Consider the following 72,089-nt stretch of genomic DNA (forward strand, 5'->3'; position numbering starts at 1 on the left):
ATGCAGCAATTTCACGAAAATAAGTAAACGAGCAAGTTGTAGATTAGTCCTATTAGTGAATCCTACTCGACTCGGTCAAGACACACTAATGCAACCTAATTCCCTACAACCAATGCTCTGATACCAAATGTAACACCTCGTACAAAATCAGCGTATACGGATCATCAACAACAGGATCATTACACGGTTACAACACTATATGCTGTTTTAAAACAAGTTTTGCATTCATGAAAAGACAACGTTTTTACCAACGTCAATTGTTTTACAAAAGGTAATGTCTTTACCAACGTCAAATGTTTTAAAAAAGATAACGTGCTTCTACGAATAGAGAGCATTAACATAAGTACGTGACACAAAGGTCATTACAAAACCATAGCTCGTAAATAACATAAGTTGTGAATGCAAAATAAAAGTTCCATGATTGAGACATCTCTAAAAAATGCAGCAGAAGTCTAACACAGCGAGTCTATAACAGCAAGTCTATAGCACCAAGACTATAACAGCAAGTCTAACAGCGGAAGCAACAACGTCTAAGCACCTGAGAAATACATGCTTTAAAATGTCAACACGAATGTTGGTGAGCTATAGTTTGATTGTAAATAACAATGTAATGTAGACCATGAGATTTCGTATTCAAAACAGTATCTCAAATTCATATGATAAAGTATATGCTTATCCGTGGGCACTCGGTAACTAACTTAACGTAAAAATAATATATCACCCCCTAAAAGTACACTTGACAAGTGCGTATGTTCTCGAAGTATTAAACACTCGTTAAATGCTAGTGCGACTAGCCCGAGTGGGGATGTCAAACCCTATGGATCCATATCTAAGATTCGCGTCTACCGGTTCATAAATCAATAGTTAAACATTACCGAGCTAAGGGGAATATTTGTGCGGTTATGTCACCCACACATATATAAAGTTTAAGTACTCGTGTTTAGTATGTAAAACATAAAAAGTGCATGTATTCTCAGTCCCAAAAATAGTTAAAGTAAAAAGGGAGCTATAACTCACAGTGAATGTGCGGTAAAATCGATACGAAAATGTAAGCAAGTAGTAAGTCGGTCCAAACAAGTAAGTTGGTTGATCCAAAAAGGTCCTCAACCTAAGTCAATGGTTACTAAGTCAGTAAATTGTCCCAAAAGGTTTAAAAGTACGTAAGTAAAGTCCTAAGCATCATCATCGTCATCATCATTCGTAAAAGATAAAGTAAGTTTTCAACAAGAATAGAGATCAAAACAAAAGGCTGACTTCGATCAGCTGCTACGACCTCTATACAAACTGAAAAGAAGCGTGGTCAGTGTCAAAGGCTCTGTATGTGAGTCCTCTTACCGCTGACCAATTTTCAGATCCTAACTCGATGTCGTTTGACCGTGGCGACGGTTCAAGCGCGAGTAGGTCAGAATTTTAAGCACGTCGTTACAAAGGCGTAGTGATTTTCGGAAGGCTATAAATCCTAAACCGTATATTGGATTTAGGAAAGTCTTAAATGAAAAGTCATCTAATAAAACTGATCTATCTGAAAATCAACTTTTCAGAAGTCCCAGGAGTCTGATCAGACCCTGAAAAATAGAAACAAGTGCTCCAGTGGGTTTCTTGGTGTTTGATGCTCATCACGGTTCTCATCCTTGATGCGTATAAGCCTCAAGTGTACAACTCTTTAATGTTTTAACATCATTATGACCAAGTTTTAACCATCAACACACAACCAAAAGTAAAAGCTAACTTTCTATAAGTTTTGAACATCAAAGTTGTCTCTTTATTGTATAAACACAATAAAGCTTCAACCTTTGTCCTTTTGACACAAGTTTATGCATCTTCATCATATGAGATGATGAAGACTTGATTTTTATCACCATAAAAATCATAAAAAGGTTCCAAGTAAGTGAGATCCACAATAATAAATTAGATCTCAAGTGTTAAGAAACCCTAAGCTAGAAAGCTTGGATTTTTACAAGATTAATGAGACCATAAGCTAGAAAGCTAAGATCTAGTAAAAGTAATGAGATCATAAACTTAAAAGGCTTAATTCTAAATAAAATAATGAAACCCTAAGCTAGAAAGCTTGGATCTTTAATGTTCTTGAAGATCCTTAAAGCAAAAAGCTAGATCTACAAGTTACATGAAGATCATAAACACAAGTTTTGATCTTTTAACAAAATAAAGTGATCTTAAGCCTTAAAACTTAGATCCAACAAAGTAATGAAGATTCAAAGCTAAAAAGTGTGAAACTTTCATGTTCTTGAATGATTCAAATCAAAGTTTGAATCTACAAGATATAACAAGATCAAAAAGCTAAAAAGCTTGATCCTTTGATGATGATGATGATGATGATGATGATGATGATGTCGTGGTTAAGAAGAAAAAGAGAAGAAGAAGAAGATTCAAGAACTTACAATTTTAGTGTGAGAAAAACTAGAGAGAAAATTAGAGAGCAAGTGTATGTAAAATGAGAATGAAATGAAGTGTGAAATGAAAGAATAAGGCTTGTATTTATAGTGGTAGAGGTGGTGCTTTGTGTCTCCAAAACCGTAGGCCAGGGGGACAAGGGGGACAACTTTTTGCTTTTTGCATGGTGGTGGTCTAAAGGTGGTGCTTGTTGTTGGGATCCCATGCAACATGTGTAGTAATGGCTAACAAAAATGCTAGAATTTTTGCTCACCTAAATGGGTTTTTGTCTTACATTTTAATGGGTCATAATTTCATTAAAATTGAGCTAACTTAAAAGTCCATTAGCTAGAGTAGGGTGGGCTAAGTCCATTAAGGTAAAAAGTCCATTAAGACTAACTAGTGTGCATTAATAAATTACTAAGCGTAATTAAGCAACCAATAAGCCAAGCAATTGTCATTAGAAAATAACAATTAGTATTACGTAGTCATAATATTCCAATTATGACAAAAGTTTAACGTGTACAAAGTACATAGCTCGTTTTAAACGACAAGTGACACTAACGGTTGTAAAAGCATTCGAGGATCAAGTTAAGTAATTAAACACTTAATAGCACGCTTTAAGACATTAACGAAAGTAATTAACATGAGTAGTGATCCCAGAATATAATCTAACACAGTACGCACAAATACGCAGTTTCGTGAAAGTATAAAACATAATTATAAGTCGAAAAAGTCAGGTCGTTACACGCTCCCACCCAACTTAAGACTCGGGCACTTTGACTTATAGTGACCAACTTGTTGGTAATTCCAACACACCACGTTCTTGCTCCTTGACAGACTTCTTGACCTAGCTCTTCCCCGTCTAACACTTAGAGCCGAACCCGAACTTCCATTCGATTCTTTCCTACAAATACCTTCGCTAAGAATCAAATCCGGATTCCTTCAAAAGTTAACTTAGTAGTTCCGGTTGAACCACTAACCGCCGTAACCGTACTGGCCCAACTCTTGGGCAATGAAAATAGCAAAAACAACGCCTCAAGCTCATCATCGAATTTAATATTCACCAATTTCAACCGTGTTAAAATTGAATTAAATTCGTTAACATGATCCGCCGCCGAGGAACCCTCCATCATCCTAGCATTCACCAATTGCCGAATCTAGAAAACTTTATTCAAAGCGGATGGATTTTCATACATGTTAGATAAAGCCGCAAGCAATCCCGTCGTTGTGGTTTCACCCACGATGTTGTAAGCAACGTTCTTGGCCAGAGAAAGTCGAACAACTCCTAGGGCTTGCCTATCCAACAACTCCCACTCGCCTTGAGTTATATCTTCCGGTTTAACACCCTTCAAAGGTTGGTAAAGCTTCTTTTGATAGAACACATCTTCAATTTGCATCTTCCAAAAGCTAAAATCATTCCCATCAAACTTGTCAATCTTCACATCACTCTTTTCCGCCATTGTTCCCATGAAACCGAACCGAAGCTCTTGATACCACTTGTTAGGAATGAAGCACGTGAGCCCTAACAAGACTTGATAACCCTAGGTTATCAAACCCACTTACAATAAACGAAAATAGTTGATGTATACGAAGAAACTAGCAAAAACGATAAAGACAAGAGAATTTAACGAGGTTATATGTAATCAAAAATGATTACTTTAATCCTCGGCCACCAAAGAGAGTTCTTTATTGATAAAATTCGTGGATACATGTATGGGTTACAATAAGATGCTTAAATAGGCAAAACTAAACAAAGAAATAGCTTTGGGAACAAGAAAACTCGATTTTGGAAACTTCCTCGCAGACGAAGCCGCGCCGCGCCCATAGAGGGCCGCGCTGAAATGTCCCGTTCATATTGATTATAAACGTTCCATATTAATTGATTTCGTCACGAGGGTTTGACCTCTATATGAGACGTTTTTCAAAGACTGCATTCATTTTTAAAACAACCATAACCTTTATTTTATCGATAAAGGTTTAAAAGCATTACGTAGATTATCAAATAATGATAATATAAAATATACTGTTTACACACGACCATTACATAATGGTTTACAATAAGAATATATTACATCAAAAATAAGTTTCTTGAATGCAGTTTTTACATAATATCATACAAGCATGGACTCCAAATCTTGTCCTTATTTTAGTATGCAACAGCGGAAGCTCTTAATAATCACCTGAGAATAAACATGCTTAAAACGTCAACAAAAATATTGGTGAGTTATAGGTTTAACCTATATATTATCAAATCATAATAATAGACCACAAGAATTCATATTTCAATATACATCCCATACATAGAGATAAAAATCATTCATATGGTGAACACCTGGTAACCGACATTAACAAGATGCATATATAAGAATATCCCCATCATTCCGGGACACCCTTCGGATATGATATAAATTTCGAAGTACTAAAGCATCCGGTACTTTGGATGGGGTTTGTTAGGCCCAATAGATCTATCTTTAGGATTCGCGTCAATTAGGGTGTCTGTTCCCTAATTCTTAGATTACCAGACTTAATAAAAAGGGGCATATTCGATTTCGATCATTCAACCATAGAATGTAGTTTCACGCACTTGTGTCTATTTTGTAAATCATTTATAAAACCTGCATGTATTCTCATCCCAAAAATATTAGATTTTAAAAGTGGGACTATAACTCACTTTCACATATTTTTACTTCGCCGGGAAGTAAGACTTGGCCACTGGTCGATTCACGAACCTATAACAAATATGTACATATATATCAAAGTATGTTCAAAATATATTTATAACATTTTTAATACGTTTTACTGTTTTAAGTTTATTAAGTCAGCTGTCCTTGTTAGTAACCTACAACTAGTTGTCCATAATTAGATGTACAGAAATAAATCGATATATATTATCTTGAATCAATCCACGACCCAGTGTATACACGTCTTAGGCTAGATCACAACTCAAACTATATATATTTTTGGAATCAACCTCAAACCTGTATAGCTAACTCCAACATTACTACATATAGAGTGTCTATGGTTGTTCCAAATAATATATGTAGATGGGTCGATATGATATGTCAAAACATTTGCATACGTGTCTATGGTATCCCAAGATTACATAATATATTAGAATACATATATAATACAATATAGGTTAGCTAGGATATGATTAATATAGATTTGTTACCAATTTTCACGTAGTTACAACAAGCAAAAATAACCAATCTTGTTTTACCCATAACTTCTTCATTTTAAATCCGTTTTGAGTGAATCAAATTGCTATGGTTTCATATTAAACTTAACTTTATGAATCCATACAGAAAAAGTATAAGTTTATAGTCGGAATTATAGGTTACAAGTTGTTTTTGTAAAGGTAGTCATTTCAGTCGAAAGAACGACGTCTAGATGACCATTTTGGAAAACATACTTCCACTTTGAGTTTAATCATGATTTTTGGATATAGTTTCATGTTCATAAGAAAAATCATTTTCCCAGAAGAACAACTTTTAAATCAAAGTTTATCATAGTTTTTAATTATTCAAACCAAAACAGCCCCCGGTTTCACTACGACGGCGTATATCCGATTTTATGGTGTTCATCGTGTTTCCGGGTTTTAAATCATTAAGTTACCATATCATATAGATATAGAACATGTGTTTAGTTAATTTTAAAAGTCAAGTTAGAAGGATTAACTTTTGTTTGCGAACAAGTTTAGAATTAACTAAACTATGTTCTAGTGATTACAAGTTTAAACCTTCGAATAAGATAGCTTTATATGTATGAATCGAATGATGTTATGAACATCATTACTACCTCAAGTTTTCTGGATAAAACCACTGGAAATGAGAAAAATGGATCTAGCTTCAAAGGATCCTTGGATGGCTTGAAAGTTCTTGAAACAGAATCATGACACGAAAACAGTTCAAGTAAGATTTTCACTCGAAATAAGATTGTTATAGTTGTAGAAATTGAATCAAAGTTTGAATATGAATATTACCTTGAATTAGAAAGATAACCTACTGTAAATAACAAAGGTTCCTTGATCTTAGATGATTACTTGGAATGGATTAGAAAGCTTGGAAGTAGACTTGCAAACTTGGAAGTATTCTTGATTTTTATGAAACTATACTTATGGAATTTATGAAGAACACTTAGAACTTGAAGATAGAACTTGAGAGAGATCACTTAGATGAAGAAAATTTAAGAATGAAAGTGTTTGTAGGTGTTTTTGGTCGTTGGTATATGGATTAGATATAAAGGATGTGTAATTTTGTTTTCATGTAAATAAGTCATGAATGATTACTCATATTTTTGTAATTTTATGAGATATTTCATGCTAGTTGCCAAATGATGGTTCCCACATGTGTTAGGTGACTCACATGGGGTGCTAAGCGCTGATCATTGGAGTGTATATACCAATAGTACATATATCTAAAAGCTGTGTATTGTACGAGTACGAATACGGTTGCATACGAGTAGAATTGTTGATGAAACTGAACGAGGATGTAATTTTAAGCATTTTTGTTAAGTAGAAGTATTTTGATATGTGTCTTGAAGTCTTTCAAAAGTGTAAGAATACATATCAAAACATAACATGTATATACATTCTAATGGAGTCGTTAAGTCTTCGTTAGTCGTTACATGTAAGTGTTGTTTTGAAACCTTTAAGTTAACGATCTCAATTAATGTTGTTAACCCAATGTTTATTGACCGTGACTACGTTAAAAGTTAAATCTCTATCTCAATCTTTTGTGATAGCTTCACTCGTACGCTTCACATAATTGAATCATTAATCGATAATGATAAAACTCTATTTGTCAACTAATATTCGTCATGAAAACATTTTTTATTGTTAGCCATGACGACCTCACTCAAATTTCGGGACGAAATTTCTTTAACGGGTAGGTACTGTCACGACCCGAAAAATTTCAACTAATTTTGAACCAAACTCTCGATACGATAGTGTATTTTGACACGATAATCAAAGTTTGTTAGGTTGAGTCTCAAAGATTTTGAACTATTTTTATGAATGCAATTACCCTTCGATTATTTTCGATGATTCACGAACAATTATTTGTAAATAGATACGTGTATATTTAATTATATATATGTATAATAATAAATTGAAATATTATATGATGTAATTGTTAGAATTAATATTGTAAACTAAAATAATATAAAATTTATTATTTAAAACATATCTATATACATAAATGAAATATATTGAATATATATATGGTTTCGAATTCATTTAGTATACGATAGTAGCACTCGTTTACCATTCGATGGTTAAATTCAAACTTATGGAAATTCTAAAATAAACGTTGGTCCGTGAGTATTTTATATAAATTTTAGAGTTTCTAAAAATATATTTAAATATATTAAGTTGAATTTTAATACTCCGTGCATGTTAATTGGGATTTAGCACTAGATAATATCCGAAATTGATATGTCGACAGACTAAAATTATTGCGAGGCTACTAACCTTCTTTTTCCACACGTTTGCAAACTGTTTAACTTAATTATTATTATTGTATTATTTGATTCATTTGTCTTACTAGTTGAAAACATATACATATGCCTACAAATATAATTCACGAGGTTTATTATTATTATTTGACACTGTGCCTAATTGAGAATATAATTGATTACTGTTTAGTTTTTGTTTTGATTATCCACTATGTGGACATAGGTACGTTTAAAATTCAACTTCATATATCTATGATTCTTTCAACTCTTCTCTTTATATATACTTATGGCAGTCGAAAAACAACAAGTACTCACAACCCTCATCTTTCTATCTTACTTCCTTTCTTCCTTGTTTATTAAAGAAACCATCACCATATTCACCAACGATCACCGCCACCCTCGATTCACGGCAACCCACCATTGATCACCACTATCAACCACCACCTTCTTTAATTAGAACACCCACCACCATCGAATTGTTACTGTTGCAGTTATATTTTTGTTGTTGTAGTAGCCCATCGAATGTAACCAACACCACACAATCCCAACCATCGTGTACTACTACTCTCCTATTTATTTTCGTTTCTACTTGGCTCAATTGTGTTACTGCTATTCTTTGTTCCTGGTATCCAGATTACCACCCAACAACAAATACAAGATCGACTAACATGTTGTTATTACTATTTTTGATTCAAACACCAAACTATCCTCACCATCTTCGAATCCCTCCAAACAACCATCATGTTGCCATCCTACTGCAGCAACTTCCGTTTTTTTTTCTTTCTATTTTTAATCCACTACAACAAGCCACCACCTCCATTTAACCCACCATATTTTTGTTTCCTTTACCTTATTCTATCGAGCCAGGACAAAGAACCAAAACACCATCACTCTCATCAAACTACAATAAAACCATCACCTCGTTAAACCTATCATTAGCTTCCATCACCAAACTTTTGCTGGTGTACATCCGTTTCTATTTCAGTTCACAACCAACACCCTTCACAACCATCATGAATCACCATACACCACCAAACTGCTACGACAGTACCTTCTCGTTTCTGTTTTGTACCCATGCATAAATTAATCAAACACCACCATCAAAACCCACCTACGAAACCTGCAATCTGGTACTACTATACGTTAACTGCAACTATTTCGAATTTCCGAGACTAAAAGCCATTATAAGACCCTTATCAAAGTAGTTAATATAATAAAGTTCATATTGACTAATGCAAATAAAATTACTGCTTTTGTCCCTTATACCTTTGTCATTGCTGCCGACAATTATAAACCATGACAACCCACTTGAAAAAAAAAGATAAATAAAGTGGGACAATATAAAAATTCGTTGGCAGACGAATGGGGAAAACAAAGTCTTGGATGAGCTGTGATATTTGTTTTCTACTCCCTTGTTCGGTTTCTATTTTATTCGAAAAAGAACCAAACAACCACAAGTTGATTGTATATTGGATTTTGTTAATTATTTCTTGGGCCACGAATTTGTTTGATAGGCGGGCTGCTATGTTTCAATTTCCAAATTGGGCCAAGTTTTGAGAGCTATAGATAAAATCGTGTATTAAAACATAAATAAATAAGCAGCTCAATGGTTTAGTTGTGTGTTTGTGTGCCAAGGGGTCTTGGGTTCGATTCTGGCCTACAACATAATTTTTTTTTTCAACAACTTGAATCACTAGAATTTCAAATGGATTTGCATCTTGGGCCAGCTACCTTGGGCTTCATTGTCATGTTGGGCCGAGAACATGCACACTTGCTTAATTAAGAGGTAGTATTATTACATATTATTATTATTATTATTATTATTATTATTATTATTATTATTATTATTATTATTATTATTATTATTATTATTACCAAAATTATTATTTTTAACATCATTATTTTAGTATTATCATAACTATTATTTTGACAAACGAAAGATATTTATATAAAAATATAATTATTACATATATCATAAGTATACCTAATTCACCGTTTTAATATGAAAATAACATATATAGATATATATTGTATTGGAAATCATAAACACATTAATATTTGTAACAAGCAATATAATTTATAATTATTATATATAAACTGGATTGAATATCATTACATGCTCGTTATGTGTTTTAATATATATATATATATATATATATATATATATATATATATATATATATATATATATATATATATATATATATATATATATATATATATTACTGAAATAGGTTCGTGAATCCGAGGTCAACCCTACACTTGTTAAATGACGTCATATGTATTTTTACTACAAAATACAGTATGGTGAGTTTCATTTGCTCCCTTTTTAATTGCTTTTGCAATATATATTTTTGGGCTGAGAATACATGCGCTGCTTTTATAAATGTTTACGAGATAGACACAAGTACTTAAATATATTCTACGTTGAGTTGTACCACCCTGCATATCTTCCCTAATAGCTTGGTAACTACTATTTACATATGGTATTGTAAACGCGAATCCTGTTGGTAGATCTATCGGGCCTGACAACCCCAACAGGATTGGACGACCAGTATACAATGGTTGCACAGTACTTCGTTTCCGTACTACTTTTGGTACAGTGTAGTGAGATTTCATAATAAAGGGAATATGCGACGTTGATTAAATGTTAAGTATGGTTACCAAGTGCTCAACCACTTAGAATATTTTTATTAAAACGTTTATGTATACGAAATCTTGTGGTCTATTAAGATATTGAAATAATTGTTATGATAAACCTATGAACTCACCAACCTTTTGGTTGACACTTTTAAGCATGTTTATTCTCAGGTATGAAAGAAACCTTCCGCTGTGCATTTGCTCATTTTAGAGATATTACTTGGAGTGTATCATGGCATATTTAAGTCAATGCCTCGCATTGGAACCAAATGTTGATGACATCGTCCAGGTGGATAAGGACGGGTTGTTACAGGTGGTATCAGAGCGGTGGTCTTAGCGAACCAGGTCTTGCATTAGTATGTCTAACTGATAGTTGTTTAGATGCATTAGTGGGTCTGGACTTCGACCGTGTCTGCATGTCAAAAGTTTTGCTTATCATTTAGTGTCAAAAATTATTTACTTATCATCCTTAAAGTCTAGACACGTCTTACTGACTCTATTGTATAGACAGTATATAGATAAATTCATATCTTAGCGTATCTGTTATTGTTACCTTTGCCTGACAGCTTCCGTAGATTCCTCCGTAACGTATGAAATTTTAGTATTATATATGCATATGTAAATTATGTATTACAAGGTACTAATATACATCCTATAATCTATTTCTTATTGAAAATCCTTCATCTGATCGTACGAGATGAATCCCTCAACCAGTTCGAATTCCTCGGATTCCGACAGCTATTCCGATATGGAGTTTCACCTAAACTCCGAAAGCAGTGTCACCAGAATGAATCAACCAATCATCCATCCCCAATTCATCTAATGAGTTCGTAGTCGACTTAACCGATGGAGACAAGAAGAAGGTGATCCTTTCCACTAACCGAATTCACCTCTTGGCGATGAACCAGAAGCACTTACCTGCGAACCTGTTCGTAATACCACTTTCTCTCTCATTTCTCGAATATCTCGCCATTATTATATACTATCCCAAATTCAAAACCTTATTCACTCGCTCGTTCCGACCGACAATCATCCCGGAATAATAGAAGAAGTCAATGAACTTCGCGCTCGAGTAATCAATTTGAAGAATATGGTGCAAAAATGTACCAGCTTCAGCAACATCACCGGCACCAACAGTACCATCAGTAACAGCACCAGTACCATCAACAATCTATGCCTCAACATCTCATTCAGTACCTCGAGAATAATCATCGTTCTACATGACGTTCTACATTATTTATCTTCGTTCGACATGATGGTTATGTAAGCTCTAATGTTTTAGAGATTATGTACTCTAGTTCTGACGGTAAATCAGATGAGTTTAATATTATATTGACTCATTAAATCCATGATTACATATGAAGAAAATATATATGTATATATGTTTTCATAAAGATTGTAATTAAAAATTCTTTTGTACAAACTGTTAATGGTGAAAATATTTTAACGGGTAGGTAATACCCGAGGAATATTTAGATTTTACATTAATAAGTTACACTGTACATTCTTCGAAGCTGATTCAACAGTCGTTTACTATCCTACTTACACCCACCGATATACGAATCTGTTCACAGCAGAATAAACATTTTCATTCAATTTCATATTTGGATTTTGACTTATCAGAATCTAACAAGTGGCATAATGAAGAAAACATTGGACAAAATAAAATTTGTTAGAAACAAATAAATTAACTATGAAAAATTTTGTTAAGAATCCACGCTAACTGTTCCTAGCTAACTGTTCCTAGCTAACTGATTACATTTTATTTATCGCAATTTATTTATCGCAATTTAAATTCTCGCAATTTTATTTATCGTCATTTAATTTCTGTTATTTATTTTACGCACTTTAAATATCGGGACACGTATACAAGGTTTTGACATATCATATCGACGCATTTATATATATTATTTGGAATAACCATAGACACTCTATATGCAGTAATGATCGAGTTCTCTATACAGGGTTGAGGTTGATTCTACAATAATACATATAATTTGAGTTGTGATCGAGTCTGAGACATGTACACGGGTTACGATACGTATTAATAAATTCGAATATTATAAATTAAATTATATATGAATTATTGGACTGTTAACTGTGGACTATCGATTGTGAACTATCAACATTGGACAATTAAAATGAATTAAAATATTGATTATAAAATATGAAACTAAACAATTCTTCAAGTTTGCCACTTGATTTCATCTTAAACCTCATTTGTATCTTGACGATTCCAATCTGCGTTCAAACCTTTCTTGATTCTTGAAACACCTCAATCGAGACGATGAACCAACCACATTTCATCTACGGAAGAAAAGATTGGTGCATGTAGCTATGCACATGAAAACACTCGGAACCTGAGTAAACGTTTAACACATATCTGTGCTAGTTTCTTTGGCGATGTTATTACCAAAAATAACTATGCAGTTCTTCTTCAAAGTAGCAAATTTTATCACAGCTCCAGCAAGTTAACTTCGACTTTTCATTCGAAACAACCTTATTATAACTTTGATATATATGCGTACTCTTTTATTGTTATCGGGGAACCTTTTATATTCTACCATATTACCATCAGCATTTAATCATCTAAAAACACAATTCTCCTGTAACCACCTCGGTTTGATAACCGATGACCCAGATCCGTTAACTTTGAAAATGCTGACGAAGCAGCATGTTGTAGATGGTCTTAATGGCCAAAAGTTGATGATAAAGAAGGAAGTGTTAGGAACGCTCGATAGAAAATTTGGTACTGAAAATCGGATTGAGCACACCATGAAGGAGATCAAGGATAAATACAAGGACTAAACCCTATATTCAAAGAATCCAGGTAATTCTGGATCCGATGAAATTTTTAGAGAATATCTTGCTCCAAAGTCATGTTAAAATCTTGCGAAAATTTTTTTCTTTATCAACCTTCGAACTTAGAAATTCCAAAATATCATCATAAAATATCTTCGATATTTCTGAGGATATCTTCATAAACATTCTTGTTCAAAATTATCTACCTCCTCGTGTTTTCTGTATTCCATTTTATTGAAAACTTCTGTAAAATCTAAGTATTAATTATGAATGAATTGTGGAGAAGTGTTGGGAATTGAAGCATGAGTTAATATAATATAATGACGCTTGGCCAACGTAATTATATTACAGTAAGTCATGCTAAGTTTCTAATGGAAAGTGATGATTCACAGAATATAACGTCATCATGTGTCATGTTACATAACTCTTTCATTCTACTTAACATCTGAACATATCAAGAAAATGTATTCTTGATGGTTCTATCTTCCGTGATGTTGATAAATTTGAAAATCAAATCGTGCTATCACGTTCCTTCCTGTTTAGAACAATATAATCATTCGAAACTCTATATCTACAAATTCTGGACCACTATTCGCTTGAATTGGAGTCGGGAAGAGAAAACAAGAGCAAGGAGCTTCGAAAAATAAAGGAAAATATAAAGCCGGTCACAAACACAGGAATTACAAACCGTGTATATCAATGTTTATTGCAACATAAAGACACGGGAGAATTAAAAACATTATAACCCCAAGAGCATTGTAGAAGTAAAAATATTCTTCTGGTGGAAGATAGAAAAGAAGAATGACTGCATATATGGTCAATATAATAACAAGGATCAGAAATGGGATTAAGCATTTTCTTAATCTTTTGAAAGTATAAATTAAGGAAGAAGATGTAAGAATGGTGGAAATGATAGAACGGAAGAGATGAATTTATAGAAAAATATCAGACATAGAAATTTAGGCAGATTATCACATTTAATTAAATCAAATCTTATTTATATTATGAAGATTTTTCTATTCCTTAAATTCCGAAAATTTGACCGTGACTACATTAAAAGTTAAATCTCTATCTCAATCTTTTGTGATAGCTTCACTCGTATGCTTCACATAATTGAATCATTAATCGATAATGATAAAACTCTATTTGTCAACTAATATTCGTCATGAAAACATTTTTTATTGTTAGCCATGACGACCTCACTCAAATTTCGGGACGAAATTTCTTTAACGGGTAGGTACTGTCACGACCCGAAAAATTTCGACTAATTTTGAACCAAACTCTCGATACGATAGTGTATTTTTGACACGATAAGCAAAGTTTGTTAGGTTGAGTCTCAAAGATTTTGAACTATTTTTATGAATGCAATTACCCTTCGATTATTTTCGATGATTCACGAACAATTATTTGTAAATAGATACGTGTATATTTAATTATATATATGTATAATAATAAATTGAAATATTATATGATGTAATTGTTAGAATTAATATTGTAAAATAAAATAATATAATATTTATTATTTAAAACATATCTATATACATAAATGAAATATATTGAATATATATATGGTTTCGAATTCATTTAGTATACGATAGTAGCACTCGTTTACCATTCGATGGTTAAATTCAAACTTATGGAAATTCTAAAATAAACGTTGGTCCGTGAGTATTTTATATAAATTTTAGAGTTTCTAAAAATATATTTAAATATATTAAGTTGAATTTTAATACTCCGTGCATGTTAATTGGGATTTAGCACTAGATAATATCCGAAATTGATATGTCGACAGACTAAAATTATTGCGAGGCTACTAACCTTCTTTTTCCACACGTTTGCAAACTGTTTAACTTAATTATTATTATTGTATTATTTGATTCATTTGTCTTACTAGTTGAAAACATATACATATGCCTACAAATATAATTCACGAGGTTTATTATTATTGTTTGACACTGTGCCTAATTGAGAATATAATTGATTACTGTTTAGTTTTTGTTTTGATTATCCACTATGTGGACATAGGTACGTTTAAAATTTAACTTCATATATCTATGATTCTTTCAACTCTTCTCTTTATATATACTTATGGCAGTCGAAAAACAACAAGTACTCACAACCCTCATCTTTCTATCTTACTTCCTTTCTTCCTTGTTTATTAAAGAAACCATCACCATATTCACCAACGATCACCGCCACCCTCGATTCACGGCAACCCACCATTGATCACCACTATCAACCACCACCTTCTTTAATTAGAACACCCACCACCATTGAATTGTTACTGTTGCAGTTATATTTTTGTTGTTGTAGCAGCCCATCGAATGTAACCAACACCACATAATCCCAACCATCGTGTACTACTACTCTCCTATTTATTTTCGTTTCTACTTGGCTCAATTGTGTTACTGCTATTCTTTATTCCTGGTATCCAGATTACCACCCAACAACAAATACAAGATCGACTAACATTTTGTTATTACTATTTTCGATTCAAACACCAAAACATCCTCACCATCTTCGAATCCCTCCAAACAACCATCATGTTTCCATCCTACTGCAGCAACTTCCGTTTTTTTTTTCTTTCTGTTTTTAATCCACTACAACAAGCCACCACCTCCATTTAACCCACCATATTTTTGTTTCCTTTACCTTATTCTATCGAGCCAGGACAAAGAACCAAAACACCATAACTGAAAAACTGCGTTTGAGTTTCAACTAGTTTCGTCATCATATCTTCTAAATTCGGCTTTTTATCATCGGTTTGTTGTGGTGGTTTGTTTTGAAAATTAGGTCTTTGCTGATTGTAATTATTATTGGATACTTGTTGATTGCTAGGACCTTGTTGGTTGTTGTATGGAATATTTCGGTTATAATTCTGGTTTTGATTGTAAATCAGTCTTGGCGGTTGATAATTATACTGATAATTATTTCCAGGCCTTTGGTTTATGTATGAAATATTCTCTCTTTGTTCCATTGTTAATTCAATACTGAGACAATCTTTTGTCAAATGTGGTCCTCCACACTGCTCACAATTAATTCGTATTGAGTGAATATCTTTAGTCATCTTTTCCATTCGTCTCTCGACAACATCTATCTTTACGGAAATGGAATCTAAGTCATGACTAGAATCGGCTCTAGCTGCTTTAGATGATCTAACGATATCTTTTTCTTGGTGCCACTCATGTGAGTGGGAAGCAGTGTTATCAATAATTTTGTAAGCATCAGTTTCGGTTTTCTTCATAATAGAACCACCAGCTGCTATATCTATGTCTTTCCTTGTAGTGATGTCGCATCCTTGGTAGAATATTTGTACTATTTGACAGGTGTCTAAACCATGTTGCGGACATCCTCTTAACAACTTTCCAAATCTAGTCCACGCCTCATATAGAGTTTCATTCAGCTTCTGTGTGAATGTAACAATTTCTCCTTGAAGTCTTACGGCTTTAGATGCAGGAAAGAATTGTTTAAGAAATTTTTCAACTAAAACATCCCATGTATCAATCGCCCCTTCAGGTAACGATTCCAACCAATATTTGGCTTCTCCCTTTAAAGTCCAGGGAAATAACATGAGATATATCTGTTCATCCTCCACTTCTCTTATTTTAAATAGTGTGCAGATCCTATTAAAGGTACGTAGATGTTCATTTGGATCTTCCTTCGGCGCACCACTAAATTGGCATTGATTAGTCACCATGTGTAGAATTTGTCCTTTGATTTCATAATATGGCGCATTAATGTCTGGATGAGTAATTGCGTGACCTTGGCCAGTGCGTTTAGCTCTCATTCGGTCTTCCATACTTAAAGGTTTCAGATTCTCCATAATTGAATTTGTTGAATCGGAATCACTAGAGGATTCTGATTTAATGGTTCGTTCCTCAACAATCTCTGTTTGAATGATTGGTGGTTCCGGAGGAAAATTTAGTGGTTCAGGATCTACGAATCGTTCCTGAATATTCTCCGGATTCTCAATTGTGAGGTCGGGTTCAAAAAATGGATTATCGGAAATTTGAACTGGAGTACTTGGTCGACTGGATGACGATTCTAAAGAAAAATCAACGGCAGTAATATTTGCTAAACGTCTTGATCTAGTTACAGGTGGTAAACGTACAAAAGGTGGTGAACGTCTTGCTCGGTGCATTCACTGAATATTCTATTAGTTTTTAAAAGGAAAGAAAAATTATAATAAGTTATCCAATCAATAGACTTTTCTGATTTTGCCCACGTTTCGAATAGCCAAAAGATGCAGCAGAGGGGCAGGATTCGTTTGGTCTCAATATAATTGAGGACTGTTTGGCTCCAATAACCCGGTCCACGTACAAATCCAACTATTACCCAGAAAATTTTGATGTCTATCAATTTAACCACTTAAAATAAATTTTCGTAATTTTAAGAAATTTAGATAAGAAGTAGAATAAAAATCTATGTCCTAAAACTAGAATAGCAAGAAATAAGAAAGAAAAAGAGTTCGTCGAGAAAGGTCGAAAAAGAAAAATGGTTGAAAAAAAAAAGGTGACGGAAAAATAAAAGAAACTTATAAAACTTAAAAACACTTGACTAACCTAACCATATTACTACAACTAACTTAAAATTATAATCGCAAATTGAGATTACTAATTGCAATGATAATTGATACATAGGTAAAAGGTGTCTAAAAATATTAAAGCTTACAAGAAAAACTATATCCCAAATGGAAATAACTTAAAAAAAAACTAAAACTTAAAAAGGCGTCGCAAAATTCTAAAGTACCTAAATCTTAGTCTAAAGAAAAAGCACTTAAGGAATTCTACGGCAAAGCCTAAAAATCTAGAAGTAAAAATAACTATGGCAAAAACTAAGTTTAAAACTAAATATGAGCTAAAAATACAAATATTACGCTAAAATGATTAAAAAGGGATAAAATATAAAAATAAACTAAAAGTTGTAAAAATACAATTTTTATAAAAATATTATTTTTATATTATTTATTTATTAAAACTATTAATTTTACAATTTAATTAAACTAATTTAACTAAAATATAAATTAAATAAAAAGTAAAACTAATTATAATAATAATAATTAATTAGGGTTAATAATAATAATAATAATTAATAATTACCCGTAATTAAATGCAGATTAGGGTTTCTGTCGGTGTCAGGGTAGCTCCGCGAGTTGCGGTATTCCAAGAAGCAAACCCCGCGAGTCGCGGGGTTCCAAAATTCAACTCTGGTACAGTTTTGAAATTCGACGTTTTTTTTTTCTGTTTAAATAAAAATATTTATATAATAAAAACTTATATTTTAAAAACTAGAATAAAAATAGAACTACTTTATAATTTTATAAATAAAAATCTTAAAGCTAGATTTATATATATATATATATATATATTTTTTCGGTTTTTTTTTTATTTTAAATAAAAACAAAATACTTAAATAAAACTTATATAAAAATAAAGAAACTTTATAAAACTTAAATATTTAACAAAATCTTAAAAATACTTATATTTTTGTTTTTCTTTTTATATTTTCGAATATTTAAAACGTATTTTTACAAAAGCGTATTTTAATAAAAGTAAACTAAAAATACTTTTTTTTTTAATTAGCGTTGCGCTTCCGGCTTTTAAGCTAGATTGTTCCCCGGCAGCGGCGCCAAAAATAACTTGATGTGGTAGCGGAGTGTATATAAAATAGCTATTAAATTTTACAAGAAAATACTATTAAATACGATACAATTTTACACAAGATATTTATTTATTTAGAGAATGGATATACTTAAACCTTGCTACAACACTTATAGGCAGTGTACCTAATCGTACAGTAGTGCAGTTTTTAGTAAGTCCGGTTCGTTCCACAGGGAAAAATCTTTAAACAAAGCTTAACGCTATATTAGTTTACTTTTATAAAAATACAAATATATATATAAGTAATATTATTATTATAAAGGGGGGTTTTTACCGTTTAATGACCGGTTTGTCGATTTTAAAACTTTAGTCGCAGTTAAAACCAAATGTAAAATAATAAATAAATACAAGACTTAATTTAAAGCGTAAAGTAAATAACGATAATGAAATTGCGAATAATAAAAGTGCGATAAAATAAACTTGCGATAATTAAAAAGTACGATAATTAAAAGTGCAATTAAATACAATAACAATAAAAATGCGATATTAGAAGTGCAATTAAATATAAAATAAAGGAAATTAAATATGAAATAAAAGAATTATACTTATTTAAACTTCCGTAATCATGATGTTTGACGTGTTGATTTTAGTTTTATGCCCATGGGTTAATTGTCCTTTATCCTGGATTATTTAATATGTCCGTCTGGTTTTTGTCTATAACAGTCCATCAGTCATAAATATAAAGTGCGAATGTCCTCGTCAAATTATCCTTATACCCGAAGTTAAATATTCCAACTAATTGGGGACTTAAACTGTAACAAGATTTTAATACTTTGTTTAATAATTACACCAGGATGTCGACTGAGTGTAACCCAAGGTTTTAATATTTTGTTATCAATTATACCAAGTGTCCTTGTACATAATTTCACCCCTGTTTTAATTATTCTAGTGGCTATTAATCCATTCCCGTGTCCGATTAAATAAACGATTATTCGTACATATAAATACCCCGCCCATCGTGTCCGATCGAGTGTATATGGTAATTTATAGGGACGCCCAATTGTAAATCTTTATATTAACATTAACAAACTATCATTTAGTTAAACAAATATAAAGCCCATTAATAGCTCATAGTCTAATTTCCACAAGTGTCATTCTTTTGTCCAAACCCCAATTATGGTACAAAGCCCAATTACCCAATTTTAGTAATTAGCCCAACATCATGATTACTTCGTTTTAAATAAGCATAATAATAACTTAGCTACGAGACATTAAATTAAAAAGGTTGAACATAACTTACAATGATTAAAAATAGCGTAGCGTTACACGGACAGAATTTCGACTTACACCCTTACAACATTCGCTAACATACCCTTATTATTAGGATTAAAATTAAAATTAAAATTAAAATTAAAATATAAATATAAATATTTACGTATAGATATAGAGAGGATGGATATATATGTTATATTTTTACGATCAGAATGCGCGAGCTTTATAGGCAGTTTCTAAATTTGGGGCTCCGCGACTCGCGTAATTTTTGCACTGCAAACTCCGCAACTCGCGGAGTTTGCTTTTACAGCTCACACAAGTTTGGAGCCTTTCTTGCCGACGGTTTATAATATATTTATATAATATATAAATAATTATAAGAATTATTTAAATATTATATTATATTTATGTGCATAGTTGACTTGTAATTTTTAGTCCGTTGCGTCGAGCGTTGAGAGTTGACTCATGTCCCGGTTCCGGATTTTCGAACGTCCTTGCGTACAATTTAATATCTTGTACTTTGCGTTTTGAATCTTGTACTCTTGTAATTTCGAGACGTTTCTTATCAATAATTGGAACCTCTTTGATTGTATTTTGTACTTTTGAGCTTTTTGGACCTTTGCGTCTTCAATTCGTCGAATCTGTCTTTTGTCTTCACCTTTTATTATTTAAACGAATATCACTTTTAAATAGAATAATTGCAACTAAAAGCTTGTCTTTCTTGAGGAATAATGCTATGAAATATATGTTCGTTTTTAGCATTATCAATAACTCTCATCAAACTACAATAAAACCATCACCTCATTAAACCTATCGTTAGCTTCCATCACCAAACTTTTGCTGGTGTGCGTCCGTTTCTATTTCAGTTCACAACCAACACCCTTCACAACCATCATGAATCACCATACACCACCAAACTGCTACGACAGTACCTTCTCGTTTCTATTTTGTACCCATGCATAAATTAATCAAACACCACCATCAAAACCCACCTACGAAACCTGCAATCTGGTACTACTATACGTTAACTGCAACTATTTCGAATTGCCGAGACTAAAAGCCATTATAAGACCCTTATCAAAGTAGTTAATATAATAAAGTTCATATTGACTAATGCAAATAAAATTACTGCTTTTGTCCCTTATACCTTTGTCATTGCTGCCGACAATTATAACCCATGACAACCCACTTGAAAAAAAAAAGATAAATAAAGTGGGACAATATAAAAATTCGTTGGCAGACAAATTGGGAAAACAAAGTCTTGGATGAGCTGTGATATTTGTTTTCTACTCCCTTGTTCGGTTTCTATTTTATTCGAAAAAGAACCAGACAACCACAAGTTGATTGTATATTAGATTTTGTTAATTATTTCTTGGGCCACGAATTTGTTTGATAGGCGGGCTGCTATGTTTCAATTTCCAAATTGGGCCAAGTTTTGAGAGCTATAGATAAAATCGTGTATTAAAACAGAAATAAATAAGCAGCTCAATGGTTTAGTTGTGTGTTTGTGTGCCAAGGGGTCTTGGGTTCGATTCTGGCGTACAACATAATTTTTTTTTTCAACAACTTGAATCACTAGAATTTCAAATGGATTTGCATCTTGGGCCAGCTACCTTGGGCTTCATTGTCATGTTGGGCCGAGAACATGCACACTTGCTTAATTAAGAGGTAGTATTATTACATATTATTATTATTATTATTATTATTATTATTATTATTATTATTATTACCAAAATTATTATTTTTAACATCATTATTTTAGTATTATCATAACTATTATTTTGACAAACGAAAGATATTTATATAAAAATATAATTATTACATATATCATAAGTATACCTAATTCACCGTTTTAATATGAAAATAACATATATAGATATATATTGTATTGGAAATCATAAACACATTAATATTTGTAACAAGCAATATAATTTATAATTATTATATATAAACTGGATTGAATATCATTACATGCTCGTTATGTGTTTTAATATATATATATATATATATATATATATATATATATATTACTGAAATAGATTCGTGAATCCGAGGTCAACCCTACACTTGTTAAATGACGTCATATGTATTTTTACTACAAAATACAGTATGGTGAGTTTCATTTTCTCCCTTTTTAATTGCTTTTGCAATATATATTTTTGGGCTGAGAATACATGCGCTGCTTTTATAAATGTTTACGAGATAGACACAAGTACTTAAAATATATTCTACGTTGAATTGTACCACCCTGCATATATTCCCTAATAGCTTGGTAACTACTATTTACATGTGGTATTGTAAACGCGAATCCTGTTGGTAGATCTATTGGGCCTGACAACCCCAACCGGACTGGACGACCAGTATTCAACGATTGCACAGTACTTCGTTTCGGTACTACTTTTGGTACAGTGTAGTGAGATTTCATAATAAAGGGAATATGCGACGTTGATTAAATGTTAAGTATGGTTACCAAGTGCTCAACCACTTAGAATATTTTTATTAAAACGTTTGTGTATACGAAATCTTGTGGTCTATTAAGATATTGAAATAATTGTTATGATAAACCTATGAACTCACCAACCTTTTGGTTGACACTTTTAAGCATGTTTATTCTCAGGTATGAAAGAAACCTTCCGCTGTGCATTTGCTCATTTTAGAGATATTACTTGGAGTGTATCATGGCATATTAAAGTCAATGCCTCGCATTGGGACCAAATGTTAATGACATCGTCCAGGTGGATAAGGACGGGTTGTTACATTCCTTGATCTTAGATGATTACTTGGAATGGATTAGAAAGCTTGGAAGTAGACTTGCAAACTTGGAAGTATTCTTGATTTTTATGAAACTATACTTATGGAATTTATGAAGAACACTTAGAACTTGAAGATAGAACTTGAGAGAGATCACTTAGATGAAGAAAATTTAAGAATGAAAGTGTTTGTAGGTGTTTTTGGTCGTTGGTATATGGATTAGATATAAAGGATGTGTAATTTTGTTTTCATGTAAATAAGTCATGAATGATTACTCATATTTTTATAATTTTATGAGATATTTCATGCTAGTTGCCAAATGATGGTTCCAACATGTGTTAGGTGACTCACATGGGCTGCTAAGAGCTGATCATTGGAGTGTATATACCAATAGTACATACATCTAAAAGCTGTGTATTGTACGAGTACGAATACGGGTGCATACGAGTAGAATTGTTGATGAAACTGAACGAGGATGTAATTGTAATCATTTTTGTTAAGTAGAAGTATTTTGATATGTATCTTGAAGTCTTTCAAAAGTGTAATAATACATATCAGAACACAACATGTATATACATTCTAATGGAGTCGTTAAGTCTTCGTTAGTCGTTACATGTAAGTGTTGTTTTGAAACCTTTAAGTTAACGATCTCAATTAATGTTGTTAACCCAATGTTTATTATATTAAATGAGATGTTAAATTATTATATTATCATGATATTATGATGTATGAATATCTCTTAATATGATATATACATTAAAATATCGTTACAACGATAATCGTTACATATAAGTCTCGTTTCGTAATTCTTGGGTTAGTAGTCTTATTTTTACATATGTAGTTCATTGTTAATACACTTAATGATATATTTAAATATCATTTTATCATGTTAAATATAGTGTATCAATATCTTAATATGATACATATGTATTTAGTAGACGTTATCATAACGATAATCGTTATATATATCATTTCGAGTTTCTTAACTTAGTAATCTCATTTCATATGTATATCACACATTGTTAATATACTTAGTGCGATACTTACTCATCATAATATTATGTCAACCATATACATATGTCTATATATATATATATATATATATATACCACAACATGTAGTTTTTACAATTTTGTAACGTTCGTGAATCGCCGGTCAACATGGGTGATCAATTGTCTATATGAAACTTATTTCATTTAATCAAGTCTTAACAAGTTTGATTGCTTAACACGTTGGAAACATTTAGTCATGTAAATATCAATCTCAATTAATATATATAAACATGGAAAAGTTCGGGTCACTAAAGTATCTACCCGTTAAATAAATTTCGTCCCGAAATTTTAAGCTGTTGAAGGTGTTGACGAATCTTCTAGAAATAGATGCGGGTATTTCTTCTTCATCTAATCTTCACGCTCCTAGGTGAACTCGGGTCCTCTACGAGCATTCCATCGAATCTTAACAATCGGTATCTTGTTTTGCTTAAGTCTCTTAACCTCACGATCCATTATTTCGACGGGTTCTTCAATGAAGTGAAGTTTTTCATTGATTTGGATTTCGTCCAATGGTATAGTGAGATCTTTTTTAGCAAAACATTTCTTCAAATTCGAGACGTGGAAAGTGTTATGTACAGCCGCGAGTTGTTGAGGTAGCTCTAGTTGGTAAGCTACTGCTCCGACACGTTCTATAATCTTGAATGGTCCAATGTACCTTGGATTTAGTTTCCCCCGTTTACCAAATCGAACAACGCCTTTCCAAGGTGAAACCTTAAGCATGACCATTTCTCCAATTTCAAACTCTATATCTTTTCTTTTTACTGTCCGCGTAGCTCTTTTGTCGACTCTGGGCGGTTTTCAATCGTTGTTGAATTTGGATGATTTTCTCGGTAGTTTCTTGTATTATCTCCGAACCCGTAATCTGTCTATCCCCCACTTCATTCTAACAAATCAGAGACCTGCACTTTCTACCATAAAGTGCCTCAAACGGTGCCATCTCAATACTAGAATGATAACTGTTGTTGTAGGAAAATTCTGCTAACGGTAGGTGTCGATCCCAACTGTTTCCGAAATCAATAACACATGCTCGTAGCATGTCTTCAAGTGTTTGTATCGTCCTTTCACTCTGCCCATCAGTTTGTGGATGATAGGTAGTACTCATGTCTAGACGAGTTCCTAATGCTTGCTGTAATGTCTGCCAGAATCTTGAAACAAATCTACCATCCCTATCAGAGATAATAGAGACGGGTATTCCATGTCTGGAGACAACCTCCTTTAAATATAATCTGTCTATCCATTTTGTCATCTTCTCTCATTGGCAGGAAGTGTGCTAACTTGGTGAGACGATCAACTATTACCCAAATAGTATCATAACCACTTGCAGTCCTTGGCAATTTAGTAATGAAATACATGGTAATGTTTTTCCATTTCCATTCCGGGATTTCAGGTTGTTGAAGTAGACCTGATGGTTTCTGATCCTCAGCTTTGACCTTAGAACACGTCAAACATTCTCCTACGTATTTAGCAACATCGGCTTTCATACCCGGCCACCAAAAATGTTTCTTGAGATCCTTGTACATCTTCCCCGTTCTAGGATGTATTGAGTATCTGGTTTTATGAGCTTCTCTAAGTACCATTTCTCTCATATCTCCAAATTTTGTTACCCAAATTCTTTCAGCCCTATACCGGGTTCCATCTTCCCAAATATTAAGATGCTTCTCCGATCCTTTGGGTATTTCATCTTTTAAATTTCCCTCTTTTAAAACTCCTTGTTGCGCCTCCTTTATTTGAGTAGTAAGGTTAGTGTGAATCATTATATTCATAGCTTTTACTCGAATGGGTTCTCTGTCCTTTCTGCTCAAGGCGTCGGCTACCACATTTTCCTTCTCCGGATGGTAACGAATCTCAAAGTCGTAATCATTCAACAATTCAATCCACCTACGCTGCCTCATATTCAGTTGTTTCTGATTAAATATGTGTTGAAGACTTTTGTGGTCGGTATATATAATACTTTTGACCCCATATAAGTAGTGCCTCCAAGTCTTTAATGCAAAAACAACCGCGCCTAATTCCAAATCATGCGTCGTATAATTCTGTTCGTGAATATTCAATTGTCTAGACGCATAAGCAATTACTTTAGTTCGTTGCATTAATACACAACCGAGACCTTGCTTTGAGGCGTCACAATATATCACAAAATCATCATTCCCTTCAGGTAATGACAATATAGGTGCCGTAGTTAACTTTTTCTTTAACAATTGAAATGCTTTCTCTTGCTCATCTTTCCATTCAAATTTCTTCCCTTTATGCGTTAATGCAGTTAAGGGTTTTGCTATTCTGGAAAAGTCTTGGATGAACCTTCTGTAGTAACCAGCTAGTCCTAAAAACTGGCGTATATGTTTCGGAGTTTTTGGGGTTTCCCACTTTTCAACGGTTTCGATCTTTGTCGGGTCCACCTGGATACCTTCTTTGTTCACTATGTGACCGAGGAATTGAACTTCTTCAACCAAAATGCACACTTTGAAAACTTAGCGTACAGTTTTTCTTTCCTCAATACTTCTAGCACTTTTCTCAAATGTTCTTCGTGCTCTTGATCATTCTTTGAGTAAATAAGTATTTCATCGATGAAAACAATGACAAACTTGTCAAGATATGGCCCACACACTCGGTTCATAAGGTCCATGAACACAGCTGGTGCGTTAGTCAATCCAAATGGCATAACCATAAACTCGTAATGACCATAACGCGTCCTAAAAGCAGTTTTTGGAATATCATCCTCCTTTACTCGCATTTGATGATATCCAGAACGTAAATCGATTTTCGAATAAACCGACGAGCCTTGTAGTTGATCAAATAAGTCGTCGATTCTCGGTAGTGGGTAGCGGTTCTTGATGGTAAGTTTGTTCAACTCTCGGTAGTCGATACACAACCTGAATGTACCATCTTTCTTCTTCACAAACAGAACAGGAGCTCCCCATGGTGATGTACTTGGTCGAATGAAACCACGCTCTAAAAGTTTCTGTAACTGACTTTGTAATTATTTCATTTCACTGGGTGCGAGTTTGTATGGAGCACGAGATATTGGTGCAGCTCATGGTACAAGGTCTATTTGAAATTCAACGGATCGATGTGGGGGTAATCCCGGTAATTATTTCGAAAATACATCGGGAAATTCTTTTGCGACGGGAACATCACTGATGCTCTTTTCTTCAGTTTGTACTTTCTCGACGTGTGCTAGAACAGCATAGCAACCTTTTCGTATTAGTTTTTGTGCCTTCAAATTACTAATAGGATGTAGCTTCGTGTTTCCCTTTTCTCCGTACACCATTAAGGGTTCTCCTTCTTCTCGTACAATGCGAATTACATTTTTGTAACATACAATCTCTGCTTTCATCTCCTTCAGCCAGTCCATGCCAACTATTACATCAAAACTCCCTAACTCTACTGGTATCAAATCAATCTTAAATATTTCGCTACCCAGTTTAATTTCTCGATTCCGGCATATATAATCTGCTGAAATTAATTTACCGTTTGCTAATTCGAGTAAAAATTTACTATCCAACGGCGTCAATGGACAACTTAATTTAGCACAAAAATCTCTACTCATATAGCTTCTATCCGCACCCAAATCAAATAAAATATAAGCAGATTTATTGTCAATAAGAAACGTACCCGTAACAAGCTCTGGGTCTTCCTGTGCCTCTGCCGCATTAATATTGAAAACTCTTCTGCGGCCTTGTCCATTCGTGTTCTCCTGGTTCGGGCAATTTCTAATAATGTGGCCCGGTTTTCCACATTTATAACAAACTACATTGGCATAACTTGCTCCGACACTACTTGCTCCGCCATTACTCGTTCCGACACCATTTGTTCCTGTCGTTCTGTTAACCCCTGGTCCGTAGACCTCACACTTCGCCGCGCTATGACCATTTCTTTTACACTTGTTGCAAAATTTGGTGCAAAACCCCAAGTGATACTTTTCACACCTTTGGCATAGCTGCTTCTGATTGTTGTTGTTGTTGCGGTTGTTATTGTTGTTGGGATGATTGTTGTTGTTATTGTTGTTGTTGTTGTTGTGCCATTTGTTGTAGTTGCGATTGATGTTGCGATTGTTGGGATAGTTGTTGTTGTTGTTTTGGTGACTCATATCACCGTTTTCTTCCCACTTTCTTTTGACTAACTTCACGTTGGCCTCTTCGGCTGCCTGTTCTTTAATTCTTCCCTCAATCTGGTTCACTAGTTTGTGAGCCATTCTACATGCCTTTTGTATGGAGGCAGGCTCGTGTGAACTTATATCTTCTTGGATTCTCTCCGGTAACCCTTTCACAAACGCGTCGATTTTCTCTTCCTCATATTCGAACGCTCTCGGACACAATAGGCACAATTCTGTGAATCGTCTTTCGTACGAAGTAATATCGAATCCCTGTGTTCGTAACTCTCTAAGTTCTGACTTGAGCTTATTGACCTCGGTTCTGGGACGGTACTTCTCATTCATCAAGTGCTTGAATGCTGACCACGGTAGCGCGTAAGCAGCATCTTGTCCCACTTGCTCTAGATAGGTATTCCACCATGTTAACGCAATACCTGTGAAGGTATGCGTAGCGTACTTCACTTTGTCTCCTTCAGTACACTTACTTATGGCAAACACCGATTTGACTTTCTCGGTCCACCGTTTCAATCCGATTAGTCCTTCGGTCCCATCAAATTCTGAAGGTTTGCAGGCAGTGAATTCCTTGTAGGAGCATCCTACACGATTTCTTGCGCCATTAGCTATATTGCTAGATTCAGAGTTATTGTTGGTATGTAGCGCGGCCTGTATTGCGGCTATGTTTGAAGCAAGAAAGGCATGAAATTCCTCTTCGCTCATATTCAAGGTGTGTCGAGTAGTCGGTGCCATTTCCTTCAAAATAGTCAAATGAAACAATTTAATCATACAGAATATTAAGAGTAGTCAATAGTATCTCGTAGCATAATATGAATTCATTTATAAAAGCTTTTTCTTCATATTAGCGTTTTATAATTTTAAATTCGGGTACTACCTACCCGTTAAGTTCATACTTAGTAGCTAATATACAATTCAACTACTACAATTCCATATGAAAAACTGATTATAATAATATATCACATACAAATATTCTTCAAACTTAGAACTTCGCTATATTACATATAACATGAAATATATTACACTATGATACATGACAGTTTTGAAGATAAATCTAGTTAATACGCAAGTTGTTCAGCAAAGAAAATAAAGACACGTAATTCATAAGTCCAGAAACAAGTCATGCATTCTGGTTTTACTAAGACGACTTCCCATCCTTGGTCTTGTGAAAAATAACCGTTATGACCATTAGCTAGGCAGCATTTTGTAATGTCATCAAAAGGACGAGGGTTTCGTAATGTCCAACAGTCCCGTAATAATCTAAAAACCTTGTTTCTCACCCCAACTACTGAATCCGTCACTTGTGGAAATGTTTTATTTAAAAGTTGCAATCCGATGTTCTTTTTCTCACTTTGGTAAGAAGCAACATCACTAACCCGTAAGCATAACATGCTTCTTTATGTTGCATGTTAGAAGCTCTTTCTAATTCACGAAATCCTATGTTGGGATATGTTGAGTCAAAATAGGTTCTTAACCCGTAGCGTAAAATTGCATTTGGGTTCCCCGCATTTAACGCTTTAAAGAAAACACAGCGTAACTTACGGTCTCCCCAATGTGATATACCCCACCTATCAAAGGAAAGCCTTCTATAAACTAAGGCATTTCTGGAAAGTCTTTCAAATGTTTGACAAGTTAATTTTGCCATAACTAAATGTGCTGATGAATTCTGACCGACTCTAGACAAGATTTCCTCAATCATATCCTCTGGTAGGTCTTCTAAAATATTCGGTTGTCTACCCTTAACGTCCATTTTGTTTTTATACTGTAAAATAGACAAGGATTAGATTCGTAAAAACAAACAATACAAGCAATTTTTACATAGAACATAAAAGTACAAGCACACTACAATACATTTATTACACAACACGCTCACACGCCTCTAATCTGAATCACTGGTTTCTTCTTCTTCGGACTTGGTTTTTTTTCCTAATCTTCTAGGGATATATGATGTTCCTCTAATACGAGTCGTCGTTTTCCACATTGGTTTAGAAAAACCTGGTGGTTTAGAGGTTCCCGGGTTATTGTTACATTTTAGGAAATACGGATGTTGTCGATACATATAAAGTTCATCGGGGTTGGAATCGGGTTTCTCTATTTTTATACCTTTTCCCTTATTATTTTCTTTCACTTTATTAAATTGGGTCGAGGTAATTTCTATAACATCATCGGAATCCTCATCGGGATCCAATTTATCGGAAAATTGGTAATCTTCCCAATATTTTGCTTCCTCGGCGGAAACACCATTGACCATTAATAACTTTGGTCCGTTGGTTGAGGATTTTCTTTTATTTAATTGATTTATTATAGGTATCAATATTTCTTCCTCCGAAACCTCTCCTTCTTCTGGTTCCTCCTCTTCTGATTCATCCTCTTCTGGTTCCTCTTCTTCCGGTTCCTCCTCTTCCGGTTCCTCTTCGGGAATTTGTGAATCTTCCCAAAATATATTCGACTCTTCATTATTATTAGGTGAATCAATGGGATTTGTACTAGAGGTAGACATCTATCACACAATATCAAACACGTTAAGAGATTAATATATCACATAATATTTACATGTTAATAATATATAGTTTCCAACAAAAAAAATGTTAAGCAATCGTTTTTGAAGAAAAACACGGTCGAAGTCCAGACTCACTAATGCATCCTAACAAACTCGGTAAGACACACTAATGCAATTTTCTAGTTCTCTAAGACCAACGCTCAGATACCAACTTAAATGTCCCATTCATATTGATTATAAACGTTCCATATTAATTGATTTCGTCGCGAGGTTTTGACCTCTATATGAGACGTTTTTCAAAGACTGCATTCATTTTTAAAACAACCATAACCTTTATTTTATCGATAAAGGTTTAAAAGCATTACGTAGATTATCAAATAATGATAATCTAAAATATACCGTTTACACACGACCATTACATAATGGTTTACAATAAGAATATATTACATCAAAAATAAGTTTCTTGAATGCAGTTTTTACATAATATCATACAAGCATGGACTCCAAATCTTGTCCTTATTTTAGTATGCAACAGCGGAAGCTCTTAATAATCACCTGAGAATAAACATGCTTAAAACGTCAACAAAAATGTTGGTGAGTTATAGGTTTAACCTATATATTATCAAATCATAATAATAGACCACAAGATTTCATATTTCAATATACATCCCATACATAGAGATAAAAATCATTCATATGGTGAACACCTGGTAACCGACATTAACAAGATGCATATATAAGAATATCCCCATCATTCCGGGACACCCTTCGGATATGATATAAATTTTGAAGTACTAAAGCATCCGGTACTTTGGATGGGGTTTGTTAGGCCCAATAGATCTATCTTTAGGATTCGCGTCAATTAGGGTGTCTGTTCCCTAATTCTTAGATTACCAGACTTAATAAAAATGGGCATATTCGATTTCGATCATTCAACCATAGAATGTAGTTTCACGTACTTGTGTCTATTTTGTAAATCATTTATAAAACCTGCATGTATTCTCATCCCAAAAATATTAGATTTTAAAAGTGGGACTATAACTCACTTTTCAGATTTTTACTTCGTCGGGAAGTAAGACTTGGCCACTGGTCGATTCACGAACCTATAACAAATATGTACATATATATCAAAGTATGTTCAAAATATATTTATAACATTTTTAATACGTTTTACTGTTTTAAGTTTATTAAGTCAGTTGTCCTTGTTAGTAACCTACAACTAGTTGTCCATAATTAGATGTACAGAAATAAATCGATATATATTATCTTGAATCAATCCACGACCCAGTGTATACACGTCTCAGGCTAGATCACAACTCAAACTATATATATTTTTGGAATCAACCTCAAACCTGTATAGCTAACTCCAACATTACTACATATAGAGTGTCTATGGTTGTTCCAAATAATATATATAGATGGGTCGATATGATATGTCAAAACATTTGCATACGTGTCTATGGTATCCCAAGATTACATAATATATTAGAATACATATATAATACAATATAGGTTAGCTAGGATATGATTAATATAGATTTGTTACCAATTTTCACGTAGTTACAACAAGCAAAAATAACCAATCTTGTTTTACCCATAACTTCTTCATTTTAAATCCGTTTTGAGTGAATCAAATTGCTATGGTTTCATATTAAACTTAACTTTATGAATCCATACAGAAAAAGTATAAGTTTATAGTCGGAATTATAGGTTACAAGTTGTTTTTGTAAAGGTAGTCATTTCAGTCGAAAGAACGACGTCTAGATGACCATTTTGGAAAACATACTTCCACTTTGAGTTTAATCATGATTTTTGTATATAGTTTCATGTTCATAAGAAAAATCATTTTCCCAGAAGAACAACTTTTAAATCAAAGTTTATCATAGTTTTTAATTATTCAAACCAAAACAGCCCCCGGTTTCACTACGACGGCGTATATCCGATTTTATGGTGTTCATCGTGTTTCCAGGTTTTAAATCATTAAGTTACCATATCATATAGATATAGAACATGTGTTTAGTTAATTTTAAAAGTCAAGTTAGAAGGATTAACTTTTGTTTGCGAACAAGTTTAGAATTAACTAAACTATGTTCTAGTGATTACAAGTTTAAACCTTCGAATAAGATAGCTTTATATGTATGAATCGAATGATGTTATGAACATCATTACTACCTCAAGTTTTCTGGATAAAACCACTGGAAATGAGAAAAATGGATCTAGCTTCAAAGGATCCTTGGATGGCTTGAAAGTTCTTGAAACAGAATCATGACACGAAAACAGTTCAAGTAAGATTTTCACTCGAAATAAGATTGTTATAGTTGTAGAAATTGAATCAAAGTTTGAATATGAATATTACCTTGAATTAGAAAGATAACCTACTGTAAATAACAAAGGTTCCTTGATCTTAGATGATTACTTGGAATGGATTAGAAAGCTTGGAAGTAGACTTGCAAACTTGGAAGTATTCTTGATTTTTATGAAACTATACTTATGGAATTTATGAAGAACACTTAGAACTTGAAGATAGAACTTGAGAGAGATCACTTAGATGAAGAAAATTTAAGAATGAAAGTGTTTGTAGGTGTTTTTGGTCGTTGGTATATGGATTAGATATAAAGGATGTGTAATTTTGTTTTCATGTAAATAAGTCATGAATGATTACTCATATTTTTGTAATTTTATGAGATATTTCATGCTAGTTGCCAAATGATGGTTCCCACATGTGTTAGGTGACTCACATGGGCTGCTAAGCGCTGATCATTGGAGTGTATATACCAATAGTACATATATCTAAAAGCTGTGTATTGTACGAGTACGAATACGGTTGCATACGAGTAGAATTGTTGATGAAACTGAACGAGGATGTAATTTTAAGCATTTTTGTTAATTAGAAGTATTTTGATATGTGTCTTGAAGTCTTTCAAAAGTGTAAGAATACATATCAAAACATAACATGTATATACATTCTAATGGAGTCGTTAAGTCTTCGTTAGTCGTTACATGTAAGTGTTGTTTTGAAACATTTAAGTTAACGATCTCAATTAATGTTGTTAACCCAATGTTTATTATATCAAATGAGATGTTAAATTATTATATTATCATGATATTATGATGTATGAATATCTCTTAATATGATATATACATTAAAATATCATTACAACGATAATCGTTACATATAAGTCTCGTTTCGTAATTCTTGGGTTAGTAGTCTTGTTTTTACATATGTAGTTCATTGTTAACACACTTAATGATATATTTAAATATCATTTTATCATGTTAAATATAGTGTATCAATATCTTAATATGATACATATGTATTTAGTAGACGTTATCATAACGATAATCATTATATATATCATTTCGAGTTTCTTAACTTAGTAATCTCATTTCATATGTATATCACACATTGTTAATATACTTAGTGCGATACTTACTCATCATAATCTTATGTCAACCATATATATATGTCTATATATATACCACAACATGTAGTTTTTTCAATTTTGTAACGTTCGTGAATCGCCGGTCAACATGGGTGATCAATTGTCTATATGAAACTTATTTCATTTAATCAAGTCTTAACAAGTTTGATTGCTTAACACGTTGGAAACATTTAGTCATGTAAATATCAATCTCAATTAATATATACAAACATGAAAAAGTTCGGGTCACTACACGCGCCGCGCCTTTAAGGCAAAATCCGAAACAGAAGTTTTCTTCAGCTCGACCCCTGTCCACACTCTAGGCCGCGTCGCGCCTAGGAAAGGCCGTGGCGCGCCTCCACCGGTGAACCGAATTCTTCCTTTTTTCGAATCCTTGTTTAACTCGTTTCGCACTCCAACATGCACATGATATTGCAGAAGTATACAACGCACACGAAGATAGATATGGTTTTAAGGGTATGTTAAGGAGTATTGATTGTAAGGGTGTTCATTAAATGGTCCAATCCAAAAGCCGACCGATCTAAATGATTTTGGATGAAATGGATTTCGCTAATATGGATTTGGTTCGGTCTTTTGATGTCACACAGATTGTAATGTGGTTTTTGGATCGGTTTTGGGTTTAAAAACTCAAAAATGGTTTTAACCCAAAAAACCAAATTAATGCAATAATCATTTTTGTATATGTATTTATAAACGGCGGTATTAAGGTCATTGACAGGGAGCATAAGGTCATGCTAAACTTCCTAGCTTGTCTGTGACGTGGAGGCAATCTTCACATTTTTTGGTCAAAAAGTGATTTTCTGCCTCTAATGTGGCAGTGTCATTCCATGACGATCAGTGTCATTTCATGACATTGTTTAACCTCAATGTCAGATTCCAGTGTCAAATTCCTGTACGGCTCACTGTTTGATTTTTTTTCTTTTTGGTGAATAAATATAATAAAAATGATGCATATATAATCAAATACACATTAAATAGAAAAATGACATAAACTAAAATTTCATTATAATTATAACTCAACATTAAATAATCGAGATTACATAAAAGTTTTTATTTGATTTAGAAAAATCTCCAAAGTTTACTATTGTTAGGAGTTCAAATCAGTAAGGAACGTTTGAAATTACTTTACTTCACTTCACATGCTTGGCATACGGGGTGTTTGATTCTTCTTCTTTTTTTTTTTTTAATTGATTATTGATTCCATAAGAAATGTCATATCTCCGTATTAGACCATTCGTAACGGGGGAGAATGACCCCGTTACTTGCGGAGCTGGCATCCAGAAACGCCATTTAATGGCCGTAACCCTCCGTCACTTGCCACCGTACTGTGGCGTTTGTTGCAAAGAGACGCAACAAGCAACGATCGTTGCTGTCACGTGTCGTCCCGTGATTCGCCCGAATATTTTGACTGTTTGACCAGGTTGCCATGGGAGATATGGAAGAAAATTGAAAGGAAGATGAGGAAGAAAATGGGGAGAAAAAATTGCAGCAGACGATGATGATGATGATGATGATGATGATGATGATGATGAGTTATGGATTTAGATGTACACTTTGTGAATGGAAGAAAAGATGATGATGATGAATCGATGATAAAGTTATGGATTTAGATCTAGAAAAAATGGAGAAAAGAGAATTGGTAGATAAAGATGAAGTTATATATATATATATATATATAATTATATAATATATATAATATACGGAGTATTAGTTATATTATATATTATTATTATTATTTATTAGTTATATTATATATTATTATTATTATTATTATTATTATATGTAAATACAAATAAATAAAACATGAAAAAGAAAAATAAAATGTCATTATTTCACTCAAAAGTAACACCAAAAAGTAACACCGTCACTGCTCCATTCAAACAAGTAACACGTCCTAGTCATCTAAAAAGTGCAAAAAGGCAAGTGACACCAAAAGATTCGCCACTCACCATTACGAATAGTCTTAAACAATTCAACAAGGAAACTACTCAAATTAGAAGTTTTGATGACTCATCCCAAAGGACTAGAATTGGAATTATGCAAAGAAGAGGTACCAGTCAACAAAATTACACTTCAATATTGGGGGTGTAGACTCGTTCCAAGTTTCAAAGTCAATCTCAAGAACTTGAATGGCACAAAACTCGGTTTTGTCTAAAAACGACATCATTGGGTAAATGTCAAATAGAATTTTAGTATGTGTAACATGTATCTGATTGTCTTGAAATAAAAACAATATCTTTTTTATTGACGTGGCTAAATATATACTTAACGGTGATTCGAATAATTGGTTATATATATATTTATTTAGTAATAAGACACTATTAAAATAGCTTTAAATAATAGTACTTATTTGATGTTGTATCGTTAAGATCATTCGTAATCTTAGCATTTTTTATTTTTTTTTGCTGAACTTTTTTCTTCGTATCACCACCAAATCAGTATCCACCATTTTCATTTTCTTTCACTTTCTTTTTACTAAACACTCCATAACATTTACTAAACAAAACCCACAAAATATAACCCATAATATAAAATGTATAAGTTACCAAACACAACTTTCAAATTTAACAAATATTACGGTTATCGCGAAGCTCACACCAACCAAATGGCTGGCGCTTGTTTAACCTTTCCCTGTCTATCTTGGCCAAATGAGTGCTCACGCAAAACACTCATTTTGGTGAAAATAGCGAATACCTTATAAAATGTGAAAATGAAAAAGCAAGTCACCTTTTACTCTAGTAAAACATGATAATTAAATTTTCTATTTCCGCTAATTTTCTGTTAATTACTTTTTAATTTATCATATAATTGGATTTATCAAACACAAAATAAAACCGATTATTGATTATAAGTGTTACCAAACAGCACAATCAAGTCGAAACATGAATGGGATGCTCTGTCTTTGGAATAAGAGAAAAAAAGAAGCGTTACATCCCCAAGAATAGGGCATTTAACTTCAAAGTCACGGACCATAAGAAAAATGTCTTCCGTAACCGTAAGCTTTCCATACTTTTGGAGAACTTCCAGCTATTAAGAAGACGGAAAGCTCTGTGAAGTTAAAGAAAAAAAAAGGTTGCCGATTGCTACTAAGAACCTAACAGAACTTTTCAAAATTGAAAACGGATCAATCGACCTGGTCTACGAATCTATTCTAACTATTAACGAATTCTTCTAAATTTGGTGTTTCCCAGAAGTGTTTTATAAAATCTGAAAGAGAACCCATCAGGACCCGGCTCTTTATCACAACCACACGATCATACTGCTTCTCTAATCTCTGACTCACCAAAACTTGAGCTCAAATAAGCAGCTCTGGAAGCATTAAGATGAGGTAAGTGGCCACTTGGACTGATGATAGAAGAACAATTTTCGTCCTTAAACTTAAAAGTGAAGAAAGCAAGGAATACCTCTTTTACCCTTGGTGGGGATGTCTCCCACACACCATTAGACTGTATGAAAAAAAGATGTATTTTCATCTCCCAAACTGATGGCCAATTTTCAAATTTTCTGAGCACATGAATCAACCGAAGGGTGAGACAAAATAAATACCGTAAATACCTTCACGTGCTTTATTTTTAACATAGATAAATAAAGAAAATTAATAGAGGCATGATTTGCAAATTACTATAATAATAATCCACATAAAATAAAATAAAAAACTTTAAAGAAAGTAAGAAACGGCAAATAATTTGGAGTAAACTCAAAGGATAATGTTCGTCTTCTGGCCCGCGCTTTCGCTGCGGTTTTGTTTCGGAAAGAAAAAAAAAAAAGAACCACTCGGATAGTATTGGGTTAGTGGTTTGGGGGTGTTAGGCAAATCATGTTTTGAAAAAAAAAAATTACTATTAACAAATGGTGACAACCAATCATAGGTTGAGACCATTTACCAAAATTTATATATATATAAATACCATGATCACTGCAAAAGTAAAAATAAATTAAAATGCCGGCCGGCTGCTGTAGCTCAATTAGAAGTGTGTTCATCTCACAAGCACCGTTATTACAAACATTCAATGCGTATTTAACTTAAACTCTAATTAATGGTAAGCAAAACTTGTTGAACTAGACGTGCGAATGATCAGGCAAGTGATGAATATGGTTTCGATTTCATCTGAAAGATGCATCATTAAAACTCAGTTTTGCTATCAACAAAAGCTTGGATTGAGGGTTCCCTTCCAAGAAAATCTGATAGGAGTTCAATAGGTTCCTTTGATCCTCCAGGTGCCAATACCTATTTAACAATACATAATTTTCAATCAATTAAGTAAGCTTATGGAGATACTACAAGATATATTACATATAAAGCAGTTTATAGTTGGTCAAAATTGGTCGCCCATATTTTTATGTGTAAAAAATTGGGCGATCAACTTTAGCATCCAGCTACATAAAGGCATAAACTCACCATATGTCTATATTTATCCTAACTACCTTTTTCAGTTTGTTATTTTTTTCATATGTGAACTTTAGTTTAATTACCTTATTCCTGAACTGCATGCCTGTATGCTGGTTAAAAAGATCATCACGAAACTTTGATGAATATATATCAGCTGCAAAAACCTGTTTAAAACTTCTTTAGTATAAAAATTATGTTACAAATAGAATTCAAGTGTCCTTGCAGCCCTAAAATCTTTAGCAGGTAAATCCTAGGTGGATTTTACATTATTGACCAGGTAGAAAGAACGGTATAGCATAATATTGTCATACACTAAACTGTTCTTATACTGTTCTTCTGAAAGGTACGCATTGCAATTAAAATTTAAAAACCCAAAAATAAATCATGAGTTAAAGAACTCATATTATACATTGTATAACTATAAGCCCTATCATCATGTTGACCAGGTCAAAGCAAAGAAAAGTAAAAAAATATCCAGAAAAATGTAAAATTAAAACCTGACTCCAAATATGAGTATAGCAAGAAGCTTCAGAGCCAATAGCGCTACTTGGGAAAGAAGAAGCTGGGTTTGTTCCTTCCAACATTGATAAACCTAGCATTACCTGCAAAGAAGAATAAAGTTTCAACCAAATTGGGCTAAATTACAAATAAGGGGAGTCTGGATGTACGGTTTGATTGTGATTAAGATATAATTTAAGTAATATAATTTAATCAGATTATATAAAATAGGATTTGAATTCGCTCGTTTAACAATTAGAATGGGTAAATAGGTCATTAAGTCTACACTTAGATAATTAGTTTTGTTGCAGCTGGTATAAAACTGAATAAATTCATAAATAATGAGATAAGCGGAACCAGAATCTGGTTACCAAACAATGTGTTGATTAGTTAACTAGTACTGAATCTGGTATATTACCTTTGGATGGAGATGCTTAAATAAACCTACGATATCAACGTTTTCTGTGGAATGAATAATCTGATCAAAGAGACCTGAAAGATAACTTGCTAAGTACTTAAGAAAACTGGAAAGATAACCTACGTATATAAACTATGCTTATAAAACTTACAGTATAAAATTTCTTGCTTCACTTTAAGTGCTGAAAAAGAACAACGCCATCTCTTAAGTGATTGGCATACATCATCGCTTATAGGCTTTGTGATGTCCTACAAGTGCTCAAAAATACATATTATATATTTTAATTATGTTTGATCACGGTTATAATCTCTACCAAAAAGAAGTTGATTGAAAGCATAATACATGATCAAATAGTGACTGAAAAAATAACTCACCTTATGAAAACCAGATATCAGTTTCAAAGAAGATGCTTCATAACACCTATCCACCAAGAAAAGGTTTTACCAGATGCAGAGTTATTAATGGGTCTGTTAGGTTACGCTTTATATCAAATGGATCAAATAGAAATATTTAGCTACCATAGAAACAGGTCAAAGCCAGTCAACCCAACCCGACATGTTTGACTTCGATAAAATAATTTTAAACCACAAACGTACCAATTTTCCAACACTTTAGCTGGTATCTCCACAAAGTCAGGGTCAAGACGTAATCCACTAAATTTTGCAAACTTTGCACGATTGCACATATAGTGAACCTAAAAGCACATCATCAGAAAATACAAGTATAATGGTAATTTTTAACTACAACTCAGATGACCTACTCATTCACTAGAATCATTGCCCATATTTCGAAAGTGTAAGTTCACATACCACATGGCCAAACTCATGGAAGATTTTTAACACTTCAGAGAATCGTAATAACACAGGATCATCGCCAACTTCCTTTTTGATTTGTGCTACCAGCATGGCCACAGGAATCTGAAAAATAAATAAATAAATAAAAATACAGGTGAGACCTATATGGCTATATAACAGACTCTGATAACCAGAAGATGTTAAATATAGTTATATACCTGTCTTGAACCATTGTTTAGTGAACTGTTTTGAAGAGGGACTACACAAGTGTGACCATACTTTCCTTCCCTGTCAAAGGGCAGGAAACAACAACATGAAAATATTAAGGCCCTGTTTGGTTCAAGGAATCCAATGGAATTCTGGCGGAATTGGAATTGAATTTAGACACGACGCGCGTCTAAATTCAATTCCAATTCCGCCAGAATTCCATTGGATTCCTTTAACCAAACAGGGTATAAATATTTCATGTTTTCTATGCTGAGTCATCCTTCTACTGAATACTAATCAAGTGATGAAATGTTTTTTTTTTTTGAAAGATATGGAGATATGAACCTAGAATACATATCCAGGTAGAAGTAACCAAGTAAATCAGTAGAGTTCAAATCAAAGACTGAAAAAAGCTCGACATCATTGTGCCAAACATCCGCATCAGCAACCTTTTCAAATCTTAATCCTGCAGCAATGAAAGTGAAAGTTGAATATTATTTTATCATATGAACTTGTTCAAACGATTAGAACAAGTTATACATGGCAAATTCAACTCATTTACTTATGAACAGGCCACTTTAGGTTATATATAATATCTGAAGGGTCAAATGAGTCAAATGATAATCAAAATAGCATATACATAAATGAGTTAACCGGGTAGAAAGTGTTTATTTTGCATAATCTCCCTAAATAGTTGAAAGATTAAAATATTATTAAAATGATAACATTGAAGTAATTATGCTCAAGAACCAATTAATATTAAGTGTTTCAGAGTCAATCCAACCCGGCATTGTTTGATAATTACTACATGTTATGTTACCCAACCCACCTTACCTGCCTATATTGCTACACCTAACATAAGTTAACTTCGCATCAACATAGATGCGAGGAAATTACCAAAAAGATCTTGGCATACTTTGAAAATTCCAGACTGAACTAAACTAACAGGAAAATACTGTTTTACAACTTCAAAGTCGATATCGAACTGCTCTTCCTCAACTTTCTTTATATAATATGGAAGATCTTCAATTCCAAAGGGAATTTGCCCTTCCTCTTTCTTCTAAATTCCAAAAAACATTATCAACAAAATTAAGTTATTCCATTCTCAAATACGAGTATATAGAAATAGAATATAATTTATGTAACACCATATAAAAAACTTCTGATAAACCTTAACATCTTTCAGTAGGTTAAGTTCACGTGAGGCCAAATCGTTTAAACTGGCAGAGATTTCCTCCAAAAACTCAAACACCTGAAAATTACAAATTCATTCAACAACGTGAACCAACCAGAGTATAGAGTTGACTTTAGAGATATATTGCATCACTTTCAACCACAAGTATAAACTTGCACGAACCTTTGAGGAAGACATTGCCATTCTACGGTCAGAAACAAAATCTGCATAGTTAGTATAGCCAAGTAATCTAGCAGATTTATGGCGTAACTGAACCTGAAGATTATCAAGAGAAAGTTATATTGAGTTCAAAGCTGAGTGAACAAGATACAAGTTTCAATAAGACGCGCGAATTATCACTTTATTACAATTACAATTGATAATGAAGTCTGCACAATGGTGCACAAAATTGGAGACTTCATTATGCAGTTGTGATAATGAAGTCTGCACAATTGATAAGAGAAAGTATTCATCTGTTTTCTTATTCCTGCCACTTAAAGCTGCAACAACTATTTATATTACTTTAAATTGTTCTTCTGCACAACTGTCTCAATAATTATATACACATAAACATCACATTCATACCAGGCAGCCTACATTCAGTTCAAACCAGTTTCAGTTTCATAATCTCAGTGAGATAGAAGCAAGCAGACTTTCTTTAGTTATTTCATGTTTTATTCTAGGGCAAATTCCATTAAAATATAACCTTTTTGCTTTGATTTCCTATTTTAAGTAACCTATGTTTATTTTGACGTTTAAAGGATTGTTTTATCAAATGTTAATTAAAAAGAGAAGTATCGTTATTTTTAAGTTAAAATCTGTAAAATATTAACGACACTCCATTTTTTTGAGTAAATCATATGCAAACCTAATCATTGGCACTTACCTGAGGAGGTGGAAGACCTCGTGAATGATGATTCTTAAAAACTGTATATTTACTTAATTTTTGTTATGTTCGTAATATGATCGTAGAAGATTAACGGCACACGTTGTGCCAATTATCAGGCTTGCATATATTCGTTATGTTCGTTATCCTTATCCTGAGGTAGGTGCCAATAATCAGATTTGCATATGATTTACTTAAAAAAATGGAGTATCGTTAATTTTTTGACGGAATTCTAACTTAAAAGTAACGACACTCCTTTTTTTGGTTAACATTTGATAAAACAACCGTTTAAATGTCAAAATAAACATAGGTTACCTAAAATAGGAAATCGAAACAAAAAGGTTACCTTTTAATGGAATTTTTCCTTTATTCTACAATATTTATATGTAAAATATATTTCTTGTAGTATACTATAATATAACTAATACTTTACTTAAGTAACCAATTTCAGTATCTTACTGTCTGTAGAAGTTAAGATTCAAAGCTAACTGTTAAACGTCAAAATTCATGTGACCTTAGCAGTTGCCACCTGACAGTCCAACATGTTGTAGGATACGCAAGAAATTTCAAACAGCTTTCATATGAAAATTACCAGACTCTCTAGAATAGGAAGATTGGTTTCACATCTTTTTCCATATGCCACTGCAACAGCCCTTCTGGTTGATCCAACCTTAAACAGAGTGAAACAAAATATGAGCATGTTTGCACTAACTGAAAGACAGACGCTGAATAACAAAATAAATTTGAAAAAAAAAAATCCAAACGAGAACCTACACGAGAATATCTTTAAAAAAATTAGAAAAATGATGACACAAGTGAATAACACAGCCTTTGGAGTTTGGATATATCATATGCGCAATAGACCCAAAAGTGTACACAATCGTTATTATCGTACAAACTCCACTAACATACCTTGCAAAGGTCAAGCACTGCTGAAACATGATGGCTTCTCAAACAGACCTTATATTTACCATTTTCAGACTTGTCTAAGCTCTGGAAAAAAAAAAAAAAGAATAATTTACTATAGGAGAACATAGCATCAGTGAAAATGTTGATTTTTGTAATCATTATAACAACTGCAAGAGGATGAAATCTCAACTCAAAGTTAAAGGTAAAATATGTCGGAGCACTGATAGTATAATTTGGACAGGTACACACGCCAAGTCAGGCTAATTATGTGAAAATATCACAATACGAAGAAATGTATTACTGTAATGCAGTGGACCTTAAGCTTTGGTTCACTAGATATATAGTTGTCGACTCGTAATCCGTAATCAAAGATTTTCAATAGTGACTCGTAATCATAAATTTAAATCGTGATTGATAATCATAAATTCTAAATTGTAACACAGCTCGTAAGAGTCATAACACAGTACACATATAAAAGACAACACTAAGAAGCAACATATCTTTTAGATCTTGATTTTTCAAAGTTATGTGTACGGAATTTAAGCATCGTAAGTGAATTAAAGTTATAAAATTGAAGTTCATAACATATAATGAACTACTATAATATATTGCTTTTATTAACATTTAAAAGGTTGCAATTTGGAATTAGACATGGCTAAGCAAGTGAATGAGTGGATGACACTATTGTAAAAATTTGTCTCAATAAACCATTAGTTCCCAAAATGATAATTCAATCACAACCTCTGATAGTTTTTATGGTGATATTTAAAATAACACTCAGAAAGAACACTTTCCATAGTAGAGTTGATGATCGACGGTGAAGCCTTCGACCCGCAAACGGATTGAGTTTTTTCTTTCTATATTTTCTTCTTCTTTCGATATTACACTGCCTTCTCACGTAAGAGTTGTGAGTCCACACAACTCGGAAGAGTCAGTGAATGACTCGTAAGAGTTGAGGTCATTTAAAACTTGGGGTCCAAGTCACCTCGTTTATTAGGTATGATGACTCGACTCATAGAGTCTATTCATGAATTGTAATAGTTTGAAAAATATGACTGTATATATGAATCAATACCAGTTATTCACTAAATTTTAGGCCAAAAATAATGAATGACTGGATATATGAATCAATACCAGCTATCCACTAAATTTTTAGGGCAAAAATAATAGATGGTGCAGAGGGAAATTACTTCGTTTTCATCTTTCATAACTAATAAGGACATGTAAACATGATTGCCTATTTCCATGAAAACTATGTCTAACCTTAAGAAACTCTAGTGGCAATCCAAGTAACTCTGAGCGCTCGAAGAGAAGAAATGAATTATCATTATTAAGATTCTGGATATATCGCATACTCAGTTCATCGATTTGAGCCCTCAGCCGCTGTAACTCCTCTCTTTTTGTCAACGTGAGATTCATCCCATTACGCTCAAAGTCTCTAACCTGTCACTGAATATAGAACAATAAGTGTTTGAACCCATAAATTGATTAGTTGCACCTTGAATCAAGAAATTGGCATATCAAAACGAATCTAAGCGGCCTTTCAAAATTAAAACAAATTTAGGCTTCCAGAAGAACATGTACTATCACAAGAAAGGAATGTATAACAATGTAGCAACAGTGAAACCACTTTTTACAATTATTCGCTTTATCGTAATGTCAAGCTGGAAGACCTAAGCCATTGAGTTAGCATTGTAGGTTCTACGTCCTCCAAGATCAACAACTCTTAATATAATATGTGAGGTAAAAGTATATAAGAAGAATTAATCGAATTTAAGTTGTGCAGCTTATAAGACAGTATTAAAAATCTTCATGGGGTAACAGATAAAGAATCATAACAATGATTTCAATTTTCATCACAACATAGCCTATCGGTTGCTAAAGTTCAAATCTCATTAACAGAACATCTTGGGTGACCAGAGAAAGGGTCAAATAAGGTCATAGGATAACCCAATTAGGTCGCGTACATCTGAGTAACAATACCCGTCCTACCCCTGGTAGCCTAAACAAGAACTACCTCATCCGTTTATCCGTTTTAGTAATGCTTTCAGTTTCAACAGATGTCATTCAAAATGAAGGATTCATTTAATAGAAGAATAGGATTCACATCTACCATTTTAGATGAAAAGTCAGATTTTGCAATTTAATACAATGAAAACTCATTTAGACTTCAGAGAAAGTGTAAAAGACTTCTGATTCATACCAAGGACTGTATATAGCGTTTTAATTCTGGGTTCATCCATTCTCCCTTTGCTGCAAAGGCTTTAACCACAAGATACACATCTTCACGTTGACTGAACAGCTTAAATTAAGATAGGGTTAGAAGAAAATAATAATGTTAACATCGATCATTAATAAATACTCTAACTTTCTTGTATGAGTATGAAAGACGGTATATATTTTAATTCAAACTGACTGGCATGTTGACAAGTGACTATAAAGCAATGAGCCTGATATTTGCCCAACCTCACAAAATATACATATTACTAATCCTAATGGAAAGTTATTGAGCTTCTACGTAATAATACAAAATTGTATGCGGCAACTATGACAATCATTTATAATTACTTCTAATTCAACCTTCTTGCTAACCGATTTCAACCAAACTTTGCACTAAACATGAAACCATCTACATATGTGTTCTAACTATGCAACAAGTGGTAAGATAATAAGACCTGCAAGCCGAGACATGAGCATCTATTCTCCTTGCAGCTTCAGCACTTGCTTTTCTTACTTCTTCAAAAGTTGACACAAATTTTGGAAATACACAAGACTGTACCAATGGAAACTGGTTTGCTTCCAGTTCTTCAAGCGGCTGTATAACATTTGCATACGTCACCTAAAACCAGTACGTCACTATTATATAATCACTTGTATAACCACTTAATCCTAACAATCACCTAACAAAAGCAGATATACAGTAACCGATATATACCTTATCAAGCGGAACTGAAGCTACCGCATCATGAATCGACTTCGAATTAGCAATTATACGATCAACTAGTTTAAGTATTTCGGATGCAGTAAGATTAACCCTAACATTTGATCCTCGAAGACCTAATTACATAAATTTAATTTAAACTAAACCTCCACATAAAATAATTTAATTAACTAAGTAAATTAAGGATTAGCACGTGCGTGATGATGTATAGAGAACAGATACCTTGCTTGTTGAGATGATTTCGATTTGAGTTGATTGTATCGATAGCGAACTTAACGGCGACGGCTAAGAAAGCGGCAGCTCCGGTTAAGGCTAGAAGATTCTTTTTGCCTCCTTTACGTGACGTCATCGTAGCGGATGTGACGTGTTGGTGGCCGGAGGCTGTGTATGCTTGAAGTCAGAGGTAAGAGGAGTCCTTGTTTTTATCGATTTTGACCGAATGGGGAAATAGGAGGGAAATTTGGGGGGAAATGAAAACTTGACGAAAATGAAAATTATCTAAACGTGATTGGTCAGTAATGTTATCGCCCATTGTTTAGATGTATTGGTCCCTCACTATATAAGAGTAGCAATATTAGACTTTTGTTGCTACTATAATTGAAAAACCACATAAAAAGGTGAACGCACGATAGAACAATGAAACAATAGTACAACACTATTAGAGTGTTCCAATGATTTCGTCTTAGTCTTTCAGGACTAGACGTCACATCAGCGTCATATCAGCACTTCCTTCTCATGACTATACTCAGGACTAAACACTCCCAACAAGGACATAATTCCTCATAAAAATTGAGACCCACTATATTATTTAATTAATACAATGTACAAGTTTAAAAGTAAAAAGTACCACAAATATATACACACTCCTCCGTCCACAAATATTTCACGGGAGGACTAAAAGAGGGATGAGAATGATGACTAAAGGCTGGACTAACCCCTGGACTAAGCTGCCATTGGTGTCCAGGGGGCTAAAGGGTGGGCGGTCCTCAAGTAAGAACCGTTGGGAGGGCTCTTAAATGCAAACTTAACTTGTGGCAAAGCATAAAGCGTGGTCCCGTTGTTTGGGTCTTTCCCCGCAAATATAACGGAGGAGGTTACCGAATGTTCAATTCATGATCTTTGTTTGGCCATCGGTTTAGCGATGCAATTTTTTTACTTATTTTTAACAACAAAATTTTATTAAAAAACAGAATCTCCTAACGAGCAGCTAGGGGATTAAAACCCCGAAGATTATAACGACTTTGAAAGCCGTAAGTTCAAATTTACATCAAACTTAGCTCTACTTTGAATCCAAAAAAACGAAACACAACAAATAGATTCAAAAAGTAATGCTTTCTTCAACTCTTCGCCTCGAAAAATCACACTGTTCATGTACCACCACAAATGCCAAACCGCAGAAGTAAAAATAGTGTATACCTTGGTCTTCGATTCTTCAGAAGCTCGCCAACCATCCAGCCATGAAATCAATTCGGCCCAATCCATAAATTGAGGAATATGCATGTCAATCCAGATTCTTGTTTTACGCCATAACTCAGTCGCAAGTATGCAATCGATGAACCGGTTCAATACGAAAGTTGCAAGTCGCACAACCAATCTCTTTAATACTACTCCTCTTCTTGAAAGATTTTGACGAGTAGGCAATCTGTCAAGTGCTAATCTCCACAAAAAAATATTAATCTTTCGAGGAATATAATTCACCCACTTGTACATGTCTCAACCGATGGAAGCAAATGATCGTCAATGTATCATCTCGTGGAGGTAACTGAGAAGTCTACCTCATTATGAACAACCCACTGCCATGAATCATGACCACTCAAAATATTTACAGTACCGATCGCAGCAACCATTTCTTGGATTTTAGCTTCATTTCTAGCTCCCATATCACGTACCCACATCCACTTCCACCCTTCACTTGAACACCTATCCGCAAGTGAGCAATTTTGGTCTACTTCCAAATGAAACAATCTGACATACTTGTCTTTTAAAGGCCCGTCTCCTCTCCAATTGTCTTTCCAAAATTGAATCGATCTTTCATCTCCCACTTTTACTCGTAAAACATTATTGGGCAAAAGATTTTTTTGCTTAACTTTTTCAAAAACCCGAACAAATGTTGTACCAAATACCACTACCACAATTTGAGTTACCATCTAGACCTGCATTTGTACCATGAAGCGCTTGTATAGTCGAAACTCACGTGGTGTTCGGTCGTGTCCCAAACCGCCAAATCCATTTAAACATTAACCCATAACTAAAAGCACGTAGACTCCCAACATCGAGGCCCCCTTTATCGTGAGATGCCAAATTTGACTCCAAATGATCCAATGCGTCTTTTTGATATGATTTGTACTACCCTAAAAAAATTGGCACGTAGTTTCTCAAGATTATCAAGAACCTTTTCTGGGCATTTAAAAATGTAAAGGCAGTACACATGCAAGCTCCCCGAAACCACTTTAATGAGAGTTAGCCGACCGCCGAAGGACAATAAATTAACCTTCCAAGTTGGCATTTTTTTTAATAAAACAAATCTCCAATTCTTTCCGATTCGATATTATGTTCATATTAGCACCTATTGGCAAGCCCAAATACGTAAACGTCCCTTTAGAATAACCCAATTCATAAACAAAATCATCTAAAACGGAATCGTTTATGCCAAGACCAAACAAATGCGATTTGGTCACATTTAGTTTCAAACCTGAGATTTGGTGAAAGCTGTTAAGAACTGTAAGCATATTTCTCATGCTATCGTTGTTCCATTCGGATAAAATAATGGCATTTGGTGAAAGCTGTCAAGAACTGTAAGCATATTTCTCATGCTATCGTTGTTCCATTCGGATAAAATAATGGCATCATCCGCGTAAAAAATATGAGATGTATTAATACCCGAATTACCAACACGAATGTTGTGTATTGCTCCTGATTCAACTTTTTCTTTCAAGCAAAGGTGTAGACCTTCCATAACTCTTAAGAAAAGAAACCGCACCAAACTCTTGAAACCATAATCTCTAAATCTTGTTTTTGATTCTTGTTTGTGTTGAAAATCAGTGTTTAGTGATTTCAAGAGTTCAAACAAGATAATATCTGTGTCAATTCGTGTTTAAATATGTGATACGTTAGGTTTTTGAGTTAGGTTTTGCAAAAGTGTGTTCTAGTGTCAAATTTGTGCAAAATTGATGTTGTTTGAGTGTAAAACTTGTGGGTTTAAGTTCTACAATGTTTTGTAAACAGGATGTGGTCGGTTTTGAGGTCAAAAACATGTCCTAGAACGAGATTTGGTGATTTTGGCTTGAAACCTGTCATGAAATTGTTGCTGCTGCAGATGAACTGCATCCGTACAAATGCAGCTTGCATCTGCATGGGTGTTGTATCCGTACGGATGGAGTGCATACGCACGAATGTGAACCCAATGGATCCGTACGGATGAGAACCATATCCGTACAGATGGGCAGTGGATCTGTACGGATACGACTGTATTCCTACGGATGTGCATCAGTAGTGTGTGATTCCATTTAAGTGTTCTTTTTTAGCCGTTATGATGCCCGTGTGTCTAATTTTGATTAGATCACTATACTGACTTTGTTTATATTGTTCTCAAGCAATAAGAACAAAGAAGAAACACATAAGTTAGATAACTGAGCTATTCCTGGTAATCAGTGAGTGGGTCAATCTTTGAATAGAGTTTAAGTAGTATGTCATGCTACTATGGTTTACTGTATTACCATGCTTTAGTGAGATTTTATTACCATGTTTAGATAATGGTTGTCATGCTAGTTAGATAATGTATGCTTATTGTTGTTATGTGATCTTATGTGTGCACTGTGTTTAACACCAGCCGTGCATGTGGAGGCTGGAGACTCGTAACCGGGCCTGCAGAGTTAGAGTTCGTATGAGGTCAACCACGCCTATGGAGGTTGGGTCCATGTACTGTTGTCTGTGTACTAATTCAGCAGGAAGGACTATCGGTAAACACTAGTGTAACATCCTCAAGTGGGCCTAGATGTAAGATTACTAGTTTGCCCTTAAGTTTATATTGTGTTATTATATGCTTTTATTTTAATTTAACATTAATTATTATTTGATGATGTGGTTAGGATCAGTTTGTGACAAGGGTCACAGAACAGGTTTGGTTATTTAATTTGGACTTCGTTTGGGTTGCCAAATGATGTACGAAAGATATCAGATAACTGATAAATACCCATGTATTGCACATTGTGGGAATTAACCTCACTTAAAAGACTAGTGGTGTGTTCTTTCTTCCATTTTCTAGACTTTTCTACTCAACACCCATACTTACTCTTTCACCTAACCAAAACCCTAATTGCTAGATCTTGTTATTGAGCTCAAATCATTTACTTCTTCTTGTTCTCTGTGATTTTGTGATCATTTTAAGGTAACCATCTATTTGATTCATTTCTTGATTCTTGCTTAAAATTGGGTTTTTGTGTTCTTGAGTAAAAGTTAGATTTTGATGCTTGATTCCTAATCTTAAGTGTTTGTTGTGCTTAATTGATGTTAGAAATATGTTCTATATAGTTTATATGATGCTTTGGAAGTGGTTTTGGTGTTAGATCTTGCAAAAATCATGATTTGGGGTTAAAAAACGCGAAAATAGCGAGCTGGAATGTTCTAACAGCTCCCACACTTTTGACATCTCAACCACGCGGTTGAGCACACTTTTGAGGGCTCAACCACGCGGTTGAGGCCTCAACCATACGGTTGAGGCCTCAACCGTACGGTTGAGGGCTCAGCCGTGCGAGTGAGCAGTGGCCAGTTTTTGGTAAAATTGAAAAGGCTGTAACTTTCAAACCGTAACTCTATTTTTGACAAATAAACTATCGTTAGACTCGTCTTGAAGTTTACTTTACAATGATAAGGTTTTAAGAATCTAGATCAAACTTTATTTTGGTCAGAAAAAGGAATTTTATTGTGTATGTCTTGTTTTGTACTCGTTTAGTGTCGTTATTGATTGAGTTTATGATGTAGGCTTATCCTATAGTGAATGTATGATGGTATGTGTTAATTTACTGTATGTATTGATGTTTTATATTGTGCATTTTGAGTTGAAACCCGTATAAACAGTTGCTGCTACTGTTCTTCATCACTCGCACGAGTGAGCCTTCACTCGTACGGTTGGGGTGATCAACCGTGTTATGAACCATGCGAGTGAGTGGTTATGGAGAACTATTGTTTTGGGTAAAATGGTACGTACAGTTGGGATGTGACTCGTACGAGTCACTGGTCACTCGTGTGGTGAACCGTACGGATCATTTAATTCTTTGATGGGTGTTCAGTCATAGACCAAACGTACGAGTAAGTTGTCAACCGCACGATTGAGTGGTCTTAAACGTGCGAGTGAGAGTGTTACTCGTACGGTTGGTGGACCAGTCGTTAAGTTGTCATGACCCGAAAAATTTCGACTTATTTTGAACCAAATCTATATATGATTTAATAATTCTGAGACGATAAGCTAAGCCTGTTATCCCGACTATCAAAATTTTTTGAACTGTTTATATGGATTCAGTTAACCTTTGACTATTCCCGACAATTCACGAACAATTGTTGTAAATAAATATATAATATATATATATATATATATATATATATATATATATATATATATATATATATATATATATATATATACATATTATATATTACATAATTAATAACTTGTAATATTAATATATTAAATTACATGTTGAAAATATAGTTGTTATACTAATATTATTATTATTAATATATAATATGAAATTTATTATACGTAGTTTGTTATATTATTATTATTACTATTATTATAATTATAATTATAATTACCATTATCATTAAAAATTAATATAGTTATTATTATTAATAAAAAAATAATACAATTTACTATTATTATCATAAATAATATTATTATAATTTTTATATTTATCATTATCATTATAATTATTTATTATTATTATTATTATTTCTATTATTATTATTATCATTATCATTATTATTACTTTTAATATTATTAATAATATTATCAAATTATTATTATTAATATATTTATTATCAGTTATTAATATATTTATTAATATATTTAATAATAATATCAATAAAATAATAATAATAAATAAATTAAAAGTCAAAAAATATGTACGAATCTGTTTTTTTTTCTTTTTTTCTTCACTCTAGATCGAATAATCCTATCAACACAAATACATATTATAACAATCAAGCAGCTCATTGTTGTTGACAAAGTGATTCGAGTTTCATTAGAAGTTAACAGCTTATATCTGATTGAAATTAAACAGAAATTCAAGAAATAAAAGTCGATACCTCTGTTCTTGAGTGAAATTACCAAATGCTCGATTTCGATTTGTATTTTAAAATCCTTAATTGCATTTTTGTTAGGAATCATTTACTCAAACTTCCTGTAAAATCTCAAGTTTCAATTCCTCATATTAATCACGAATTTTGGAGTCAAAGTTTTGAATCAAAAAGTCAACTAAATTGTTCTTCGTGAAATTCGTAATCGTTTTGATAATTCAAGTTTAATTGATGATTCCTAAAGTTTCTTTGAATGATTTAACACCTATTTCATTTTGTAATTATAGTCTAAAACGATCTAGAATTCATAATCAAAGTTTGAGTTTATATAATTTTTTTTCCCTCGTGTTCTTGCTGTAGTGACCCGAACTTTTCCGAACCTTTCTATGATTATATGTTTAATGAAAACTATATTTCCAACATGTTAAGCAATCAAACTTGTTAAGTGATGATCTTACTTGAACTTGTTTTCCAACATGTTAAGCAATCAAACTAGTTACATAAAATCAAGAATACTTTCAAGTTTGCTAGCTCACTTCCAATCTTGTAAGGTGATCATCCAACCTCAAGAAATCTTTGTTTCTTACAGTAGGTTATCATTCTAATACAAGGTAATAATCATATTCAAACTTTGGTTCAATTTCTATAACTATAACAATCTTATTTCAAGTGATGATCTTACTTGAACTTGTTTTCGTGTCATGATTCTGCTTCAAGAACTTCGAGCCATCCAAGGATCCGTTGAAGCTAGATCCATTTTTATATTTTCCAGTAGGTTTATCCAAGGAACTTAAGGTAGTAATGATGTTCATAACATCATTCGATTCATACATAAAAAGCTATCATATTCGAAGTGGTAAACTAGTAATCACTAGAACATAGTTTAGTTAATTCTAAACTTGTTCGCAAATAAAATTAATCCTTCTAACTACACTTTTAAAATAAACTATAAACATGATATATATCTATATGATATTCTAACTTAATGATTTAAAACCCGGAAACATGATAAACACCATAAAACCGGATTTACGCCATCGTAGTTACAACCGGGGGCTGTTTTGGTTTGGATAATTAAAAACTATGAAAAACTTTGATTTAAAAGCTATACTTCTGGGAAAAGGATTTTTCTTATGAACATGAAACCATATCCAAAAATCATGGTTAAACTCAAAGTGAAAGTATGTTTTTCAAAACAGTCATCAAGATGTCGTTCTTTCGATGGAAATGACTACCTCTTTTAAAAACGACTTGTAACTTGTATTTCCAACTATAAACGTATACCTTTTCTGTTTAGTTTCATAAAGTCAAGTTCAATACGAAACTGTGGCCACTTTAATCACTCAAAACGGATTAGAAACGAAGAAATGGCGAGCAAAACAAAATTGGTAAAAACTACTCATTTTAGCTACGTGAAAATTGGTAACAAATCTATTCCAACCATAACTTAATCAACTTGTATTGTATATTATGTAATCTTGAGATACCATAGACACGTATACAATGTTTTGACCTATCATGTCGACACATCTATATATATTTCGGAACAACCATAGACACTCTATATGTGAATGTTGGAGTTAGCTATACAGGGTTGAGGTTGATTCCAAAATATATATAGTTAGAGTTGTGATCAATACTGAGTTATGTATACACTGGGTCGTGGATTGATTCAAGATAATATATATCGATTTATTTCTGTACATCTAACTGTGGACAACTAGTTGTAGGTTACTAACGAGGACAGCTGACTTAATAAACTTAAAACATCAAAATGTATTAAAAGTGTTGTAAATATATTTTAAATATACTTTGATATATATGTACATATTTGTTATAGGTTCGTGAATCGACCAGTGGCCAAGTCTTACTTCCCGACGAAGTAAAAAAATCTGTAAAAGTGAGTTATAGTCCCACTTTTAAAATCTAATATTTTTGGGATGAGAATACATGCAGGTTTTATAAATGATTTACAAAATAGACACAAGTACGTGAAACTACATTCTATGGTTGAATTATTAAAATCGAATATGCCCCTTTTTATTAAGTCTGGTAATCTAAGAATTAGGGAACAGACACCCTAATTGACGTGAATCCTAAAGATAGATCTATTGGGCCTAACAAACCCCATCCAAAGTACCGGATGCTTTAGTACTTCGAAATTTATATCATATCCGAAGGGTGTCCCGGAATGATGGGGATATTCTTAAATATGCATCTTGTTAATGTCGGTTACCAGGTGTTCACCATATGAATGATTTTTATCTCTATGTATGGGATGTGTATTGAAATATGAAATCTTGTGGTCTATTACTATGATTTGATAATATATAGATTAAACCTATAACTCACCAACATTTTTGTTGACGTTTTAAGCATGTTTATTCTCAGGTGATTATTAAGAGCTTCCACTGTCGCATACTTAAATAAGGACGAGATTTGGAGTCCATGCTTGTATGATATTGTGTAAAAATTGCATTCAAGAAACTTATTTCGTTGTAACATATTTGTATTGTAAACCATTATGTAATGGTCGCGTGTAAACAGGATATTTTAGATTATCATTATTTGATAATATACGTAAAGCTTTTTAAACCTTTATTGATGAAATAAAGGTTATGGTTTGTTTTAAAATGAATGCAGTCTTTGAAAAATGTCTCATATAGAGGTCAAAACCTCGCAACGAAATCAATTAATATGGAACGTTTTTAATCAATAAGAACGGGAAATTTCAGTTGGTATCCGAGCGTTGGTCTTAGAGAACCAGAATTTTGCATTAGTGTGTCTTATCGAGTTTGTTAGGATGCATTAGTGAGTCTAGACTTCGACCGTGTTTACTTGAAAAATGATTGCTTAACAAATTTTGTTGGAAACTATATATTTTTAACATGTGAATATTATGTGATATATTAATCTCTTAATGTGTTTGATATTATGTGATAGATGTCTACCTGTAGAACAAGTCCCATTGACTCACCTAATAATAATGAAGAGTCAAATGTAAATTGGAATGATTCGTGGACTGATTCACAAGTTCCCGAAGAGGAACCGGAAGAAGAATCGGAACCGGAAGAAGAAATAGAACCAGTGGGGGAAATAATAAAATGGTTAAGTAGAAGAAAATCCTCAACCAACCGACCAAAGTTAATTATGGTCAATGGTGTTTCCGCCAAGGAAGCAAAGTATTGGGAGGATTACCAATTCTCCGATGAATAGGATCCCGACAAGGATTCCGATGATGTTATAGAAATTACCCCAACACAATTTAATAAGGCAAAAGAGAACAATAAGAGAAAGGGCATAAAAATAGAGAAATTTGATTCCAAACCCGATGAACTTTATATGTATCGTCAACACCCGTATTTCTTAAGTTGTGACAATAACCCGGGAACCTCTAAACCACCAGGTTTTTCTAAACCAATGTGGAAAACGACGGCTCGTATTAGGGGAACATCATATATCCCTAGAAACTTGGCAAAACGAACCAAAACCGAAGAAGAAGAAATGAGCGAGTTGGAATAAGATAGTTGTATTCGTGTGGTGTAATATATGTAATATAGTGTGCTTATGCTTTATGATATATGTAAAAATTGCTTGTATTAATAAGTATTTTTATTTATTTATGAATCTAACTCTTGTCTATTTTATAGTATAAAAACACAAAATGGATAGACAACCCAATATTTTAAGAGACCTACCCAGAGACATGATTGATGAAATATTGTCTAGAGTCAGTCAGAATTCCTCGGCACAACTATTTAAGGCGGGATCAGTTTGTAAGACATTCGAAGAACGTTCCAAGAATGCCTTGGTTTATAAAAGGCTTTCATTCGAAAGATGGGGGATATCACATTGGGAAATCCATAAGTTACGATGTGTTTACTTTGACGCATATATTGCGGGGAACCCAAATGCTATTTTACGCAACGGGTTAAGAAATTATTTTGACTCAATATATCCGAATATAGGACTTCATGATTTAGAAAAAGCGGCTAACATGCAACATAAAGAAGCATGTTATGCTTACGGGTTAGTAATGTTCGCTTCTCACCAAAGTGAGAACAAGAACATCGGGCTACAACTATTAAACAAAACGTTCCCACAAGTGACGGAGTCGGTAATTGGGGTAAGAAATGAGGTTTTTAGATTGTTACAGGACTGTTGGACATTACGTAACCCTCGTCCCTTTGACGACGTTACAACACGTTGTCTTATCAACGGCCATAACGGTTATGTTCCACAAGACCAAGGATGGGAAATAGTCCTAGTAAAACCAGAATGCATGACTTGTTTCTGGACGTATGAATTACGTGTCTTTATTGCCTTTGCTGAACGACTTGTGTACTAGCTAGAATTATCTTCACAACCATCTTGTATCAAATTTATTGTGTGCTATATTTCATGCTATATGTAAAATAAGCGGTATTGTAAGTTTGTAAAATATTGTGTAAAAGTTTGAACACGAAATATTATTATAATAAGTTTTTCATATAGAATTGTAGTAGTTGAATTGTATATTAGCTACTAAGTATGAACTTAACGGGTAGGTACTACCCGAATTTAAACTTATAAAACGCTAATATGAAGAAAAAGCTTTTATAAATGAGTTCATATTATGCTACGAGTTACTATTGACTACTCTTAATATTCTGTATGATTAACTTGTTTCATTTGACTATTTTGAAGGAAATGGCACCAACTACTCGACACACCTTGAATATGAGCGAAGAGGAATTTCGTGCCTTTCTTTCTCCAAACATAGCCGCAGTACAGGATGCGCTACATACCAACAATAACCTTGGATCTAGCAGTATAGGAAATCGTGTAGGATGCACCTACAAAGAATTCACTGCCTGCAAACCTTTGGAATTTGATGGAACCGAAGGACCGATCGGATTGAAATGGTGGACCGAGAAGGTCGAATCGGTGTTTGCCATAAGTAAGGGTACTGAAGAGGACAAAGTGAAGTACGCTACGCATACCTTCACAGGTACTGCGTTAACATGGTGGAATACCTATCTAGAGCAAGTGGGACAAGATGATGCTTACGCACTACCGTGGTTAGTATTCAAGCACTTGATGAACGAGAAGTACCGTCCCAGAACCGAGGTCAATAAGCTCAAGACAGAACTTAGAGGGTTACGAACCCAAGGATTTGATACTACCACGTATGAAAGACGATTCACAGAATTGTGCCTATTGTGTCCGGGAGCGTTCGAAGATGAGGAAGAGAAGATCGACGCGTTTGTGAAAGGATTACCAGAAAGAATCCAAGAAGATATAAGTTCACACGAACCCGCCTCCATACAACAGGCATGTAGAATGGCTCACAAACTAGTGAACCAGATTCAGGAAAGAATTAAAGAACAGGCGGCTGAAGAGGCCAATGTGAAGCAAGTCAAAAGAAAGTGGGAGGAAAACGGTGATAAGAATCACCAATACAACAACAACAGCAATTACAACAATAATCGCAACAACTATCCCAACAATCGCAACATCAATGGCAACTACAACAAACGGCCCAACAACAACAACAATAACAACAACAACAACAACAACAACAACAGCAACTACAACAATCATCCCAACAACAATAACAACCGCAACAACAATAATAATCAGAAGCAGCTATGCCAAAGTTGTGAAAAGTATCACTCGGGGTTCTGCACCAAATTTTGCAACAAGTGTAAAAGAAATGGTCATAGCGCGGCGAAGTGTGAGGTCTACGGACCAGGGGTTAACAGAACGAAAGGAACAAATGGTGTCAGAACGAGTAATGGTGGAGCAAGTAGTGTCGGAGCAAGTTATGCCAATGTAGTTTGTTATAAATGTGGAAAACCGGGCCACATTATTAGAAATTTCCCGAACCAGGAGAACACGAATGGACAAGGCTGCGGAAGAGTTTTCAATATTAATGCGGCAGAGGCACAGGAAGACCCGGAGCTTGTTACGGGTACGTTTCTTATTGATAATAAATCTGCTTACGTTTTATTTGATTCGGGTGCGGATAGAAGCTATATGAGTAGAGATTTTTGTGCTAAATTAAGTTGTCCATTGATGCCGTTGGATAGTAAATTTTTACTCGAATTAGCAAACGGTAAATTAATTTCAGCAGATTATATATGCCGGAATCGAGAAATTAAACTGGGTAGCGAAATATTTAAGATTGATTTGATACCAGTAGAGTTAGGGAGTTTTGATGTAATAGTTGGCATGGACTGGCTGAAGAAGGTGAAAGCAGAGATCGTATGTTATAAAAATGCAATTCGCATTGTACGAGAAGAAGGAGAACCCTTAATGGTGTACGGAGAAAATGGCAACACGAAGCTACATCTTATTAGTAATTTGAAGGCACAAAAACTAATAAGAAAAGGTTGCTATGCTGTTCTAGCACATGTCGAGAAATTACAAACTGAAGAAAAGAGCATCAATGATGTTTTTGTCGCAAAAGAATTTCCCGATGTATTTCTGAATGAATTACCGGGACTACCTCCACATCGATCTGTTGAATTTCAAATAGATCTTGTACCAGGAGCTGCACCAATAGCTGGTGCTCCTTACAGACTCGCACCCAGCGAGATGAAAGAACTGCAAAGCCAACTGCAAGAACTATTAGAACGTGGTTTCATTCAACCAAGCACATCACCATGGGGAGCTCCTGTTTTGTTTGTCAAGAAGAAAGATGGTACATTTAGGTTGTGTATTGACTACAGAGAGTTGAACAAACTTACCATCAAAAACCGTTATCCACTGTCGAGAATTGACGACTTATTTGATCAACTACAAGGCTCGTCGGTTTATTTGAAGATCGATTTACGTTCTGGATATCATCAAATGCGAGTAAAGGAGGATGATATTCCAAAAACTGCTTTTAGGACGCGTTATGGTCATTACGAGTTTATGGTTATGCCGTTTGGATTGACTAACGCACCAGCTGTGTTCATGGACCTTATGAACCGAGTGTGTGGGCCATATCTTGACAAGTTTGTCATTGTTTTCATCGATGATATACTTATTTACTCAAAGAATGATCAAGAGCACGAAGAACATTTGAGAAAAGTGCTAGAAGTATTGAGGAAAGAAAAACTGTACGTTAAGTTTTCAAAGTGTGCATTTTGGTTGGAAGAAGTTCAATTCCTCGGTCACATAGTGAACAAAGAAGGTATCCTGGTGGATCCGGCAAAGATCGAAACCATTGAAAAGTGGGAAACCCCAAAAACTCCGAAGCATATACGTCAATTTTTAGGATTGGCTGGTTACTACAGAAGATTCATCCAAGATTTCTCCAAAATAGCAAAACCCTTGACTGCATTAATGCATAAAGGGAAGAAATTTGAATGGACGGATGAACAAGAGAAGGCGTTTCAGTTATTGAAGAAAAAGCTAACTACGGCACCTATATTGTCATTGCCTGAAGGGAATGATGATTTTGTGATATATTGTGACGCCTCAAAGCAAGGTCTCGGTTGTGTATTAATGCAACGAACGAAGGTAATTGCTTATGCGTCTAGACAATTGAAGATTCACGAGCAAAATTATACGACGCATGATTTGGAATTAGGCGCGGTTGTTTTTGCATTAAAGACTTGGAGGCACTACTTATATGGGGTCAAAAGTATTATATATACCGACCACAAAAGTCTTCAACACATATTTAATCAGAAACAACTGAACATGAGGCAGCGTAGGTGGATTGAATTGTTGAATGATTACGACTTTGAGATTCGTTACCACCCTGGGAAGGCAAATGTGGTAGCCGACGCCTTGAGTAGAAAGGACAGAGAACCCATTCGAGTAAAATCTATGAATATAATGATTCACAATAACCTTACTACTCAAATAAAGGAGGCGCAACAAGGAGTTTTAAAAGAGGGAAATTTAAAGAATGAAATACCCAAAGGATCGAAGAAGAGTCTTAATATTCGGGAAGATGGAACCCGATATAGGGCTGAAAGGATTTGGGTACCAAAATTTGGAGATATGAGAGAAATGGTACTTAGAGAAGCTCATAAAACCATATACTCAATACATCCTGGAACGGGGAAGATGTACAAGGATCTCAAGAAACATTTTTGGTGGTCAGGTATGAAAGCCGATGTTGCTAAATACGTAGGGGAATGTTTGACGTGTTCTAAGGTCGAAGCGGAGCATCAGAAACCATCAGGTCTACTTCAACAACCCAAAATCCTGAAATGGAAATGGGAAAATATTACCATGGATTTCATCACTAAATTGCCAAGGACTGCAAGTGGTTTTGATACTATTTGGGTAATAGTTGATCGTCTCACCAAATCAGCACACTTCCTACCAATAAGAGAAGATGACAAGATGGAGAAGTTAGCACGACTGTATTTGAAGGAAGTCGTCTCCAGACATGGTATACCAATCTCTATTATCTCTGATAGGGATGGCAGATTTATTTCAAGATTCTGGCAGACATTACAGCAAGCATTAGGAACTCGTCTAGACATGAGTACTGCCTATCATCCACAAACTGATGGGCAGAGTAAAAAGACGATACAAACGCTTGAAGACATGCTACGAGCATGTGTTATTGATTTCGGAAACAGTTGGGATCGACATCTACCGTTAGCAGAATTTTCCTACAACAATAGCTACTATTCAAGCATTGAGATGGCTCCGTTTGAAGCACTTTATGGTAGAAAGTGCAGGTCTCTGATTTGTTGGAGTGAAGTAGGGGATAGACAGATTTCGGGTCCGGAGATAATACAAGAAACTATTGAGAAGATCATTCAAATTCAACAACGGTTGAAAACCGCCCAAAGTCGACAAAAGAGCTACGCCGACATTAAAAGAAAAGATATAGAATTTGAAATTGGGGAGATGGTCATGCTTAAGGTTGCACCTTGGAAAGGTGTTGTTCGATTTGGTAAACGAGGGAAATTAAATCCAAGGTATATTGGACCATTCAAGATTATTGATCGTGTCGGACCAGTAGCTTACCGACTTGAGTTACCTCAATAACTCACGACTGTACATAACACTTTCCACGTCTCGAATTTGAAGAAATGTTTTGCTAAAGAATATCTCACTATTCCATTGGACGAAATCCAAATCAATGAAAAACTTCAATTCATTGAAGAACCCGTTGAAATAATGGATCGTGAGGTTAAGAGACTTAAACAAAACAAGATACCGATTGTTAAGGTTCGATGGAATGCTCGTAGAGGACCCGAGTTCACCTGGGAATGAGAAGATCAGATGAAGAAGAAGTACCCGCACTTATTTCCAGAAGATGAGCCAACACCTCCAATCGCTTAAAATTTCGGGACGAAATTTATTTAACGGGTAGGTACTGTAGTGACCCGAACTTTTCCGAACCTTTCTATGATTATATGTTTAATGAAAACTATATTTCCAACATGTTAAGCAATCAAACTTGTTAAGACTTGGTTAATTGAAACGGAAATTTTGTAAACGTCTGATTACCCAGTTTGACCAATGATTCACGAACGCTATAAGTTGTATATGACATGATGATACATAAAGGAATAAATATATATGTTTAACATGATATAATGATCATCAAGTATCTCATTAAAAATAGTAACAATAAGTTATATACTTAAAAAGGAGACTATTGACGTATGAAACTCGAAACGATACATATAACGATTATCGTTATAACCACGTCTTACTAAATATATATGAAGCATATTAACACATTGTTATATTATATATAACATGATAATAAGATAATTTAATATATCATTAAGTGTATTAACAATGAACTACATAAGTAAAAACAAGACTACTAACTTAAGGATTTCGAAACGAGACATATATGTAACGATTATCGTTGTAACAACATTTAAATGTATATATCATATTAAGATATATTAATATATCACAATATCATGATAATATAATAATTTAAAATCTCATTTGATATTATAAACTTTGGGTTAACAACATTTAACAAGATCGTTAACCTAAAGGTCTCAAAACAACACTTACATGTAACGACTAACGATGACTTAACGACTCAGTTAAAATGTATATACATGTAGTGTTTTAATATGTATTCATACACTTTTGAAAGACTTCAAGACACTTATCAAAATACTTCTACTTAACAAAAATGCTTACAATTACATCCTCGTTCAGTTTCATCAACAATTCTACTCGTATGCACCCGTATTCGTACTCGTACAATACACAGCTTTTAAATGTATGTACTATTGGTATATACACTCCAATGATCAGCTCTTAGCAGCCCATGTGAGTCACCTAACACATGTGGGAACTATCATTTGGCAACTAGCATGAAATATCTCATAAAATTACAAAAATATGAGTAATCATTCATGACTTATTTACATGAAAACAAAATTACATATCCTTTATATCTAATCCATACACCAACGACCAAAAACACCTACAAACACTTTCATTCTTCAATTTTCTTCATCTAATTGATCTCTCTCAAGTTCTATCTTCAAGTTCTAAGTGTTCTTCATAAATTCTACAAGTTCTAGTTACATAAAATCAAGAATACTTTCAAGTTTGCTAGCTCACTTCCAATCTTGTAAGGTGATCATCCAACCTCAAGAAATCTTTGTTTCTTACAGTAGGTTATCATTCTAATACAAGGTAATAATCATATTCAAACTTTGGTTCAATTTCTATATCTATAACAATCTTATATCAAGTGATGATCTTACTTGAACTTGTTTTCGTGTCATGATTCTGCTTCAAGAACTTCGAGCCATCCAAGGATCCGTTGAAGCTAGATCCATTTTTCTCTTTTCCAGTAGGTTTATCCAAGGAACTTAAGGTAGTAATGATGTTCATAACATCATTCGATTCATACATAAAAAGCTATCATATTCGAAGTGGTAAACTAGTAATCACTAGAACATAGTTTAGTTAATTCTAAACTTGTTCGCAAATAAAATTAATCCTTCTAACTACACTTTTAAAATCAACTATAAACATGATATATATATCTATATGATATGCTAACTTAATGATTTAAAACCCGGAAACACGATAAACACCATAAAACTGGATTTACGCCGTCGTAGTTACAACCGGGGGCTGTTTTGGTTTGGATAATTAAAAACTATGAAAAACTTTGATTTAAAAGCTATACTTTTGGGAAAATGATTTTTCTTATGAACATGAAACCTATCCAAAAATCATGGTTAAACTCAAAGTGAAAGTATGTTTTTCAAAACAGTCATCAAGATGTCGTTCTTTCGATGAAAATGCCTACCTCTTTCAAAAACGACTTGTAACTTGTATTTCAGTCTATAAACCTATACCTTTTCTGTTTAGTTTCATAAAGTCAAGTTCAATACGAAATCGTGGCCGCTTAAATCACTCAAAACGGATTAGAAATGAAGAAATGGCGAGCAAAACAAAATTGGTAAAAACTACTCATTTTAGCTACGTGAAAATTGGTAACAAATCTATTCCAACCATAACTTAATCAACTTGTATTGTATATTATGTAATCTTGAGATACCATAGACATGTATACAATGTTTCGACCTATCATGTCGACACATCTATATATATATTTCGGAACAACCATAGACACTCTATATGTGAATGTTGGAGTTAGCTATACAGGGTTGAGGTTGATTCCAAAATATATATAGTTTGAGTTGTGATCAATACCGAGTTATGTATACACTGGGTCGTGGATTGATTCAAGATAATATATATCGATTTATTTCTGTACATCTAACTGTGGACAACTAGTTGTAGGTTACTAACGAGGACAGCTGACTTAATAAACTTAAAACATCAAAATGTATTAAAAGTGTTGTAAATATATTTTGAACATACTTTGATATATATGTACATATTTGTATAGGTTCGTGAATCGACCAGTGGCCAAGTCTCACTTCCCGACGAAGTAAAAAAATCTGTAAAAGTGAGTTATAGTCCCACTTTTAAAATCTAATATTTTTGGGATGAGAATACATGCAGGTTTTATAAATGATTTACAAAATAGACACAAGTACGTGAAACTACATTCTATGGTTGAATTATTGAAATCGAATATGCCCCTTTTTATTAAGTCTGGTAATCTAAGAATTAGGGAACAGACACCCTAATTGACGCGAATCCTAAAGATAGATCTATTGGGCCTAACAAACCCCATCCAAAGTACCGGATGCTTTAGTACTTCGAAATTTATATCATATCCGAAGGGTGTCCCGGAATGATGGGGATATTCTTAAAATATGCATCTTGTTAATGTCGGTTACCAGGTGTTCACCATATGAATGATTTTTATCTCTATGTATAGGATGTGTATTGAAATATGAAATCTTGTGGTCTATTATTATGATTTGATAATATATAGGTTAAACCTATAACTCACCAATATTTTTGTTGACGTTTTAAGCATGTTTATTCTCAGGTGATTATTAAGAGCTTCCGCTGTCGCATACTTAAATAAGGACGAGATTTGGAGTCCATGCTTATATGATATTGTGTAAAAACTGCATTCAAGAAACTTATTTCGTTGTAACATATTTGTATTGTAAACCATTATGTAATGGTCGCGTGTAAACAGGATATTTTAGATTATCATTATTTGATAATCTACGTAAAGCTTTTTAAACCTTTATTGATGAAATAAAGGTTATGGTTTATTTTAAAATGAATGCAGTCTTTGAAAAACGTCTCATATAGAGGTCAAAACCTCGCAACGAAATCAATTAATATGGAACGTTTTTAATCAATAAGAACGATGTAACATCCCACATTTTTCCGTTAAATTTAATTTTAACACCGTCTTTTTTTTTTTTAAACATAATCTTTAGTATTTAAATTAATAGTTTCCGTGAGTAACGTTCATTATATTTCCGCTATTTAATTTTGACATCACCCGTTTACTCGAGCGTTTTAAAAATATTCGATCGGTTAAATCCCGCACCCGCTTTGAAACTCGAGGGACCGGAGTTGCCAAATGGGCAAACTAGTTGACTAGGTCAACTAGTCAACCCATTTTTCATTCATTCCATCATCTCCCTCCTCTCTTTTCTCTCCATCTCAAGAACACACACACAAACCCATTCCATTCATTCATCATCTAAATTCAATCTTGGAAGCTCACAACAAATCCGACTACATATTCTTGATCCTCTCATCATCCTCTACGATTTGATACTAACTTCATTGATTTTGGGTAACATTTCTAAAACTCTAGATTTCTCTAAATTCGTGTTTTTGACTTGAAATGGTGTTAGTTAGTGTCTATGGCTCGTGTATAACATGAATATATGTTTTGTTTGCTCGATTCGTTGTTTTGAGTAACTAGTTTGAACATTTTAAATGGGTGTGCTAAATCTTTGATTTTGGATGAGTTAATGTTGTTAAATTGTTAAAGTTCATGTTTTAATTGTGTTACTAGTATCACTAGCTTCGTTTTGATGCGTAGGTTGATTAAGGAAACTTCAAAAACATGAATATTGATTTTTGCGGATTTTGGTTAGGGTTTGATAGACTTAAAACGAGCTTTTGATGTTTCGAATGCCATGAAATGTTATTAGTAAGTGTTTAGTTGTAATGTATGCTTCATTACCTTCAAAACGGCATATCATATGTGTAAATTGGATTCCCGAATCATAAAATACGTTTTACGAACTTGAAACTTTGAAAATAAACCTTTCTTGATCAATTGACGAGTTTTCGGTTATTGTAAATGATGTTTTTGATTGATGATATGTGGTTAGTTGTATTCCTCGTCAAAATACCTTTTCGACGATATATGATAGGCATTATAAGTGTTTGCGGGTCAAGTGTTGTGTTAGAAAAGGTTTTGGTTCGTGCACACTTGGAAAGACTGACCAGAATTCTCTGCCCAGGTAGTGGCGCGGCGCGCCACATCCCCGCGCGGCGCGCAGAATCACCTGGCCAGATTCTGACCTCTTGGACCCATTTCACGTGAAATGTTTGACTAGCTATCGACCTCCGATTCACATGAAACTTGTTCTAATATACTTGTATATGAATAACTAGCATAGAAAAATAGTCCGGGACCCGACCCGAACGTGTTGACTTTTTCGTTGACTTTGACCAAGTTTGACTTTTAGTCAAACTTAACCAAACTTTTATGCAAACGTTCTAACATGCTTTTATACGTGATTCTTGCATGAAACTTGACAACGTGATTCACATGCTATACTATTCGAGTCGTAACGAGCCATAGGACTAATTGAACACATTTCACCCGACCTTGTGTCGTAACCGGTTAATTGATATAACTTACTTGTTTAGGTCAAGGCTAAGCAACTTTCATGCACACGTTTACTTTGTGAAGTACATTTATACTCGTGCACTCGAGGTGAGATCATAGTCCCACTTTTACTCTTTTAAACTTACTTTTGGGATGAGAAAACATAAACGATTCTTTTGAACTAAGTGAACACAAGAACGGGAAAACAAACATTCTACATACGAGTTTAGAACGAAAATCCTCAATCCGATTATCATTAGTTACATCAGATGGTGTAAGCGAGAACTTATGTTATATGGCCATATGGGTTTGACAAACCCTCATTCAAACGGTTCGCTACCGTTTACGAATGAAATATATTTTCGGGAACAGTGTTGTTCTAGCACTAATTGATGGGGTATTCAACGGACGGAACGTTAAGCTTTGATAATTGGGTGCTCGTGAATATTAACTTTTAGAATGTACTACTATTATTTCAACTTTGCAAATCTTGTGGTTCGACTTACTTTACTTTTACTCACTTACTCAAACCTATGATTTCACCAACGTTTTTGCGTTGACAGATTCTTCTATGTTTTCTCAGGTTTTCACATGGCTATTTGTTACACGCTTCCGCACTCTTTGATTACTTGATTGGAGTCTACCATGCATGCATACGCTAGGGATAGCATTTTTGGATTCAAACTTTTGTCTACTTACTTACGCTATTTATAGCAACTGTGGTTTCAAACTAATTATGTCGCAAGTTATTTCATTCATACTTTATAACTGTGTAAACTTAAACTTATTGTCGATCCGTTTGTTAAACTAAACTTTGTACCTTTCAAATGAACGCGACATAATTTTGGTCAAACGAGTCTCATATAGGGACTACGACTACGCAACGGGACCTAAGTTAACGACGCCGTCAATGACGATTTTGGTCGGGTCGTTACAAGTGGTATCAGAGCGTTGGTTGTAGAGAACTAGGATGCATTAGTGTGTCTAACAGAGTCGTTAGGACGCATTAGTGAGTCTAGACTACAACCGGATAGTTAACCATTGCATTCTGACATACATTTGCTATAGATAGCACTTACTTGACTACTTGTGCATTATACTTGAATCATTCTTAGGAAAAATTTTTAAATGGTACCCAAACTTTCATCATACGAACTCGTATTCCGCCAATTTTTGGTAAAACACGTGAATTCAAGATTCATACGCGTACGGATGACCGCGACTTCGTTAGCCACTCTAGCTCGGGAACTCTAATTCTTTGGTTGTTATCCACCCCGTCTTAGCTTACTATCCATGAGTATTGTAAAGTCACCGTCACTACTCTAGATGAGTATCGTCATCACTATTTATCGCTACGGTTGCGTACTACTTGTTATCATGACTCGTTACTCTTTTCATACCTAAATACAATGTTGTCTGACTCGAACCACATTGACGTGAACAATCAACTATACACTTCCCTCGGGGAACGCATCTTCAGAGTTGCACCAATTCTTTCCATTTAATACGAGTCACGTTTGAGACGTCGTTACATTTTGTTTATTTTAGGTTTTCGCGATGACACGAACTTGAATCTATGGAGTGATGTGGGAATGGAGGTATGAGTTAGCATAATATAACTACACTCGATCAACGTAGTTATATTACGGTAAGACATACCAAAGTTCTAGTGACGCGTGATGGTGGTTAGACTCGATCAACCTAAACACCACCATGTGCCATGTACATGACTTCATCTTTTCATGTTTGGACATCCGAAAACTCCGAGAATATTGATAACAACCATACCGGGGACACACCTTCAATTATTGTCAAATTATATTTATGCTTCCGAATGAATTACCGATTCCATTCGGCTTCAACCGTATGTCACACGGGTATACCAGCTCGTCCTCGCGCAGTCTTATTGACTAACTACAATTTACTCGTTATGCTCACATCGGGGCGGAACTTCTCTCTCACCACACTCGTACTTCCGGTTCAGGAAATCTTTATTCTAAACTCCCAATGGAGGGAGGGACTCCCCACATTATACTAGTATTCGCCTCGAGGGTGAATAGTCTCGACGAACGTATTTGGAAACCGATAAATCTTCCGCGACGCGAATTTTCTTGAGAAACTTGTCCTAGCTAACGTTTTCAATTCCTAGCAAACTTGTTCAATATGCCTTAGGGAAATGTACCCCATTTCGGATCGAGATCCTCGTTTCACTTCTAGATTTTGGAGTACCTTACAAAAAGCCTCGGGACCGCGTTTAGACATGAGTACCGCGTACCATCCACAACCCGACGGACCGAACAAACATGCGATTTAAACCTTGGAAACCATAATACAAGTTTGTATTACCAACTTCAATTTACTTGAGAAAAGTATTTTCCTTTAACCGAATCCTCGTACTACAATGATTTTCATTCGAGTTTTAACGTCACTCCTTTTGAAACCACATGTGACCGGAAACGTCATTCTCCTTTGTCGAACCAAGTAAACGATGATCAATTCACCGGGGCCGAGGTTATTCATGAGCAACCGAGAAAATTTATTCATATTCAGGTAAAACCCTACGCGACTCGTAATCACCAAGAGCTACTCTGATGTTAGACGTAAACATTTCAAATTCCACGTGGGAAACCGCGTCACGTTAAGAGTCGCACCTTGGAAAGGTGCAATCCGTTTCGGGAAAACGTAGGAAGCTAAATCCGCGATATTTTGATCCTTTAAATTCTTGGGGTGTTTTGGACCCGTCGCTTGCCGTTTAGACTTTTCCAACTCATTTTGGGTCTCCGTTTATCCTACATTCGATGTATCAACTCAAAGACGTGTTTTGCGAAACGAGAACTTGTTATCTCCTTTGATGAACTCACTATCGACGATAACCCGCACTTCCTAGGAGGACCGGTTGAAACCATGAATCATGGAAGCCAAACCTTAAAACAACATATGATCCCGACCGTCAAAATTCGTGGAAATACTCAAGGACGTACCTTCACTTATTCGTAGAATTTACAACGCAAGGTCTCGAGTAAGATTCAACAACTACTACTTCCAACTAAATTTCGGGACGAAATTTCTTTTGAGGTGTGGATAATGTAACATCCCGCGTTTTTCCGTTAAATTTAATTTTAACACTGTCTTTTTTTTTTAAACATAATCTTTAGTATTTAAATTAATAGTTTCCGTGAGTAACGTTCATTATATTTCCGCTATTTAATTTTGACATCACCCGTTTACTCGAGCGTTTTAAAAATATTCGATCGGTTAAATCCCGCACCCGCTTTGAAACTCGAGGGACCGGAGTTGCCAAATGGGCAAACTAGTTGACTAGGTCAACTAGTCAACCCATTTTTCATTCATTCCATCATCTCCCTCCTCTCTTTTCTCTCCATCTCAAGAACACACACACAAACCCATTCCATTCATTCATCATCTAAATTCAATCTTGGAAGCTCACAACAAATCCGACTACATATTCTTGATCCTCTCATCATCCTCTACGATTTGATACTAACTTCATTGATTTTGGGTAACATTTCTAAAACTCTAGATTTCTCTAAATTCGTGTTTTTGACTTGAAATGGTGTTAGTTAGTGTCTATGGCTCGTGTATAACATGAATATATGTTTTGTTTGCTCGATTCGTTGTTTTGAGTAACTAGTTTGAACATTTGAAATGGGTGTGCTAAATCTTTGATTTTGGATGAGTTAATGTTGTTAAATTGTTAAAGTTCATGTTTTAATTGTGTTACTAGTATCACTAGCTTCGTTTTGATGCGTAGGTTGATTAAGGAAACTTCAAAAACATGAATATTGATTTTTGCGGATTTTGGTTAGGGTTTGATAGACTTAAAACGAGCTTTTGATGTTTCGAATGCCATGAAATGTTATTAGTAAGTGTTTAGTTGTAATGTATGCTTCATTACCTTCAAAACGGCATATCATATGTGTAAATTGGATTCCCGAATCATAAAATACGTTTTACGAACTTGAAACTTTGAAAATAAACCTTTCTTGATCAATTGACGAGTTTTCGGTTATTGTAAATGATGTTTTTGATTGATGATATGTGGTTAGTTGTATTCCTCGTCAAAATACCTTTTCGACGATATATGATAGGCATTATAAGTGTTTGCGGGTCAAGTGTTGTGTTAGAAAAGGTTTTGGTTCGTGCACACTTGGAAAGACTGACCAGAATTCTCTGCCCAGGTAGTGGCGCGGCGCGCCACATCCCCGCGCGGCGCGCAGAATCACCTGGCCAGATTCTGACCTCTTGGACCCATTTCACGTGAAATGTTTGACTAGCTATCGACCTCCGATTCACATGAAACTTGTTCTAATATACTTGTATATGAATAACTAGCATAGAAAAATAGTCCGGGACCCGACCCGAACGTGTTGACTTTTTCGTTGACTTTGACCAAGTTTGACTTTTAGTCAAACTTAACCAAACTTTTATGCAAACGTTCTAACATGCTTTTATACGTGATTCTTGCATGAAACTTGACAACGTGATTCACATGCTATACTATTCGAGTCGTAACGAGCCATAGGACTAATTGAACACATTTCACCCGACCTTGTGTCGTAACCGGTTAATTGATATAACTTACTTGTTTAGGTCAAGGCTAAGCAACTTTGTGAAGTACATTTATACTCGTGCACTCGAGGTGAGATCATAGTCCCACTTTTACTCTTTTAAACTTACTTTTGGGATGAGAAAACATAAACGATTCTTTTGAACTAAGTGAACACAAGAACGGGAAAACAAACATTCTACATACGAGTTTAGAACGAAAATCCTCAATCCGATTATCATTAGTTACATCAGATGGTGTAAGCGAGAACTTATGTTATATGGCCATATGAGTTTGACAAACCCTCATTCAAACGGTTCGCTACCGTTTACGAATGAAATATATTTTCGGGAACAGTGTTGTTCTAGCACTAATTGATGGGGTATTCAACGGACGGAACGTTAAGCTTTGATAATTGGGTGCTCGTGAATATTAACTTTTAGAATGTACTACTATTATTTCAACTTTGCAAATCTTGTGGTTCGACTTACTTTACTTTTACTCACTTACTCAAACCTATGATTTCACCAACGTTTTTGCGTTGACAGATTCTTCTATGTTTTCTCAGGTTTTCACATGGCTATTTGTTACACGCTTCCGCACTCTTTGATTACTTGATTGGAGTCTACCATGCATGCATACGCTAGGGATAGCATTTTTGGATTCAAACTTTTGTCTACTTACTTACGCTATTTATAGCAACTGTGGTTTCAAACTAATTATGTCGCAAGTTATTTCATTCATACTTTATAACTGTGTAAACTTAAACTTATTGTCGATCCG

The 72,089-nt window shown here is 34.0% G+C and overlaps 2 protein-coding genes across 2 annotated transcripts; both read right to left on the minus strand.

The window, feature by feature from the left end:
• Positions 1–37,941: 37,941 nt before the first annotated feature.
• LOC139872057 (probable thimet oligopeptidase) lies at positions 37,942–46,717 on the minus strand. The gene is given in 21 exon segments (XM_071859861.1): positions 37,942–38,142; positions 38,144–38,238; positions 38,484–38,564; positions 38,898–39,002; positions 39,317–39,390; positions 39,468–39,564; positions 39,691–39,736; positions 39,913–40,010; positions 40,126–40,233; positions 40,329–40,398; positions 40,663–40,783; positions 41,215–41,377; positions 41,489–41,569; positions 41,675–41,767; positions 42,970–43,047; positions 43,290–43,370; positions 44,550–44,729; positions 45,490–45,580; positions 45,962–46,125; positions 46,222–46,343; positions 46,450–46,717. Coding segments are annotated over 21 exon segments (2,103 nt in total). The 5' UTR covers positions 46,577–46,717; the 3' UTR covers positions 37,942–38,114.
• A 740-nt stretch (positions 46,718–47,457) lies between these two features.
• On the minus strand, positions 47,458–47,937 carry LOC139870564 (uncharacterized). Its single transcript, XM_071858347.1, has one exon. It carries the CDS (start codon positions 47,935–47,937, stop codon positions 47,458–47,460), a length of 480 nt encoding a protein of 159 aa, XP_071714448.1.
• Between the last annotated feature and the right edge of the window lie 24,152 nt (positions 47,938–72,089).

Source organism: Rutidosis leptorrhynchoides, chromosome 10 (assembly GCF_046630445.1).
Source record: "Rutidosis leptorrhynchoides isolate AG116_Rl617_1_P2 chromosome 10, CSIRO_AGI_Rlap_v1, whole genome shotgun sequence".
NCBI classification, from domain to species: Eukaryota; Viridiplantae; Streptophyta; class Magnoliopsida; order Asterales; family Asteraceae; genus Rutidosis; species Rutidosis leptorrhynchoides.

What these genes read in the sequence shown, in the direction of transcription:
- LOC139870564 (XM_071858347.1), bottom strand. Translation starts at nt 47,937, where the DNA reads ATGTACAAGTGGGTGAATTATATTCCTCGAAAGATTAATATTTTTTTG.